The 72089-nt window shown below is 46.8% G+C and overlaps 1 protein-coding gene across 6 annotated transcripts; it reads right to left on the reverse strand.

The window, feature by feature from the left end:
- Positions 1 to 15153: 15153 nt before the first annotated feature.
- On the reverse strand, positions 15154 to 44644 carry OGDHL (oxoglutarate dehydrogenase L). Of its 6 annotated transcripts, none has more exons than XM_019806996.2 (24): positions 44507 to 44644; positions 42069 to 42139; positions 40352 to 40556; positions 38081 to 38239; positions 34375 to 34477; positions 33839 to 33954; positions 33551 to 33705; positions 32622 to 32768; positions 30739 to 30829; positions 28188 to 28367; positions 27438 to 27566; positions 26201 to 26380; positions 25749 to 25901; positions 25108 to 25210; positions 24417 to 24545; positions 23236 to 23386; positions 22616 to 22743; positions 21832 to 22010; positions 20205 to 20276; positions 19992 to 20117; positions 19818 to 19890; positions 18334 to 18497; positions 17988 to 18142; positions 15154 to 17550 (listed from the first exon to the last, which is right to left on the reverse strand). In XM_019806996.2, exons 3-24 carry the CDS (start codon positions 40553 to 40555, stop codon positions 17427 to 17429), a joined length of 3021 nt encoding a protein of 1006 aa, XP_019662555.1. In that variant the 5' UTR covers position 40556; positions 42069 to 42139; positions 44507 to 44644; the 3' UTR covers positions 15154 to 17426. The 6 variants fall into 6 exon arrangements, 5 of the variants coding, with proteins under 5 accessions (XP_019662555.1, XP_019662554.1, XP_019662556.1 ...); XM_019806995.2 differs by having other exon boundaries at positions 44417 to 44517; XM_019806997.2 differs by lacking the exon at positions 44507 to 44644 and adding an exon at positions 44390 to 44407.
- Positions 44645 to 72089: the final 27445 nt, after the last annotated feature.

Genomic DNA, 72089 nt, shown 5'->3' on the forward strand with positions numbered 1-72089 from the left:
ATAAAGTGCTTCTTTCTCCATTAACTTTCATTTTAAACCTGAAAGTATATTTCTTTTTTTTTTAATTTTATTTATTTATTTGAGAGAGAGAGCACAAGCCAGGGGAGGGGCAAGAGGGAGAGGGAGGGAGAATCTCTCAACTCCGCACTGAGCACAGAGCCCCACATGGGGCTCGATCCCAGGACCCTGGGATCATGACCCGAGCTGAAGTCAGACGCTTAACCGACTGAGCCACCAAGGCCCCCCTAAAAGTGCATTTCTCAACTACAATCATTATTGTATTCCAAGTTGCACCCCGAATTCATTATGGTTTCTCACACCTTGTAAGTCCTACCTCGGACCTAGACCTTGGCCGATACACACCCAATCTGGTTTCCCCACATTTCTCACAGTTCCTGAACATACACCATGCCTTTCTTGTTCCTGCCTTTCTCGTGCTTCTGTCTCCTCCCGAAAGCCCAGGCTGTGTTCTCTGGCTGAGAAAATGTTGCCTAAACTTCAGGTCCCGCTTACCCTTCCAGCCCTGCTCGAAGCCTTCCCTGCCCCTCTCCTCTCCGGCCTGTAGCACCAGGTACAACCTCGCGGGCGCTTCCTACCGCGTGTCGCTCTATGCGGAGGCCGCTTGCTGGTCTCCCCACGCCTCTGCGGGAGGAGCTCCCCAGCCAAGACGCTCTCTTCTCTTGCCCGTGTGCTCTGCATGTGTGGAATCAAGTTCAGCAGCACATCGAAGAAAAACCCAAAGTAAAAGTGGTTGAAACCAGTTAGAAGCGGGAAGAAGTTGTGGTGGTTAATTTTATGAGTCAACTTGGCTGGGATGCAGGGTGCCCAGATATTTGCTTAAATGTTATTTTGGGTGTGTCTGTGAGGCTGTTTCTCGTTGAGATCAACATTTGAATCTGTTGACTGAGTAAACCACGCTGCGCCCCCCAATGTGGGTGGGCCTCGACCAATCCCTTGAAGGGCTGACTAGAACACGAGGCAGGGTAAAGGAGAACTCCCCCTCTCTGCCTGACTCCTTGACCTGGGACATCCGTCTTCTGCTGCAATTCAGTTACAAGGCACACCACCGCTTCTCCTGGGTCTCAGGGCTGCACACGAGAACCGAAAGCACCCCGCTGGCTCTCCCTGGTCTCCAGCTTGCGGATGGCAGACTGTGGGACCTCTCAGCCTCCATAATCCTTATAATACATTTTTCTCCCTCTGTCTCTCTCTCTAATATATATATAGATAGATAGATAGATAATGTGCATACATATATTACATATATAGACACATATCCCTATACACAAATATTATAAATATATAATATATGTATATATAAATATACAGATGCATATATATCTCCTCTTGGTCCTGTGTGTCTGGAGAAGCCTAACTAATAACAGTAGTCCAGAGACCCTGGCTCCGTCAACCTCACTCCAACGTCTTAGCATCAAGCCTCCTGGTCCATGACAGCTGCTGAATTTGCGGTCACCAGGTTTGGGATGCGGGCAGGCAGAAAGACAAAGGGGCGAGAGGAAGGGCTTTCCCTTTCCTGAGCATGAGCACAAGCAGGGGAGAGGGGCAGAGGGAGAGGGAGAAGCAGACTCCCCGCTGAGCAGGGAACCCAACCACACGGGGCTCATTCCCAGGGTCGTGACCTGAACTGAAGGCAGACTAGCTTAACCAACTGACTTATACTCCCAGCTGCCCCTCCCCTTTCTTCTAAGAAGAATTCTCAGAAGCCCCACACGATCCTCCATTCACATGGCCAGACCTTGCTGCAAAAGGAACAGGAGACAGAGATGTTCAGCCAAGCAGTAGCGCGCACTAAAACATCTTATTATGAAGAAGACAGGAAGAACAGCTAACGTGAGGCCTAAGCCACATGTGGGCACAAAACCACGTGCTCCCACGATGTCTGCTATATGCATTAAAGGGGGCTCAGTCATCACGGGAGGCTTATCATGCCTAGACTTGTGACAAGCTGAGTGTTGTAGGTCTGGGAAAATTTCTAGGCAGTTCAAAAGCCCCCTCTCCTCGAACCTCCTACTCCTCCTAGACACCATCGGCAAGCTCATCATAAAACATCAACTCTCCCCAAATTAATCTGTAAATGTCACGTTAAATTAAATCAAAATGCCAACAGTCCTTTTTAGAAACAAGAAAAACCAATTATAAAGTTTATATTGAAATATTTAAAAAGCAGTAGTGAAAAATGGAATAGAAATCTGAAATTGACGAACAGAGCAATGTAGCATATGAGAAAGGGCTTTTCCAATCAGTGGAGAAGAGTGTTTCTTCTAGAATTGTTGTAGACAACAGGGTGGCCATCTGAATAAAAGCTGGATTCCTATTCGGCTTTATCTAGAGTAAGTTCCAGATGGATCAATTATTTAAATGCAGTAAATAAAATCACAAACTTGAAATATTTTTTAAACTTGGAATCAAGAAGGCCTTTCTTAAGTGTGACTCAAAACCCAAAGACAGAGAAGCACACATAAGATAAATTCAACTCCATAAGAATAAAAACAATTGTGTGGTTTTTAAAAAATACAAATAACATTGAAGTTAAAATACAGGTAGTGAAAAGCATTTTCAACTTGTATCTTCAATCTAAACACAGCTCCCACAAATCAATGAGAAAAAGACCAGAAACCCAACAGAGAAAAGGCAAAGGACATGAAGAGACAATTCACAGAAAACGAAATACGAAGAGTCCTTAAACATAGGAAAAGATGCCTAACCTCGCTTAAAAGATTCTTCAGATCCTAAAGATACACATTGACACGTATGAGTTTCTACATGTGCAAAAATTCTTTACAGGATGACTTATAATAACAAGCTGCCCCATGTCCACTCATAAGGGACTGATTCAATAAACCACAGTTCATTCATACAATGGGGTCCTGCACATCCTGGGAAAAGACAGATCTTTGGAATACTGTTAGGGAAGGATCTCCAACATATATTGTTCAAGTCAAAAAATCATGAAAAGCATGACTCAGAGAAGTATGTATACTATGCATGAAAAAAAGAGAAAGAACATACATATAAACATATATATGCATATGTATGTAAATATATGCATAAAACACCAAGAAGCAGGAAGTCGCTGTCTCTAGATTGGGAGACCTGGGGTAGCAGAGGGACAGCAGTGAAAGGGAGACTTTTTCACCATGCAGCCTTTTCATCTATTAAATTTGTATTTAAATTTAAATTTGTATGTATTACATTACTAACTCAAAGATAGCATTTTTTTCAAAAATTACATTTTAAAAAATAAAGCACTTAGGTTTAGATCAACAGAGAAACCAGACCCTAGCATAGCTGAGGGTCATGGGAGACATGAAAAATGAGAATTAAACTGGAAGGAAAAAAATCAACTGAAAGACTGCACCAAAGAGAGAAGTCAGTATACGGAGAAAGACCCAAAAGTTCGTTCCCTTAAGAAATGGTGCTGGGACAACTGGATAGCCACATGCAAAAGAATGAGATCTAATCCTAACCTCATACTATATACAAAAATTACCTCAAAAATGGTTGAAAGACCTGTATGTTAGAGCCAAAACTATAAAACTCCTAGAAGAAAACATAGGGGTGAATCTTCATGACCCTGGATATGGCAACAAATTAGACGTCATCAAAATTAAAAACTTTTATCTTTCGAAGGATACCATCAAGAAAGTGAAAAGACAACCTATAGAATGGAAGAACTTTTTTAAATCATAAATCTGTTCAACGATTTGTATCTAAAATACATAAAGAATTCTTACAACTTAACCATTAAAAGACAATCCAATTTTTAAATGGGCAGAGAATCGAGTAGACAGTTCTTCAAAGAAGATATACAAATGGCTGACAGCATGTGAAAAGATGCTCATCGTTAGTAATCAAGGAAATGCACATCCAAACCGCAGTGAGATATCATTCACACCCATTAGGACAGCTATTCTCAAAAAGTCAAGAGGTGCCTGGTTGGCTCAGTCGGTGAAGCGTATGCCTTGGGCTCGGGTCCTGGGATGGAGAAATGCAAACATGTTGACACAGAAAGTTGTACATGAATGTTCATATTTATGCATAATAGCAAAAAAATCAGAAATAACCTGAATGTCCATCAACTGATAAATGGATGAACAAAATGTGGTGTATCCATGCGATGGAGTATTGTTCAGCCATAAAAAGGAAGGAGGTGCTGATACATGCTAAACATGGATAAGAGCCATCTTCTATGATTCCATTCCTGTGAAATGTCCAAGTGGGTAAATAGAGAAATAGAAAGCAGATTAGTAGCTGCATCGGGCTGCAGGATAGAGGATTAAGGGTGTGCTAGAGTATGGAGTTTCTTTGACATAATGAAAATATTCTGTAATTGATTGTGGTAATGGCTACACAAGTCAGTGAATATACTGAAAACCATTGAATTGTACACCTTAAATGGGTGAATTGTGTGACAAGTGAATTATACATCTATAAAACTCTTACCAAAAAAAAAAGTCAATTGCCTCTTTCCTCCAAATTATCTGAACAATTTTAAAAAAGAACAAGATACTGTGTGTTTCTACCTATAGTGGCTGGTTTTGCAAAGATGCACATATTGTACAGACTCATGTGAACTCATGTGAACAATTGTGCCATCTATGTATAGTGTGTGTATACACACACTTGCACAAGTAAACATACATCAGGACCCTTTACCAGGTTTACCTGAGGGGGTAAACAGGTAGGAGGGAAGTTTCCTTTTTACTTTATACACCTCTGTGTTGTTTGGATGTTTACAGTGAGCACTTGCTATTTTGTTAGTAAACAATAAAAATAAGAAAAGGCAAAAAAGTGAGCTCCTTTATGGCCATACACAGTAAGTATTCTCTCTCACTGGGCGGGAAGACTGAGTCCCAGCAGAGGTGAGGGACACCGCCAGGCTCTCTGACACAGCGAGAGGTGGCCGTGCCTGGGAGCAGAGAGCTCACCCATAGGGCCCCGAGCCTAAGCATTCCACCTCCACCCCCTCTTTGTTGGAACGGAACTCAGGCTATTTTGGTAATTTTCCTGAAACGGACCTCCTGGGAGTCTACGTCAACAACAGGGGATGACAACAATAAGCCAGTTCAAGTGCACACATGAAACTAACCAGGTTTGTGCAACACATTTCCAAGTTCACCAAAATTAAGTAAGAGCCTACGGAACACCAAAGGAGGCTCAGAGCAGCTGGTGATCAGGCTCCAAGGCTTGACAGATTCTTGTCTTTAAAATGTTCCAGTCATTTAAATATTCATTAGGAATTCAGCATCACTGGGGAAATGTGTTAAATGAGTTAAAAGAGCTAAATACCACAATTCACAGTGGAAAAATATCCAAACTACTTGTTGATTGCTACACTTTCTGAAGCAACCAGTGGAGTGGCACTAAAGCCAGGCAGCCCCCTGGCAGTTAAGTAGTGTGTGCCTTCCTGGAAAGTGTCCTTGGAGAGACCTCTGTTTTCCCTTGGGCTGAAAAATGTTTCCAAGGCTTCTAGTAGTTTCGCAGTGGTTTTCCGTAGAAATTTAAAAAACAAACAAACAAAACACTTGCCTTGGCGAGAAGTGCTTTAGTATGAATGGTTGCTGACAATTTCTTAGCATCTCCCTTTGGGGATCAGTTGACCTGCTGGAGAAAACTGTCTCCCTAGGTTCTTGGTACCTGGAAAATCTCTGAAACTGTGGGGCAGAGGAGACTTGGCCTCTCCTTTGTGGTGAACAGTGGCTTTTCACTTCCACTGCCTCACCGCCACCTTCCTCCAGTTAATAACCCCGTGGTTTGAGGAAAGCACCTCCCCCCTACTCTTAGTCTATGGGGTCCAACTGGGATGCCACTCTTTGCCTTGTGGCAGCTGGAACTCATGGCCAGCTAATCAGAACACAACACCCCCCAGGCCAGAGTGATTGGCTTTTCCTAGGTCAGTGTGAGTTTGGTTTCCTATCACTCGGAAGCAAAATGGTTTTGACTGGATCAGCCCCCAAACACAACAGTGGGTGCTCAGAAAAACAGCCACTGCTACCGCAGCTAAGAACAGCTGGGGGGCCTGGGTCCTCTCTCACACAGGAACTGGGCCAGCTCCCGGCACACCCCACTACAGTGTGGGACCTGAGCTTCCCCACCTCTGCAACAGTTGACTTGTCACTCACTTTATCTTCCTCTTAGGGCACCCCCAAATAAACCCACTCACCCAGAGGTGACCATGCACAAAATAGAATTTGTAGGAAGGTTCCCTAGGAGAGAGGGGAGGGCTTCTATCACGTACCCCACAGCAACGCCTTTAGAAGTCTTCATCACGTGTCCGTACTCCCCAAGGCTCTTCTCTGTCCCCCTCTGGCCTGGCACATTCTCCTTCCCCTCCCCACCTTCCCCCAGGGGCTCTGCAATCTCCCCCCTACAGAAGCAAACACTTTCTTATTCTCTCAGGCAGCAAACTCCTCCCTTGTTACAATTCCAGGCAGATGTGGACCCCAGGCCGTGAGGCTTCGCTGCGGTACCTGTTTTAAGTGAGGAAACCATACCATGCTCATCATGTATGTTAATGAGCTTGCAGCAACCTGGGAGCTAATGAGACTTGCTATCCAGATTTTTTAAAACAGTGTTTCACAGAGTGAAGCAACTTGCTCCTGGCCACAAGGCTGGCAGGGGGCAGAGTCAGGACTCAAACCTACTCTGCCTTGGCAATCCAGATGAAACCAAGCAACTGGTGTGGACAAGCCACGCGCTGATGGATAAGCGAGAGAGGCAGTGGAGGGGGCCGAGAACACTCGGATCCGCTTCATTAGATGTGAAGGTGTCCAAACATGTTAGGGCTTTGGGCAAAGGTGCGGAGATATATGTGGTGGAGTTTTTCCTGAGAAAAATGATTGTAACATTGATATGTTCGGGAAAATTGTACATTTCCCAATTTGTTCTTCAGTTTGTCACAGTGATTGTTGCTGTTTTCCAGACAACTTGACCTGCTCATAACATGAGTTATGCCCGCCCTGGCATGCAGACTCACAGCACGGATGGCCCCTTTGTTGTTTAAAGCACACATTTCAATAGACTCTGAGATCCCAGCAAAAATTGCCCCCCAACCCCCACGTAGGCAACCCTCTCCAGACCATGGACTTCCTCCACTGCAGGGACAGCCTTGTTTCCAAATCTCCTTTCGACTGGAGCATCTTCTACCTGACCCAGGGAGCCCCATCTATGTGTCTGTGAGGACTGGCCTTCAAGGGAAGGGGTGCGGGTGCCCCCTGGTTCTCGATCCCTGCACTGTCCCTGCCCTGCCTGGGCCCCAAGTGGCTGCTATGTCAATTAAATCTCCCCCTGCAACAACAACAGCAAAAAGTGCACCCCAGTCCCTTTCCTGAACAAGACAAGCTCGGGCGCACATGCTTGAGAAAATGCTTTGAACGCTGGTCATAGCAGATGCATATCATTTTACGGACTTGGGGCCCAGAGAAAAGAAAAGATGGCTGTTTTCTTCGTCAGCAACACCATAGGCACAGTTTGGAGTGGAGATTCAGAGCCTGGGTGCGAACGCTAGCCCCCTCTTAGGATCTGTACGGATGAAAAATTACTCATCCTCACAATCCTTGGTTTTTTCATTGATAAAATGGGAGAGGTAATAACACCTTTCTGATCAGACTATTATGAGGATAAAAATGAAAGACTGTAAGGAGCAGAGCTAGGATCCTGGCACACTGTTAGGCCACTGATAAATGTTAGGGCTTATTATCCTTTATTATTATCCTGAGTGTCCATTTTTGTTCAAAGGACATAGATGCTTTTCCCATCGGGAAAAAGATGAAGTTTGGTTTTTAAGATCCTCTGTAACAAAGCAGCAGCTTCTGTTTTCTTTGGCCTTTCTTTCGGGCCCAGTGATTCTGCGAAGGCAGTGACTGCGGGGTATTTTCATTTTGCACTTCAGCTGGAAATAAAGGCGACAAACAGCATGGAAGGTAGACAATTTGTAACACAGTTCAGCTCTGGCCTCCAATGTTTGAGAATTCCCTCCTGACAAAATGTTCCTGGGGTATTCAAAATAAAAATAGCTCACATTACCCCCTCTCACTCCCCACATATGGAGGAAACCTAATGAGCCCCATTGGCCCCACATTGACCAACCTGGTCAGGCCCTGAACAAGCAGCATGGACTGAGCACTGGTAGATGCTCTCCCTGCACTGTCTTAATGTTCAGTCAAGTGCATGAAGATGCACTTGAGTCCAGAGGCAGCATGACTCAGTGGCTCGGTGGCTCAGGAGGAGAACACTAGACCCCAACCAACTGGATGTGAATCCCAGCTATGTGACCTTGGGAAAGTTACTCAACCTCTCTGAGCCTCAACACCTTCATCAGTAGCATGAAAATAGCACATGTCTCATGGGGTGTAGTGAGGATTTAGAGGCGCTATTAGATGGAAAAGACCAACAATGACAGGCACATAGTGAATACTTGAAAGTACGTGATAAATATTAGCCGTTATTTTTCTCACCCTACTTAGTGACAGAGTAAGTAGAATGGGCATTTATAGTTTGTTCTATCCAACATGTATATTCCTGTCTTCTGGAAACCACACCCCAATTTTATTTTGAGTTTCCTCCTCCACTCATTGCACATAGTCTTGGATAGGCTGTCAATTAAATGACTCCAAGAAAGATATGGATGGCCCAAGAAATGCCAGTCAGATATTCTTTCCCGGAACTTGACTCAAGGACAGTGACCAAATGACTGAACATGATTAGAGATCTAGAAATTCGTCTTAGGAACAACATGGACCAGGGTCGTCATTAGTTTCTACTGCCCAAATCTGCATATCTATTCTGGTCATGTCCCTCTACCCCATGACCTACCTCTCAGGCTTCCTACGTGCATAACAATGACAGATAAAACTTGAAAAGAGAAACACTCTAGGATAAATGTTTGGGGCCAGCAATAAGACAGGAATGCGACATTGTAGATGATACAGAAGGTACAGCCCGTTGACCACTGGAGCCCAAAGCAGGCAAGGTACCTGGAGCTTGGTGGTTTTTCACAGGTAAGGGGACTAAAAATATTTCATGTGAGTTGGAGAACTGGCTCCAATCCCTCTGCTTAAAGTCAGGTGTTGGGATGTGGATCCCCTGGTGGGGAAATAAGGATGAAATAAACTCCGACCTACTCCCTGGAGCATTGATTTATTTGAGGTTCTGGATCTCAAGAGAAGGCTGGACAGAGAACATAGAATTAATCAAGACTGCTGCTGGCTTTTGTCTGGGCGCAGGATTTCTCTAGCATTACCAAAGAATAGAATCTTTAGAAAATAGATACTATTCAAACACAAAGAAAAGTAGAGTATTTATATTTATATTACACAAGGTAGAATTCAGAAAAAGGAATATTAGCAAGAATAAAGGAAGATATGATGATAAAGGAATCAATTCATTAAAAAAGAAATCCAGGGGCACCTGAGTGGCTCAGTTAAGCATCTGACTCTTGATCTCGGCTCAGGTCTTGATCTCACGGTCATGAATTCAACCCCCATGTTGGACTCCACTCTGGGCATGGGGCCTACTTAAAAAAAAGAAAGGAAAAAGAAATAAGAAATCCAAATATGTATGCATCTAATAACAGGCTCTAAAACATGGAAGAAAAACCTGATAGAGGTAAAAGGAAAAATAGACTAAACCACAATTGTATTTGGACATTTTGATACCCATTCATTAACTGATAGACCAAAAAAAAAAAATCAGTAAGGATATAAAACTCAACACTATCAACCAACCTGTCCTGATTGGTATTTCTAAAAAAGTCTACCCAACAACAGAATAAACATTCTTTTTGAGTTTATATGGAACATCACCAAAATATACTGTATTCTGGTCATAAAATAAGTCTCAATAAATCTGAAAAGGATTGAAATAATACAGATATGTTCTCTGACCAAAACAGAACTAATCTAGAAATCAAGAACAGAAAATTATGAAAACAAAATCCAAATATTTGGAAATTAAACCATACACTCCTAATTTACCAATGGGTCAAATAAAAAATCACAAGGGAATTAGAAAATATTTTGCACTGAATCAAAATGAAAATACAATATTTATAATTTTTGGGATGCAACTAAAGCATTGCTTAGAGAGAAATGTATACCATTAGCTATTTATATTAAGGAACAATAAGGGTCTAAAATCAGTGATCTAAACATATATCTAAAGGAACTAAAAAGAGGAGCAAATCAATCTTAATAACAAAACAAAAATGAAAGCAGAAACATCAATGACACAGAAAATGGAAAAAGATAAAATCGATAGGAGCACCTGGCTGGCTCAGTCAGTCTAGTGACTAACTCTTGGTTCTGGCCCAGGTTATGATCCCTGGGTCATGGGATTGAGCCCTGTGTCAGGCTCTGTGTTTGGCAGGGATTCTGCTTGGGATTTTCTCTCTTCCTCTCCCTCTGCCCCTCCCCCCCTCATGTGCCCTCTCTCTAATAAATAAATAAATAAATCTTTTAAAAAATAAAATCAGGGGCACTTGGGTGGTTCAGTTGGTTAAGTGTCTGTCTTTGGTTCAGGTCATGATCCCAGGGTCCTGGGATCAAGCCCTGCATCAGGCTCCTTGCTCAGCGGAAAGCCTGCTTCTCCCTCTCCCTCTCCCTCTGCTGCTCCCCTGCTTATGTGCTCTCTCTGTCAAATAAATACATAAAATCTTTTTAAAAATAAATAAAGCCAATAAAACCCAAAGTAAATTCTTTGAAAAGTGTTTTTTTAATTGAACAACTCCAGACAGACTTGCCAGAAAAAAGAAAAAAGACACAAATTGCCAAAATCAGGAAAGAGACATCACCACAAAGCCTACAGACAAAGAAAGAATATTAAAAGAACACTGTGAAGAATTTCTCCCAACTTTTTAAATTGTGGTAAAATATGTAAAATTTACTATCTTAATCATTTGTAAGTCTACAGTTCAGTCATATTGGAATACATTTATAATATTGTACAACCATCACCACCATCCATCTACAGAACTCTTTTCATCTTTTTAAGATTTCTTTAAAATTTTAAAATAATCTCTACACCCAACATGGGGCTGGAACTCACAACCCCAAGATCAAGAGTCACACTCTCCAAATGAGTCAGCCAGGTGCCCTTCTTTTCATCTCATAAAACTGAAAATCTATATGCATTAAATAGCTCCCCGTTTCCCATCCAACCAGCCTCTAGCAAACACCATTTTACTTCCGTCTCTGATTTTGGCCACTCTAAGTACCTCATAAGTAAAATCAAACAGCATTTGCTTTTTGTGATTTGCTTATTTCATTTAGCATAATGTCCTCAAGGTTCACCATGTTGTTGTATATGTCAGAATTTCATTCCTTTTTAAGGCTGAATATTCCATTTACATATATACCACATTTTTTTAAGTTTCTTTTTTTAATTCCAGTTAGTTAACATATACGGTTATATTAGTTTCAGGTGTACAACATAGTGATTCAGCAATTCCATATATCACCTAGTGCTCATCACAAGGGCACTCCTTAATCCCCAACACCTATTTAATCCATCCCCCCAATATACCACATTTTTCTTATTCATCCATCCACCAATGGACATCAGGGGTCCTGTCACATTTTCAGATACTGTGAACAATGTTCCTATGAACATAGATGTATAAATATCTCTTTGAGGCTTTGATTTCATTCATTTGAGTATATACCCAGAAATGGAATTACTGGATCATATGGCAATTCTATTTTAAATTTTTTGAGGAACTGCCATACTCTTTTCACAATGTGCATAAGTGTTTTAATTTCCCCACATCCTTGCCAGCACTTGTTATTTTTTTTTCTTTTAAAGATGTATTTATTTACTGGGGGGGGGGGCAAAGGGAGAGGGAGAGAGAATCTTAAGCAGACTCTGCGCTGAGCACAGAGCCCAACATGCGGCTTGACCTCATGACCCTGAGATCACAACCTGAGCTGAAACCAAGTGTCAGACACTTAACCGGCTACACCACCCAGGCACCCCTTTCTTTTCTTAATAATAGTCATTCTAATGAGTGTGAGGTGGTATCTGTTATAGTTTTGCTCTGCATTTTGATCAACAATTTTATGCTAATAAATTCAACGACTTGGTGAAATGGACAAATTCCTTGAAAGACCTTGTATTACTTTGCTAGAACTGCCATATCAAAGTACCAAGACTGGATGTCTTAAACAATATAAGCTTATTTCTTCATAATTCAGGCTAGAAGTCTAAGATCAAGGTGTCAACAGGGTTGGTTTCTTCTGAGGCCTCTCTCCTTGGCCTGTAGATGACCACCTTCTCCCTGTGTCTTCACGTAGTCTTCCTTTATACCTGTGTCCTAATCTTTCTTTTTTTTTTTTCCCAAGAGTTATTTATTTATTTATCTATTTATTTAGAGAGTACACACAAGCAGCAGGGACAGAGGGAGAGGGAGACAGAATCTCAAGCAGACTCTGCACTGAGCTTGAGCCCGATGCAGGGCTTGATCCCAGGACCCCGAGATCACGACCTGAGCCAAAACCAAGAGAGGGTCTTTCAACTGACTGCACCATCCAGGCACCCCCTAATCTCTTCTTATAAGGACACCAGCTTTGTTTGATTATGGCCCACCCTAAGGTCTTAACTTAATTACCTCATCAAAGGCCTGATCTCTAATATGGTCACATTCTGAAGTACTGAGGGTTAGGACTTCAACATTTTAATTTGGAGGGAAACACAATTCAGCCCATAACAAACTACCAAAACTCACTCAAGAGAAAATAGATAATGTGAGTTGCTCTAAATTTATTAAAGAAATTGAATTCAGGGGGCTCCTGGGTGGCTCAGTCGGTTAAGCGCCCAACTCTTAGGTTCTGCTCTGGTCATGACCTCAGAGTCGTGAGATGGAGCCCCGCATCAGTGCTCAGTGCAGTGTCTGCTTGGCATTCTTTCTCTCCCTCTCCCTCTGCCCCTATCCTCTCTCTCTCAAATAAATGAAATCTTTAAAAAAAAAAAATGAATTCATTGCTTAAAACCTTTCCACAAAAACAAAAACAAAAAAACTTCAAGCCCAAGTGACTTCACTGGTTAATTCTACCAAATATTTAAAACAGAATTAATGCCATACCTACACAATCTCTTCCAGGAAACAGGAAATGATGGAACAGATATCAAAACCTGACAAAGACACTACAAGAAAGCAAGCTGCGGAACTATATCCCTCAAAACCACAGATGCAAAAATCCTAAACCAAAATTTTAGCAAATCAAGTCCATCAATATGTAAATGGGTAACACATCATGAGCAAATGGGTTGAATCCAGGAATACAAAGTTGACTTAATATTCAAAAGTCAATCTAACAGACTAAGAAAAAAAAATGGAAGAATTGCTAAAATCCTACATCCATCCCTTATAAAAACTCTCAGCAAATCAGAATAGAAGAAATTTTGCTCACCTGATAAAAAGCATCCAAGAAAATACTTTGGTTAACATCATGCTTAATGACGAAAGACTAAATGTTTTCTTTCTAAGAACAGGAATAAGGCAACTTCTTACAACTTCTATTCAACATACTACAGGAGGCCCTAGCCAGTGCAATAAGGCAAGAAAAATAAATAAAATGTGTAAAGGTTGCAAAGGAAGATATAAGACTCTATTTGCAGATGATATGATGGCCTTTGTAGAAATCCAAGATCTATTTTTAAAAAGCCATTAGAACAAATAAGCATGATCACATCATATAAAAATAAATTCTATTCCAATATAAACAATGAAAAAGTATAAATTTAAAAATTTTAATATCATATATGATGGCTAAAAAATTTCATAGATAAATTTAATTATGTATGTAATGTAACTATACACTGAAAAACTACAAAATATTGCTGAGTAAAATCTAAAGATATAAATAAATGGAACATATAGAACATATTCACAAATATAGAACATATTCATGGATTGGAAGGTTTTTTCCTGAAATTGATATGTACATTCAACATAATCCCATTCAAAATCCTAGCAGACTTCTAGTATACTTTATAACAAGTCTTGAAATTAGGTAGTGTTCTTCAGTATTCTTCCTGTTCAACGTTCTTGGACTAAGAATTTACATATTATTTTATTTTATTTTATTTTTTTAAAGATTTTATTTATTTATTTGACAGAGATAGAGACAGCCAGCAAGAGAGGGAACACAAGCAGGGGGAGTGGGAGAGGAAGAAGCAGGCTCATAGCAGAGGAGCCTGATGTGGGGCTCGATCCCATAACGCTGGGATCACGCCCTGAGGTGAAGGCAGACACTTAACCGCTGTGCCACCCAGGCGCCCCTACATATAATTTTAGAATTAACTTGTCAATTTCTACAAAACAGTTTAATATAATTTGGATGGGGATTGTACAGAATATAGATCAATTTGGGAAAAGCTGATTCTTAACAATATTAAAATTTCTAATCTATGAACATGGTGTAACTCTCAATTTATTAGATCTTCTTTAATTATCAGTAATATTTTATACATTCAGTAAGTCTTACTCATCTTTTCATACTCTTGATGCTATGTAATTGACTATACATAGACAAAGGTGCAAAGTTAACGAATAAACGAAAGTTTTTTTAACAGATGATACAGGATCATTTGGGTATCATACAGAAAATACTAAAGCTTGACCCTTATCTCATACCACCTGCAAAGTAATTCAAAATGTATGTTTATAGACTTAAATGTAAAACCATGAACTGTCTAGGAGAAAATCTTTGTGCCATTAGGTTAAGGAACAATTTTTTACTTAGAATATAAAAAATGCAAACCATTAAAAATGATAAATTGGACTCCGTGAAAATAAAAATCTTTCACCATTAGAAAAAATTAAAATACCAGGCATAGCTGATGATATTTGTAAAACATATATCTGATAAAGGACTTAGATCCAAATGATATAAGGAGTTTTCATAACTTGATAACCAGGAGCAAATAATTCGTTTTTTTAAAAAGATTTTATTTATTTATGTGACAGAGACACAGCCAGCGAGAGAGGGAACACAGCAGGGGAGCGGGAGAGGAAGAAGCAGGCTCCCAGCAAAGGAGCCCGATGTGGGACTCAGTCCAGGAATGCCGGGATCACGCCCTGAGCCGAAGGCAGACGCCCAACAACTGCGCCACCCAGGTGCCCCAAATAATTCATTTTTTAATGAAAATTTTTTATAATTATACAATTGCATACAGTTGTAAGAAATATATCCCATGTAGCCTTTATCCAGTTTCCGCAATGATAACATCTTGCAAAACTATAGTATAATGTCACAACCACAACTCCGACATTGTACTGTCCAAGAACATTTCCATCACAAGACTCCCCCATGCTTTCTCTTTCTGGGACATGCACATCAGAACTGTGGGATCTATACGTATTCCATGTCTCTTTAAAGCATTCTTTTAAATACATCTTTGTTCATTGTTCTACATGTTTTGGAGAATTGCTTCACCTTATCTCCACATGTACAATTTCGCATTTCAGCTGTGCCCATTCCGCTGTTCAGAACATCCAGTGACATTATTTTGGCAATATTTGGTATTTTCTAAATATCTGAATAGTTATTTTTTTTAATTGTCTGTCATTGTTTCATAGTAGCAATATCCTCCTGGCCCTCTAAAGTTACTACGGTTCATGTAAAGCTTTTGTTTGGGCCATGAGCTCCATTTTACTTCCCAGCATTAGTTCTTATGTTTATAGAGTTTGGACCCCTCGTTTCATGAGGCTGGTTTTCCTTAGTTCAGTGATCCCAGCGGTTGGCTTTCATCAGCCTGTGCATAGCCTTTCTACACTGAGAGTGAGGGACAACGCGTGTTACAGGCAGGACACCCCAACCATCCACCTCCGGAGCATGAAGGCTCCCTGCTCAGCCCAACTGCGCTGGCCACAGCCCAACTTCAGGGAGAGAGCCCAGGCCACGGGATCTCTGTGGAGATCATCTACCACATGATATGGGAAGAGCTTATTTCCCAAGGGAAGCAGTGTGGTCATGGACAGAAGTCAAGTCCACTTGCTAAGTGACTCTGGGCAAATAACTTCATGTGAACCTCAATTTTTTCATCTATAAGAGAGGATATCCCCAGTATGCAAAGTCAAGGTGAAGGTTAAACAGTATTTAGTAACATATGCAAAATGCCCGGCAGAGGGCCCAGGACACAACGGACACACAATAAAGACAGCTGTAATTATTTATACTTATGTCACTTAGACAGCTGCTGTGGTGTGTGATTCAAAGCATACCCCAATGAGCTGTTTTTGAGGCTGACGGAACACACTGTTCTCCAACTTTAGGCTGATGGTTCCTTTAGGTTGCCCCACCCCAACCCTGTGGTCTGTATTTCTAGGTCTGCTCCATGGGCGATTCACCTCTCCCAGTTCTCCTGTAGGACTCTTCTTCCTTGAAATACCACCTCCTCCAGGAAGCCTTCCTTGACTCCCACAACCCTCTGCACTTACCTCCAACATAACTCTTTACCCAGGCCCCAGTGTCTAGCACAGAGAAAGTACTCTAAGAAGCGATAAATGAATAAATGCTTTGCAGAAAGCAAAACATCCTTCCTCCGCTGCAGCTTCCCCAGCATCTCTGTGGGGAAGCAAAACCAACGAAACACTAAGAGTGGACATGCCAACAGATTTTGCAACCATTGCAAACAAAAGAAAATCTGTTTGATGGAGGCAGATATTTTACCCTCTACAAGTTTAGTTTTTATCTTCCTCCCCATTTCCCACCCTCTCTCAACCATATGCCTCCTCCCCAATTCTACAACATGAAATGAAAACGGAAAACCTCTCTTAAGCATTTTTTTATTTCTCTTGTTATTTGGTTTTCTACTTTGGTACACATGAGCTGCGGCTATATTTCACACAGAAGCTGACATATCTCATTATGACATGCCCCATAAAACAGAGCACATATAACTCACCTGGCATGGTTTTGCTTCACCTGGTTGTTATTGCTGAAATCTTTATTTCTAAGAGCACAAAAGGGAATATTCCTTGAATCTACAGATGAACAAGGACAGGGTAAGCAGCAGCCAGATCTGCCAGGATGGAGAGAGGGACTAAAGACTTGGGTTCCCGCGTGGCTGTCCGCAGAGACATGAACAGCGCAGATGGAGAAGCCAAACAAAAATTTCAGAAAGACCAGGGCCAGTGGGGAAACACTCCCGAACGACAGCCCATCTATCAGGCCCCTCTGGCTTGCTCGATCCTAATAGATTCTGACATAAACACAATGGCCCAAGGTGGCCTAAGACCGCAGCCAGCAGTGCCTACTCTTTGGCCTTAATCACTTAGGAGAGTATTGTTTTCTCCCAGAGCTCTAGACAACCCCTCTCCCGGGCAGGAGCACCATCCATCCCTCCCCTTTCCAGCCCCCATGCCCCCAGCCAGTCCCATACCAAGGCCCAGTTGGGCCTTGCCAGCTCTAAAATGTCTTGCCCTCAAAGGCCTGGAGATTAAAGGCAGTATCCAGAAACTTCTTCAGAGAAACCAAGTGAGTGTTCCTGTTTCCTGTGGCTGGTGCAGCTGCTGGGTCACGGCCAACGTACCTGGGGGAGAAGAGACAAGTCAAGGGGAGGTCTGGGCCTGGCCTAGCCACTGCCGAGGACTGCATCCGGTCTAATCCTGACCAGCATCCTGCTGTAGAGACAAAGAGCCTAACGCTCCCAGAGGCTAAGTGACTAGCCTAAGATCAAACGAGGTTCTCTCGTTCAGTTCTGGCTGGAGAACAAAAACAAAGGCTTACTCTCCACAAGGCGGAACTGCCAGGGTCTCTGATCTGTCATCAACGGTCACAAAGCCCGCAAGGACTATGGGGCCCATCCCCTCAATTTCCAATATGGTCCAGAGAAGGGCAGTGGCCAGTTCTGGCTCACACAGCCAATGGGGCAGGCAGAGCCAGGATGGGGCCTCAGGCCCCCAGAGTCCCTTGGGCCCAGAGGAGGTAAGGGGTAGGTGGCAGGCATCCCCACACCCAGCCTCGTACCATATGGGCCGTGCCCGGCTCAGGATGGTCATGAAGCGCGGGCTGATGTAGTCATAGTAGCCCATGTTCTTGTGCTCTTCCTGGCACCACACCAGCTCTGCGCCTGGGTACTTCTCTGCCTCTCGCTTGATCAAGTCGAAGGGGAATGGAGAGATCTGGGGAAGGCAGGGAGAAAGCAGAGTAGAGCCAGGGGAAGGGGAGTGTGCCCACGGCCAGCACCTTAGAAGAGTGGCCTCAGCATCCCTTGTGCGGCCCAGGCCTGGCCTTGCCAGCTATGCTGCCCACAGCCAGGGGGCTGGCCATCTGCCCCGGTGCATTACCCAACTGGGCAAGGGGCTAGGTGCACCTGTTCCAGCCGCGTGATGGCCACTTGCTCCTCCAGGCCCTGGCTGCTCCGCTCCTTCACCAGGTCATAGTACACCTTTCCGGTGCAGAAGATGAGCCGCCGGACCTGCTCAGAAGCCTGTGCCGCAGCCCCATCCTCAGGAATCACCCGCTGGAAGCTCGTCCCTTAAGATCCGACAGGACACGGCAGGCGCATTAGCTCCCAGAAGCACAACAACTCGGCCAGAACAGCTTGAGAACCAGGCCTGCCTCCCTGGCACCCCCAGGCTCTTCCTGGCCACTGAGACTAACCCAGGTTTGGAGCTGTGGCTGCATGGGGCACCTCCTGAGCCAAACCATGGAGCAGGGGACCAATGACACCCTGAGACATCACAGGGAGAAGGGTATAGAAGGGCTGGAGCCAAGGGCACGGCCCTGGGAACATGAATATTTAAAGTGACAGGCTGTGGCGGGGGGGCACATATGATGGGGAGAGCCCCTGGAGGGGACAGAGAAGGTGGCATCAAGTCTCCATCTGATGGCATCAATGTCTGTCCCAAACCTGCTTCCCATCCAGTCACGCTCACCTCCTGCCTGCACTTCAGCCACCGAATCACCAAGCCAGAAGGTGAGCAGTTGTCTGGGAGGCGGCTGCACATTCGTCCCTCCCTCCCTCAGCCCTGCAGCCAAGGCCCCATCTCCCTGCACATCCTTCCTTCCTGGGCACACACCACGTGCCAGGCACCAAGCCAAGCATGCAGCAGCGAAACTCTGAGGAAGCCACACTAGTGTCCCCAAACCGCAGGTGAGGTAACTGGCTACCAGTGCCCAGCAGAGAAAAACTAGCGCCGGGTGCTCAGGCCAGGAGGTCCACAAGGCCAAGGCCGGAGCTCTGAACCGCCGGCTCAGTCACCTGCCAACACTCGAGGGGATGCCCAAACACATACGGGTGAAAAACACCTGTCCACACTGCCGACTCCCTTCCTGGCCAGCACCTGCCACTCCCCCTACTACCCGGGACTGTTTTCCCACATGGCTCTGCTCTGCCGAGCCTCAGGGCCCCACCTCGGCCCCTCCCTGACCCTCCCCTGGATCACATCTCAATTCTAACACCTGGTCCTTCAGATGCTTTATCCGACCCTCAACTCCTAGGTAAAGGAGTCCGAAAGCTCCTGGAGCGGCACCGGGTCCCCAGGGCCAGCAATGTCTGTTTGTTCAAAAAAAGCTGAATACATGCACGACACTCAGTGCCCTGCCATGCTAGGCAGACCTGCACCAGGCCTCCCACCTCTCAGCTCCCCCAGCACAGCCAGGTGGGCCCTGCTCTTGGCCCAAGTGAGCCAAGCCGGACCGTGTCAGCTGGCTACCATGCTAACCTCCCAGCCCGGCCACTGGCGGGGACAGAGCCAGGAGGTGCTACAGAGACACGGACGGAGGCGAGGACAAGAGTCCTAGGAGCCACCAGGCCCCCCATTGGCCACCTCCCCGGCACACTTGGGCACTTACCAGATACCATCTGGTCGAAGCTGCACTTGGCCTCTGGGTGTCTCAGCAGAGATTTGGGTGTGAAGATGATCAGCTGGAAGGGAAACATGTGCCCAGCTGCCGGCGGCCCCAGCAGCCAGAGCTCCCGCCCCTGGCCCCGCACTGCCGTGGCACTGAGCAGGGCGGGCAGCTCACCGGCTTACGGAAGGGCAGCAGGACCTGGCGGCGCAGCACATGGAAATAGTTGGCTGGTGTGGAGCAGTTGACGACGATCCAGTTGCAGTCATAGAGCTGGCTCACTTCGAAGTCCTCCGTGAACACCTGGGGGGCCAGGGTACGGCTGGGAGGTGGCCCACCTGTGGCACCCATGCCCTGGCCTGGCCCCAGGGGAGGGAGCGCAGCACTTACGGGGTAGGCATCGGAGTCGTCATTGCTCATCTGCAGGAACCTCTCGGGCCTTGCTGAGGAGTGCTCTGGGCCCTGAAAGCAAGTGCCACATGGCACAGACTGGCACCCTGCTCCTTGCTGCCCCTGCCGCCGGCACAGCCTAAGTGTCACACAGGACAGACACCTGCTCTGCCAGGACCCAGGGCACAGGGGAAAGTCTGGGTGGCTTCTTAGAGGAGGTGCCCTCTCTCTCTGGAGCCCAAACCACAGTAAAGAACCAGGAATGTAGGAGAAGAGTGGAGAGGATGTCTTCAGAGGAGGGTCTGGTCAGAGCCAGCACATGTGAACAAGTGGGCCAGGAAGAACAGGTAAAAAGGCCAAGGTGAGATGCTTTTTCCAGAATGTTCTGGAATTGGCAGTTGCCATTTACTGAGTACCTACTGTGTGTCAGGCACAGTTCTATGGACCCCAGACACATTATTCACAAATCTTGAAAGCAGCCCCGTGGTGTAGATATGTTTCCTCACTTTACAGATGAAGGTGAGTGGCAAAGAGATTAAGAAACAACCCCATGGTCACTCAGCCACAAGGGGCAGATTCGAAGCCATGACCGACTCCTACTCCTGCCCTCGCCCACGTGGGCTGCTCTGCTCCATGACAGCAGCAAGACAACACCACACGGACCTCCAAGGTGGCTTCCCATGGGATGAGGGTGACCTGTCCCACAACCCCAAGGACCCAGCGCCACAGGCACCCATCAGGCCACCCCACCCTCCCCACCCAGCCTGGCTCAAGCTCCACCCTGTGCCTTTCCAGCTACATGCCCTTGGGCAGGTCCCTCCACTTCTTTCCTCAAGCGTGACATGGGAAACAGGACTGACCGCCCCGTCCAGCTGTAAGAACTCCACAGGACGACACAGGGCATGGAAGACGCTCAGAACCGCGAATCCTGGCTCTGACACGAGTGATCAGTCCCTGACTAGGTGACCAGTCCAAGAGGGACAGGCCCTCAGGGACGTGCACAGCAGCCCAACCATCCAGGGTGGGGAAGGCCTTGCCCCAGGTCACAGATCCAGGATAGAGGCCACGCACCCTGCTCCTTGCTGCCCCTGCAGCCGGCACGGCCCCACTCATCCCCTACCTGGTCGGGCTGCACACCCACCAAGGTGTCTCGAGGGCTCTGCTCCCCCCTCACCCTCCCCAGTGGCCTGCACACCCCCCGTCTTCCCTCTGTGCCACCGCTCGGGAGAAGACCAGAGGACAGGCAGTACTACCCAGCATTACGTTCGGGTCCCAGCTTCTAGCTAGGTGACTTCTGGCAAGCCACTCTACTTCTCTGCCTCAGTTTCCATCATCTGGAAAGTGGGAACAAGAGCTACTTCATTAATACGTTGTCAGGACTGGGAGAGTCCGCAGAGAGGGTGTGAAACAGCACCTGGCCCAGAGCAAACCCTCCGCCGTGCTGGCTACTTCTATCGCTAGTGACAGCAGCAGCACAGATGTACGCGGGCCCCACCCAGAGCAGACCCATGTGTTCCCAGGGCCTGGAGGGAAACCACCCCCAACCCTGCAAGCAGCCAAGGGTCCACCCACCCTCTCCCAGGTGCCCCAGAGCCTTTCGGGCCCCCCGCCACCACGTGGCCCTCACCATGCCCTCCATGCCGTGGGGCAGGAGCAATACGATGCCGTTGTGCCGCACCCACTTGGCCTGGCCAGTGCTGATGAACTGGTCGATGATGCACTGGGCTGTGTTGTGGAAGTCACCAAACTGAGCCTCCCAGAGGACCAGGGCATTGGGGCTGGCCATGGCATAGCCCAACTCAAAGCCTAAACAGAAGACACAGAGAGGCCACCGCACACTGTCACCAAGTGGCAGTGGCTCCGGTCAAGCCCAGCCCTTGTTCATACACTCTCCCTGCCTCCACCCATCCTTCCCAGCAGGCCAGTAAAAGCCAGCAGACTCCTTGGGGCTCAAAGGCCAGAATCTTCCTTCCTGGCAGCTGACAATATGCCCAGAGATGCCACCCTCAGCCCCAACCTCACGTATGGCCAGCTTTAGTCTTATCTAGACCTGAAGCCAAGTCCAAAGATACCCTGGGGAGGCAGCAGGAGGATTCCAAGAGGAATCCCCCAAAATATGTACAGTGCCGCAGAGGGGAAGGGATGGGGTGGGGGGCTGCTCTCTGCAGGGTTCCTGCTTCTGGAAGGAGTCAGTAAGGGAGGAAGCAGGCCAGCTAAAGGTCAAGCCAAGGAAGAAAGAGTACAGGGGACACAGTCCTGGGAGCCCAGAGCCTAGGGAGGGGCTCTTGAGACAGAGCTGCTGGGTGGTCATGGTCAAAACAATAAACACAGGACAGCATGGGGTGCAAGACCCTCTCTGTTCCCCAGGCATCGCAGGGCCTGCCTGACCTGCAGGCAGAGTTCTGACCCACCCAGGACTCCATACTCTGAGAGGGAGCTGTTGCACACAGTGTAGGGGGCCTGGTCAGGCCAAAGGTGGTTCATGGGGACACACGTCCTCCGGTCAACTTCCTGGTCATGGAGAACGTGGTGCCGGTGACTGGAAAGAGACAGATGGGGAAGGGATGGAGGGCAGGTGGATTACCACCTGTTCACCCAGAGCGGGTGGACCAGGCAGCAGGAGGCAGGCAAGCCTCTGTCACTGTGCCAGGAAACCTGACAGAATTCCAGAGGACAGTGACACCAAGAAGTCCCTGGGAAGCCAGAGCAATCTGGTCTCTCCTCCAGGTAGCCTCCCTTCCCAGTGGTAATCCCACGGGGTCAGAGAGGTGGCCAAGCAGCCCTCTGATGACTTGACCCAAGAGCAAGGGCTGGAGAGGCTCATGGGGCTACCTGTGATTACCCCAGCCGCATAAGGCCTCCCCAGACATGGTCCAGAAAAAGGAGGAAGAGCCAGCTCCACTCCAGAGCTCTTGGGCTGATTCTGGGAGACCCCAGTCACAGATAAGCTCTCAGCAATCCTGTGGGGTCAACGAAGACAAGGCTAATGCCCAGGGGCCCCAGCGCCCAGAAACCACTCTCCCACCCTCACCTGAACGTGCCCCTCTCCACATCCTGCCCGCTAAGCCGCACATGGATGCCCTCCTTGAGCAAGGAGCCGAAGGCCATGTACTCTGCCAGTGCCCAGTCCACCGTCCGTGTCTTGGTCATGTCCGCACGGCCCCGCAGGATTCGAGAGAGGCCTGCAGGAATGAACAGCCAGCCTGAGAGATGCAGGGGCTTGGCCACCCCAGCCGGGGGGTGTATATGTACTCAGTGTACACCCTCCCACAGAGCGGGGCCTTGGCAGGTCACAGGGAACCCAATGCCGGGCAGCCCTCCTCCAGCACCCCCACTCCATGAGCAGGCCTGCCCCCACCATCCCCCCACCACCAACGTCCCTCCCTTCGGAAAGAAGGAACAAGCATCACTAAGTGAGCATCAGCCACATGCAGACACTGTGTGCACTGAGTCAGGAACATTCCTCACAGGTCACCTGCCACAGAATGGTGCTGACTGTGCCCACTCCCCAGATGAGGAGACTGAGGTTCAGAAGAGGAAATTAATTCACGCATGACCACACCACTATAGAGATGTTTGGATTTGAGCCCAGGCACCCAGCCCAAGCGGGGCTCCTGTTGGCCCTACACCTGTACAGGCCCCATATGACGTGCACACCGAGCAGGCACCCCAAGACACGCGGGCCACCGTGCACATGGTGGAGGAATCCCACAGGCCTGGCAGAGGGTATGCAGGCATCCCACGCTACCCCGGGGGCCCTCCAGGCTGCCCAGCCAAGACGTACAGCCAGCACCCACCTACTAGCCTAGGTTCACCAAGAGCGGCAGGCTTACCCGCTCTCATCCATCCAGACCACCAGTAGCCCCAGCACTCCTGCCCATCCCCACATTCCAGACCCAAGCAGTCCCTCCACGGAAGCCCCTGCTTCTCTGCTCTCCTTCTGTTCGACCCACAGACAACCCCAGCAAAGGCACTGCGAAAATCCAAGGTGCCCAATGTAAGCCTCGGTCACTGGCACCCAGCAGGGAGCATGGCTTCCCCATCTGCCCGCCCTGAGAGGAACTACTATCGTGGGCACCTCACAAGAGTGCCAAAGAGGCTCCAAGAGCTCAGCTGACCTGCCAACCACCAAGCGGGGACACAAACCAGGCCCCCCGACCCTGAGCGCCATCTCCCATGGGACACGCGCTGGAGCCTGCCCAGCAACCTCACCGGTGTGGATCTTGAAGTCCTCCACAGGCACGGAGCTGGCCACTTCTCCAATGTGGGTCAGGACGTCCTCGGGAATGCCTGTGGCTGTGCACGTCATGCTCTTGGGCTCCCCGTCCACATTGAAGAAGCCTGAGAGGGCAGAGATTCTGTGTGCTTTCGGGTGGTGGTCAGGCCTCAGATCCCCTGGTCAGCCTGCCTTCCCAGGACTCAGGGACCCACCTCTTCCTTAATCCCACCTGCACTCAAACCCTGACCCACCCTCAGGACCTGTGAGGGCTGACAGCCACAGCTCCAGCTCCTACACCAACCCATCATCTTCCCCGGGGCCCCTGTGGGGCTGCTCCCTGGGCCCAGAATCACAGCCATCTAGCTGCACCCCACGGAGGCTCTCTGAGCACCCTCCCCCAGGCTCTCTCCACTTTGGCATGCACCTGCTTTGGCTTAGCCCTCCCTTCCCAGCAAACAGCTGGTTGCATATGCTCCCAGGGCAATGCCATCTCTCCTGTATCCCGACCTATCCCCACCTGCAGGAATCAGCCCCTCCAGCTTCAGGAGTCTCAGGGATGGAGCCCACAGCCTGTGGGTTGGGCCATGACCGCCCTCACCCAGGACCACCGCAGTCCGGGTCTCAGGCCCTGGTGAATCACTCTCAGCCACACACCACTCACTCACAAGGCCAGGGGGAGCTCACCAGGCCAGGGGGAGTCCAGCCAGTGCTTTATGTGCAGGATCTTTTTATCCTTGGACCTGCCATATGCCTCCTCACAGATCCGGTCGTATTTGGCGATTTCTTCCTGAAATCAGGGTGAATGCAAGGATTAAGGCTGTGATGGGATGGATAGCCAGAGGCTGGATCAACCTGGACTCTAAGCCCTGGTTCCCTTCACCACATTCTAGAACGATCTGTCTGCTGGCCTTCAGGGACCCTGTGGCCAGGGGCTAAAGTCTCAGAGTTCAGGGGGATCCCTCCTGCTCAGCAAGGGACTTGGAGAGGCTCAGAAAAGACTCACAGTGCTTGCTCTCAGAGCTTTCTCAAAGCAGGAGGACCAATGGATCCATAGATAACTGTGGGGAAAAACCCAGCTCAGGGCTGCCTCCTGCAGGAAGCCTTCCTGGACTCCTGCCTGAGGCTGAGCTTCCCCACATGGCAACATTCACTGTCCCACCAGGCTGTAAATGTCTTTGGTTCTCTGTCTCCCTTGACAACTAGGGGCTGTTGGGGACAAAGACCATATTGGCTACTTCTTGAAATCATTGCCAACACCAGCAACTACTCCAGGATCCCAGCTCTGCCGGAGGCTTATCTCAGGCGTCCATCAGCCTGCTGCCCACCTCGAACTCTTGCAGGGTGACTGTGCCCTCAGCAATGAGCTTGTCTGCGTACTTCTTCAGCACAGGCACCTGTCTGTGGATCTGCTTGTACATGAGCGGCTGTGTGAACATGGGCTCGTCCATCTCATTGTGGCCACGCCGGCGGTAACAGACCTGCAAGGACAGCGCGCAGAGGGGCTCAGTCCCCGCCCCCGGGCCGTGCAGACCTAGTCACTGCACAACGGGGGGTGGGGCAGCTGGCAGGACACACCCTTCCAGGTCCCCTGAAAGCCCTCCACTACCAAGTATCACAGAAAGCCCCACCTCCAAGCCTTTGCACAGACACTCTCGGTGGCACTAAACCTTCCAGCTGGGAAGCACTCCCCGCCCTCACCGCCGGAGACACTGCAGACCTGGCCCGCTTGGTCACACACACCGCCTCCCCCCAACCCTGGTCTCAGCGTCAAACCCACCAAGTCCACCACAACATCTTTATTGAACGTGTTCCTCCACTCGGCTGCCACACTGCACACGTATATCACGGCCTCTGGGTCATCTGCATTCACGTGGAAGATAGGCGCGTTGACCACACGGGCCACATCGGTAGGGTATGGCGAGGAGCGGGCCATGCGGGGGTCTGTGGTGAAGCCAATCTGCAGAAGCAGGAGGAATGGACAGCACCTCTGGAGAGCGAGAAAGGCACTGCCTGCCTGGGAGACCGGCGGGTCCAGAAAATGGGGGGGGGGATCTTTGCCTTGAGGTTCGTTAGCTGCGATCAGGAGGTACATGGCACAGGAGGGGGTGAGAATAAATGGCCCCTCGATCAGGCGCAGCAGCAGGTCCTACAGCGATGGCAGCAGCACCAAGGAAATCATGCCTGCTCTTTTTTCCTACATTTCCTACAGTGGAAGTAAGAGCGCAGGCCTGGCTAACTGCCAGTCCCATCAGCTTCTATGCGTGCAATGCTAAGCCAGGTACCCAAATCCCCAAAGCCTCAGTTTCCTCGTCTGTTAAAAGGGCTCATTAAATACTACCTCACAGGGTTATCCTGTGAAAATTAAATGACTTAATGCAAATAAAGCAATTATCCCAGGGCTTTATAGGCTCAGAAGAGCTATTAGTAAGCATAGCCGCCTGACGAGCAAAGGCCTGTGACAGTTGTGTTCTAAGACTGACTGGTTCCTAGAGAGCAAACAGTAGCATCTAGTTTCACGTCCAGCGTCTGTGCTAGTTACACCTGTATGCCTTTGTCCTTACAACGCTCTCCACGGTGTGTATGTATATTTACATGTACACGTATAGATAAAGACACACACCAATTTCATAGACCAGGCTGGGGAGAGCAGGGATCCTGCCTGAAGTCACACACCGGGAACGGGCCGAGCTTTGGGATTAAAACCAGGATCATCTCAGGGCACCTGGGTGGCTCAGTCGGTTAAGTGTCAGACTCTTCGTCTCAGCTCAGGTCAAGATCTCAGGTGAGATCGAGCCCTGCATAGGGCTCTGTGATCAGCACAGAGTCTGCTTGTCCCCCTCCCTCTGCTCCTCCTCCCACTCGCTCTCGTATGCATGCTCTCTCTCTCGAATAAATAAAATCTTAAACAAACAAACAAAACCACCAGGATCATCTCACACTTCCCCTGGAAGTGCTACCTGGAATTCAGGAATGGGGGATACTGACAAGGCCCGCCAGGCAGCCCAGGTCCTCACCTGGTTGTTGACAACCACATGCACAGTACCATTGGTGGTGTAAGAGGGCAGGTCACTCAGGTGGAAGGTCTCATACACCACACCTTGGCCAGCGAAGGCAGCATCCCCATGAACCAGGATGGACATGACCTACAGGGCAGGATGTGAGCCAGGAGGAGCCTGAGCCTGCGCAGCCCAGCTCTGCGCCCTACAGTGCAAAGATCCAAGCCCTATTCCTCACAGCCCAGTCCTCCTAGCCCACCCCTCACAGCCCAGTCCTCACAGCCCACCTGTCACAGCCCACCCTCAGAACCCACCCCTCACAGCCCAGTCCTCACAGCCCAGTCCTCACAGCCCAGTCCTCACAGCCCACCCCTCACAGCCCAGTCCTCACAGCCCTCCCGCCAAACCCACTCCTCACAGCCCAGTCCTCAGAGCCCACCCTCAGAACCCACCCCTCACAGCCCACCGTCAGAATCCACCCCTCACAGCCCAGTCCTCACAGCCCAGTCCTCACAGCCCACCCCTCATAGCCCACCTCACAGCCCAGTCCTCAGAACCCACCCCTCAAAGCCCACCCCCATAGCCCAACCTCACAGCCCACCCTCACAGCCCAGTCCTCACAGCCCACCCCTCACAGCCCAGACCTCACAGCCCACCCCTCAGAAACTATTACTCTATCAGAGTTCAGCCCTCAAAGCCCACTCCTCAGAGCCCCGCGCTCAGATGCAGCCCCTCAGGGCGCACCCCTTAGGAACCAGGTGAATTCACCTTCTTGCCCTGGGCATCCCCTCGGTAGAACTGTTCTGCCTTCGTCTTTCCCTGCACCACAGGGTCCACGGCTTCCAGGTGGGAAGGGTTGGCCACGAGGGACAAAGTGATATTTCTGTGGGTGACCCGGTTGATCCTCTCATGGTACATGCCGAGGTGATATTTGACGTCTCCAGAGCCCTGAAGGTTGAGGTGGGCGATGATGAACCCAGCCCTCACATCGCAGACAGGCAGACAAGTAGACATGCAAGCCCACAGTGGGGCTGGAACATCCCTGGGATCCTGCTCCCCAGGAAGGCTGTGCTATTCCTGACCCACACCCTCTTCTTGCCCTCCGACCCCTACACACCACCCCTCCTTGAGAAAGGCAGGCAAGAATCCAGACAAGCTCCCTCTTCAGAGTCCCTCGACATTATCAACTACCGTCCTCAGCATTAATGACAGTGCAAGCAGAGAAACGAAGGTGCGGTTAAGAACAGTGGCGTGGCCTCTGGGCAAATACTGGAGCTGAACCCGTACCTAACCCCTTACACCAAAGAAACCAATAATGTATACAAGACAGGTGAAGCCATAGTATAGCAGAGAAAAACATCATATATTTTATGATCTTGGAGTAGGGAAGGCCCTTCCAAACAATGTACAAACCTCAGAAGCCATAAAAGATAAGGCAGCTAAAATTTAATAAATCTGCTGGGATGGGGGGAAGCAAATCCACACACAGTGTTGGGGGGAAAAATCAAGCTGAGAAAAACATAAGACAACTGCAGGCAAAGGGCTAACACGCTCACTATATGACATTTTCACAAATCAGTAAGTCAAAGCCCCAAATCCCATAGAAAAATGAGCAAAAGCCATGAAGAGGGATTTATACAGAAAAGGAAATATACATGGCTTAAAAATATTCAAAAAGATACTCAAATAACTTCATAACAAAGAAATATGTTAAAATGCAATCATTTTTGCATCTGTCATATTGACAAAGACAGAAAGATTTGACAGGCAAGGGAGGACAAGGACCTGGGACCCTCACACGTGCTGGGGGTGGGCTCACTGGTATCCTCAAGCTCTCTGGGGGGAAGTTAGTCTGGCCACTGCATCTCTCAGACCCCATATAACAAGGTACTCACACATGCGTGCAAGGAAACTCATTCAGCAGCTTAATGCCCATCGACTGGGGGGTGTAACCCAGCAGCACGCTCAAAGCTCAGGGAGCGCCCGTGTGCCTCATGAAGCAGCGACAGCTTGTTCAGTGAAAACAGCGAGGTGCCGAGCGCTGTCACAAGCTGCTCCCTTGGCCTTTTACAAACAGGACTGTACTGGACAGATCTGTGTGTTTGGACCTGTGTGGGACACTTCTGGAAGTCCACACCTGAACACAAACAAAAACTGGGCACAGAGGAGCCTCTGAAGAGCAGGCAAGGGGTCTCACGAGGGAAACTTATTCTCATTGCGTACACTTTTTTTTTTAACAATGCTCATATTTCTTTTTTAATTAAAAAAATAGTTAATACTTTTTTTATGACCAGGCTTTACACAGTTTACACACATCGTCTCTTTGATTCCTCACAATGATCCTGGGGGCAGGGGTTTTCATCCCCATTTTACAGAAGAACAAACAGGCCAGGAGAGATGAAAGGGCCTTTAGAGCGAGTGCTCTGATCTCTGATAAGCAAAATGAACAGCTTGCTGGGGAGATTCTGGGCCGGAAGCCAGCAGATGTGGATTCTAGTCCTGCTCTGCCTAATGCACTAGACGACCTTGGAGCAGCCATTTACTGTGGTTCAGTTTACCAAACCAAGCACCTGTGCTGGGTGCTGGAGCTTCGAGGATGAGGTCCCTGCCCTCATCCTGCTACCAGCTTACAGAGGAAAACAGACACACACGTGCGCACAGGCTGGAGAAGGCCAGAAGACAGATGGTACTGAGCGGAAAAAGGGTACAGAGGAGGGAGTTATGGGCTTGCTGCCTCGAGGACCAGGAGAGCCACCCAAAGGGAAGCCAGGCAGGGTTGTGAAAGAGGCAGAGAGCAGAGAAGACAGGAAGCCATCTGTGCTCAGGCCCAGCGTGAATGAAGGCATCAGGGTGTGAGACGTGCTTAACATATGTGCAGACCAGGAACAGGGGTGTGAGCAGAGAAGTGTTTCCTCTGCTCCGCAATGGGCACAGGAAGCTGTTCCGGTCTCCCAAGGCTGTCCTGAGCAAACCAATGAGAGAAGAGACCCTTCTGGGCTGGTAGACAGGACCTTGTGTACAGAGTCAGGTCACGCAGCTAAAGTAAATGCCTTTAGGCCCTTCCCTGCACTTCTCCAGGCCTCAGTTTCCCCAGCTGAAAATAAGGAGGTTGGTCCAGATTACCTGAGGGCTTTCCCAGCTGCCAAAGATCATAGCACTCAGTCTAAAACACCTTTGCGACCTCACACAAACATACCCATTTTTCTCCCACTTTTCTGCATATCCATCCATCTCCAGGTCTGCTTGAGCCTAGATGCTTCTGGTCCAGCCCCTTCCTAGTCCACCTCCCAAATATCTGGGACCACGGCTTGGCACCTACCTCGTCTGCCGCCTCCAGCTTGGGGTCAAACTGGCAGAAGATCTGCTCCAGGTCCTTGCGGATCACGTTGGCCAGCACATTCAGCCTGCCCCTGGAGCCACAGGTGGTCAGACTCAGGCCACCTCCCCCAACAGGCCCCAGCGTCCCCACACTCCTGCCCTCCGGGGCCTATCAGAATTACCATGGGGGTCAGGGGAACCCTCCCCATACAGTCCAAGGGAGGCCAACCCTTACATCCTGTCTCAATCTACAAGGCAGGGGAGTGGTTCTAGCTGGCCAGCTCCCCCAGAAGCCCCTGTACATCTCACTCAGACTCTGGAGGCCCTCATAAGCAGAAGCCACCCAGCCTCATGGAAGGATGCACACGCCCCCACTCCCCCACACACCCCTACCTCCCTAGCCCCCATCTCCCCACCACCACCGCCCCAGAAGCTGAGCCTAACCCAGTACCTCAACCCCAATCTGCTAATTCATCACAGCTGCTCATACATGACTCCCGGCTCACCAGCAGTGTCTTGCAGCAGGACAGGGAAGAGGGGATTGGACTGATCCTAAGGTCAGGAGTTACCAGGGGACCTGTCCAGGGGAGCTGAGGTCTAAGGGCAGGGGTAGGAAAGCAGCCAGAGACCAGGGACTCTCTAGTCCAGCCTGGACTTCCCATCAGGATGCAGTTTATTCAGCGGTGGGCGCCAGGCTGATCAGGGCACAGGGGAAGACTCAGAACTCACCCCCCATAGCCCAGGCCTGCACACACCCTGGCCCAACATCCAGCTTCACACGGCCCTGTGACAGAAGGGCAGCCCTCTTCCAGGTGAGCCTCACCTATGTTCTGTGGGGGTAGAGCTATAAGGCCAAAGGAGCTAAATGAACAACCCTCAGCTCCTCTGGGCAAAGCCCTCCAGCCTTAAACCCTCCTCCCACCCCCAACTATGGAGGCCTGGCCTGGAACAGCCCTTTGGCTCCCAGAGCCCTCCTCGGGCTGGGAGCCTGCCCAGCACCACCATACAGTCCCAGAGCTGCCCCTGACTGCCCAGAGCCATCCTCCCCGAGATCCACTGAAGCCACGTGTGTGGGATCTCACAGCACTGGGCCAGCTCTGCCTGACCCTCTGACAAGACACTGGGCATTTCTGGGCCCCTCAGAGCAAGGAGCTGTGACAGACAAACCCAGGCTCCAGGCAGGCCAGCCCACAGGATGGGGACCCTCTCACACTGCATCTGGACACAGTCCGGGACTGGCCCACCCGTGAGCAGATGGAAACGGTCACAAGAAATGCTGGGGCTCTGCCTCCGAGACTGCTCAGCATGTCCTCTTACACCCCGTTCCACAGGAGCCCTGGCCACCCTGACTCTGTCCCCAGGCTGTATTCTTCACTAGACCACAGACTCCAGCTCAGAGGCTAGCACCCGGCTGCCAGGCCAGCCTTTCAAGTCCATCAAGGTCTCAGGGAAACTGCGGTCAGCTTGTAGCCAGGGGAAAAAACACTCAGCTCACCCCCAGAGATCCCCCCTCCAGGGGACGCCAATGAAGGCCACCTGCCCAGGCCCTGCCCTCACTTCCCTGGGACACGCCCCTCCACAGGAACCTCAAGAAGCAAGATACACCCCTTTTCTGAAATTTTGGGATGGTGGCAACGTGGGGAGAGAGAAAGTAAGTCTGAGCAAACATGGTTAGCCCCCGCCTCCATGTGCCTTTGGCCAAGTGCCTAACTCTTCGTGATGAGCAGACCCTAGGGCTGGGGGACTGAGAACTTTTTAGGCCATCCTACCTCTACCCCCAGGTTCCACCCAAACCCCTGCTCTGATTTTCATCCCCTCCCTTCCACCTCATTCTGCTGGGCCCGGAGAATAGACAGGTTGTGGAGAAGCAGAAAGGGGGCCCACCTGTGTGGCATCCCGAGGATGACATTCTCGATCCCCATCTCACTGGACTTGTCGATGATGGTCTTGAGGGCGGGAATCATGACCTCACAGCCCTCCAGGCCAAATCGCTTCTCGGAGGACCACTTCCGGGCCAGGAAGTCTTCAAATCTGCATGGGGAGAGGAGAAGGGAGAGGATGGAGGGGCTGGGGCTCACAGGGGCTATTCATGAGGGCCAGAGCTAGATGCCCGGGACAGAGGAAGCTGCGAAGTCACCTCCCAGTGCATAATCAGGACCTGCCACCAACATCCATCAACAACGAGCGTAGGTCAGAGGGCCCAGCCTAACCAAAGACCTCTGCCTCACCCAAACCCAGCTACCACCCTCTCCCCCCCTCCCCCTGCTCCCAGCCCAGCATCCTGCACACACACACACACACACACACACACACACACACACACACACACAAACACAGGGCTGCCTCTCCACACCCCAAAGACCCCTTCACCACTCAACTCATATTCCAGCCTGCACCTCACCACCAGGGATCCATTCCGCACCCAGCAGCTGAGCCCCGTGCTCCTCTCGGCCCCTGCAGCCCTGGTCTACCCAGCTTCAGATGGCCGGCAGGCAGAGCCAGGGGGCACCCCACCTGCAGGGAGGCGCTGCTACACTCACTCCAAGCGGGGACAGCTTTCTGTCCAAACATTCCCACGGCCACTTTCTGCCACTTCTGCCCCGGCCGTTGTGTTCCCCTGGAGCCCGGCCCAGCCCACCGGCCCCCATGCTGCTCCTACAGGTTTCCCCAAGGCCAGGGGATGAGGCCCATCCCATCCTGACTCCCCCTGCCAGTGATCCTAGTTTCTTGGCCAGGGCCTGGGACATCTCGTACAGCTCTGGAGCAGCCCCTCCAACCACTGCAGCCATCCAGGGTGGTGCTGAGGGCCTGACCTCATGGAGCGCACCAGCCGGGCCAGGAGGGTCCGCTTCTCCTCACTGGAGAACTGCATCACGCCGGGCGTCTCGAACTTCTGCCGGATCCACTGGCACTGCTCCACATCATTGATGAACATGAACTCCAGGCCGATGTGCTGGCAGTAGGTGCTCTGAGGGAACAGTAAGGACCGCGCAAGGAGCCAGGAAGAGGGACAACTGTCCTGAAAAGGCAGCACCCTCCTTCCCTCTCGCACACTGCAGAGAGTGCCAGCAGGGGTGCCTGACACACCTGCCCGTGCTCACCTCCAGGCGCCGAATGATCTCCCGCAGAGACAGGGTATGTTCAGGCCCCCCGATGAAGGTGGTCGTGGGCAGCTGGAATTCCTTATCTAGGTCAGCCTCCCGCAGGTCATAGAAGGCTGAGGAGGCGCACACAGCCCAGGTAGCAGAGGGGAGGCGGGAGGGGTCAGGCCCAGGTGGGGCCCGGCAGTATCCCCAGACCTTCCAACAGTGTCCCCGGCACCCTCCCACCAGCTCTAGCCTAAAGCTCAAGGACTCTGTCTGCAGGGTCCAGGGAGGGTGAAAGTCAGAGCCCAGCCTGTAGCGCAGGTGGGAGGGAAGGGGGGGCCTTGGACAAGTCTCTCGAGCTTGCTGAGCACGGTGCGCCAGCTAGGGAAGAAGGGGAGACAGCACAGTGAGGCAGATGGGCAAAGCTGAGAAGAAAGCCACTAGGGCTGATGGCTGGTCCCCAGGCCTAGAGGCAAGTCAGCTCCAGAGCCCCTCACTGGGCCACAGGCACCAGCTGGCTCGGGTGCTGGCGGAGCAGCAGGAACGCTCACCCAATTTATCGATGGTTGTGATTAAGTCTGAGGGCACAAAGGAGTCCAGGTCTGCATCCAGAATGCCCAGGGGGTCCAGTTGGGCCACATGGTGGCCCCGGATCTGGGAGAAAGGGAAAAATGTTGGGGCCAGGCTGGGACACAGATGGACAGACCCTCACCCAAAGCCACGTTCTGGGCACTGGCCCCTGACTTCCCACTTCCGAATCTCAACTTTCTACATAGGTCCAGCACCTAGCCAGCGCACAGTGCCGATGCCACGAGCACGAAGGTGGCAGGAGCTCAAATCCGTTTAGAAGCACAACATACAGCTTACAAAAATAAGGATGCACACGTAAAAGGATTAGCTATAGTTGTATTGGCAGTCACAAAATTCTAGAAACTTCCCAAATGTCCATCAAGAGCAGGCTTGCATATGAATATGGGAAATCCACACAGGGGAGTACTATAGAGCTGTTAAGAGTAATTTAAAAAATTCCTATCTGCTGCAATGAGGTAATCTCCACAAAATACTGTTCAGTGAAAAAGCAAACTGTAGAAAAGCCTGTGTGGCAAACTCTCCATTATCTAAGAGGAGATTCAAGTAAATATAAATGCACGTGTTTGTATGTATACAAATAAATACATACATTAGAAGAATACATCATAAAATAAGAAAAACTATTATCTGTGGAAAAAGGACAAAATAGGGTAGGATGCCAGAGCTAGAAGCTAGACTTTTAAGAATACATTTTGCTTTGAAGATTTGATTTTGGAATCTTGCAAATATTTTATAACACTATAAAACAAAATTAATTTTTAAAAATTAATATAGAACAAAACAAATGAATTCATGCATCCATTTGGTCATATAACTATGCAATTGACTAAAAGAATAGCCCCAGAAGGCAAACAGAAAGAAAAAAAAATATTATAAATTCATTTCTATTACCAATCAGTAGTGGTAGTATTAGAGTTATATTGTAAAACTGCAGTGTGTACACTGTGGGAAAATCAACTAAGTCATTGTACTGATGTCTGTGGGAACCTCTACTTTGGGCATCTTTAAAAGAAGACAGTGACATAAGATTAATGAGGACAAGAACAAACCCTACATCCTGTGTCTGAAGTATGTGGAAGGATCAACGTAAACCCATAAAGGTGTTATCTTTAAAAAACAGCATATTATTTCCTGGCTCTAAATACAGAAAGGTCCCAGAAGTCCCAACCAGACCATAGCAGGGACACTCCCGGCACTCCCTGAAGACCTGGCTGGTCCAGGGCTGGCCAGAAATGCACAAGACGAGTTCGGAGCCTCCTGTCATACCAGAGAGCAAAGGGGTGCTCGAACACTGCTGGGGCAGGGAACAAGGACACATTCGGACAATGGGAAGGATGGGATCTACAACAGATTAAAACTCATCAAATAGGTTTAAATTCATACATTTATATCATACTAAAAGAAGAAAAACCTTCACGGACCATCTTTGGAGGATACCTCACACTTTTGAAAATCAGCCAATAAAAAGAAAAATCAAGCACTGATCCTGCCTTTCCCATACAATTTGTACCTCAGGATAAAAGGGGTTAACAAAGTAAGTTTTTCCTGATGGAAGCATTTCACGTAATAAACAAAGGAAGGTAGAAATAGATTATCACCCTTTTTACCACTCCTAATGAATTAATGTGTCCAGGAAATAATCATCCAAGCTGCTAACTGATGAAGTACCCATCACCACCAGGAAGCTGATTTTGAAACAAAAAAAATCAAATCTATATTGGATAAAGCTTCTAGATGTAATTACCAATTTACAGAAATTACACGGGACAAAGGGACAGATGAAGTGACACCATGGGGATGCAATCAGCAAAATCCAGACTCAGGAAAACTCTACAGCACAAACAACCCGGTTTCTTACACACAGACACACACACACACAAATGAAGGAAGGAAAGAAGGAAGGAAGGAAGGAAGGAAGGAAGGAAGGAAGGAAGAAGAACACATACACAAAACCACAGAGGAAGCTGTAGGGCACAATAGACTTAAGAACCATATCAGCTTAGCACAACCTATGGCTTTGTTTGGATCCTGATTCATTCAAGCAGTAAAATCATAAGACAAACAGGCAAAAGTGAATACCACCTGGATATCTGATGACCTTAAGGATTATTGTTAACATTTTTAGGTGCTACGGTGCTATCACGGCACATTTTTAAAGAGCCTTTGTCTACAGAAATACATGCTGAAATGTTCAACCCATGAAATGCTATGTCCAGAATTTGGTGCAAAATAATCGGCGGCCAGCAGGGGAGGGCCCGAGGTGGTAACAGATGAATCAAGACTGGTCCTCGACTAAACGGGGGGAATCTGCTACACAAGTCTTTCAGCTCTTCTCTGTTTGAACATGTCCACAATAGTAAGGGTGTGGGGCTTTTCCACCACTGTGTGTAGAGGAGTCAAACAAGAGCGCTCGCTCCTCCAGGGCTGCAAGGAGCTGCAGCCCCCCTGGTAGGAACTCACCCACATCAGGCACGGCCTTTGGCAGATTTTTACCCTACGAAACACAGTCACATGGCTGAACTCAGACACTACCCCTCTGGAAGGACTCTCCAGTGCTTCGTCTTGGCTAAAGAACAAAGAGCAGCTGAAGAGCTGGGAACTGAGCAGAGAGGCCAAGGCCCTGAGGCAGCAGCATGAATGTTACCTTGTATTTAATGTGGAGTTTTATGTTCTTTGTTCTTGGTTTTCAGAGTAAATGGTTAGATCATTTTCTGAGTCTTTCAGCCAGCCAAGAAGAACAATTACTACTTTTTTTGTTTGCAGGTGGCCCACAGTCCGTAGGTCCTCAGGCCAGCAGGGAAGGCCAGTCCTGCCCACTGGTGCACAGGAAGGGCAGCTGCCACCCCAAAGAGTGCCTCCTTCAGAGACAAGGCACCATTTCCATTTGCTAAGGCCTCCCCCTCCCCTGGCTCCTGCCGTGGCTTGCTGCTCCTTCCCATGGAATCTGCCAAGGGCCCTGGAATGCCCTAGCCCTTCCTTCTGCATGTCTGCCTGACAAGTTGCTCTGATGAAATCCTTTCTGCCACTGATTCCCAGAGAGATCCCAAATGATTATACTTGTTATGGAGGGAACACCCAGAGCAGCCCTCCAATTAGTCCTGTTCAGTCAAGACCAAGAATATGGAACCTCATCAAGAGGCTTTGTCAGAGCAGGGGCCCAGCCTGGGGCCCCAGCCTGGGGACCCAGCAGGGGAGAGCCGAAGTCTCCAGAACAGAGCAGCTGGTAGAGAACGAGCTCTTTACTGAACTATCCGTTCATTCATTCCGTAAGCCCTAATTAAGCACCTGCTGTCTATCAGCCCCAGTCCTCTTGGAATGCTCAGTCAAGGAGAGAAAACAGGCATTAACAAGGGTCAATCGACTCAATTTTCATTCGATCTTTACCGAAATTGATTACTAAGTACTCTTCTAGGTGCTTGGGGCATAGTGGTGTGTGAGACAGATAGCACTCCATGAGAAAGACCACGAACAAAATACCAGGGTTTGGAGAGCAATGTGAACAGTTACATGACGAGTAATGGGAAGAGAGAGAGCCACCCACCAGAGGACTCAGGGAAGGGCTCTCTGGAGATGACGCTGGAATTGAGCCAGTCCCCTTCCAACAGCACGTGGCCACACGCTAGAAGCCAGTCCCGCCTCCAAGCCTGGGCCCTCCCAGCCACTCACCTGGTAGGCCCGGATCAGGGACTGCACAGCCAGGTGGTCCTCTACAAGCTTGCTGGTCTCGGTCCGACTCGAGACTGCTGGCCTGCTCTCAGGGAACCGTGGCTGAGTCGGGTCACAGGCGCCTTCCTCACTGGCTTTTCGGAAGAAGCTATCCCAGTACTGGGCAGAGGCAGAAGCAAGAAAACAGTCAAGTCAGGGCCTGGAAGGAGAGGGGGTGGCCCTGCCTGGGGGCCCCAGTGCATGTTGGGTGTTCTTTCACCACTATAGCTCTTAGCACCTTCCCAGGACTCTGCTGAGACCTCTTACAACCAGCCCAGGGTCCCCCAACCCAAAGCCCAGATCTCTTCAGTTCCCAGCTTGGAAGGGTTTTGGGGGAAGACTCTAACTTGTGACCCAGAGGCCTCAGATGTGAAAGGGGCTTCTACCCTGGGGAAACATCCCCTCACACACTGTGGGTCGGCAAGAGGGCAATTTGGCAAGCATGCCCTCAACATCTTCAATGAATGTAACTTTTGAACCAGCAATTACATTTTAGTAATTCACTCTACAGATGTACTTATGTACGTGTGCCTGGATATACATACAAAGATGTTCCCTACAGGACTGTTTATAAAAGTGACAACGAAAAAAATATCTAGTGGCACCTGCCTGGCTCAGTTGGTAGAGCATGGGACTCTTGATCTTGGGGTTGTAGGTTTGAGCCCCACGTTGGGTATAGAGATTACTTAAAAATAAAAATAAATTAAAAAATAAAATCTTTTGGGGTGCCTGGGTGGCTCAGTCGTTAAGCGTCTGCCTTCAGCTCAGGGCGTGATCCCGGGGTCCTGGGATCGAGCCCCGCATCGGGCTCCCTGTTGGGAGCCTGCTTCTTCCTCTCCCACTCCCCCTGCCTGTGTTCCCTCTCTCACTCGCTGTCTCTCTCTCTCTGTCAAATAAATAAAATCTTTTTTTTTTAAATGAAGTATTTAAAAAAATAATTAAAAAAAGAAAAAAAAAAAGAAAATCTTTTTTTAAAAACCTAAGCGGTGACTAATAGGAAACAGGTTAAACAAATGATGGTACATTTAGAGTCTAGAAGATTATACAGTCTTAAAAAAAAGAAGGGGCATTTATTACTATGGACCTAGAATATCCCCAAGATACGTGACTGCAAAGTGAACCACGCAGAAGAGGACGTCACTGCTACCGTCCTGTAGAAGCCAAAAGCAGACGTGCATATGCACAAGCACCCCATGTTCCAGCAGAACACAAGTGTTTTCTTCTCCACACCCCCATTCGAGAGAACCAGGCAGCACAAGCCCTCTGGAAAGCAATTTGGCAATGTCCATCAAAATAATATACACAGAGCCTCTGTGACAACAATTCTACTTTGGGAATTGGGTCTGCAGATAGCGTCACGGACAAGATGACAAATGGACTAAGTGATGCCCTGTGGCACTGGTCGTGACAGCCAGGGACCAGAAATGGGCAAGAGGTCTGTCAGTGGGGACAAGTGTGGATGGAACACTACGCAGCTGGAAAAAGGAACAATGAGGCTCTTAATGCGTGGACACGGAAAATCCTAGAGATGTTTGCTAATATGCTAAGGAAGAAAGCCTGGAGACGCTGTTTTTGTGTAAAGGGGGGAACTGACCTATGTTTGCAATAAATTTACCTAAAGAAACTCTCTGAAAAGATACAGAACAAGCTATGAACGAACTGAGGGACAGACAGGTGGGAGCTGAGCAGACGGGATCAACTGGGAGGGAGACTTTTTACTATGTAACCACACACTTTTTGAGTCATGTTATCACTTTCCTCCAAGGGCGAGTGAAGAGGGGGGAAAGCAGCTACACGTCTCACTCCTTGGCCTGTCATCTGATTTTTTTTTTTTTTTTTTTTTTTTTNATCAGCAGGTATTTATTTTATCAGCTCAGTACCTATATAAACACTTCTGGCCCCAACTACACAACAAAGAGCCCACTGGCAACAGCGCAGCATGACGAAGGGGGCAGCGGCAGGTCTCAGACCATGCGTGGCTGAGCAGGACAGGACCGTGGCTTCTCAGGCCAGACCACCACCTACTGGCTGGTTCAGCAACAGGAAAGCAGCGGACTCTCCTCACCCAACACCAGGACAAGGCTTTTATAAACAGGGACGCTGGAGGAGCTGAGAGGCAAAGAAATGTGCCCAAGAGCACACAGCAGGCAAGCCGCTTCACCCCATGACGCCCTCCACAGCCCGCCTCCAGGAGCTTCCCCCCTGCATAGCAGGCAGGGAGGGGGTGCCCACCTTGTGCACGCTCTGGGGGTTTTCCAACCAGGCGAAGTACATCTCCTCCATGTAACTGGAGCTGCCTCCACGTTTGCCGCTTGGGAAGGTGGCCGGTGGCCCAGATGACCTGCTGCGCCAGTTGAACATCTGGATGTCATGTGGGGCCAGGAACCTTGAGGCCTGCACCCCAAGCCGGGAGGGCAACAGTCTCAGCTGACTCATTCTGGACACAAACAATGAGGGAGAGGCATAAAACCACAGGGCCAGAACAAAGGCTCTGGCAGCCACAATTCACTCATGTGGCATTTGTTGGTTCTGCTGGGCAGGCAGCCCCGGACTTGGCACCGATGGGACAGAGGACAATGGGACAGTCTGCCAGCCCTCCCAGGGTCACTGCCTAGTGGGAGGTCCCAGCTCAGTCAACTTCACCGACAGCTCTTCAGCATCCCTGAGCCCCGATCCTGCCATGCCCCGTGCACCCCAGCCCACACTCCCTCTCTGCTGTCCCCCTAACCCTGATAGAGAGACGGGTACCACCCAGGCCCTCCCTCAGGGAGCATTCGGCCTAGGTCCTGGAGCCCACTCAGAGGGTCCCAGGGCACGCGCAGGCAGTACACCCAAGAAAGAGTGCGCCACGTAGCTGGCCACCCTGGAACTCGAGCAAGGGAGTCCTTCAGGGGCTGGCGTGTGCCATGCGTGGCCAGGAAAAAGCCTGAAGATGAGTCTGGCGGAGCTGCGCTATCTCAGGTGGCCTATGGCACTGCTGGGTCTCTGGCCACTGTGACCAGAAATGACCAGTGTCTTCCTCTGACTGCAAAACCAGCCCCGAGCACTCTCCCAGGCCAGAAAGCCAATGACACAGGCCTCAATGAGCCCACTTCAGAGTGGGGAAAACAGAGGCTCAGAGAAGGGAAGGGTACTGGGGAACAATGAAAGGCAGATCAGAAGCCTGGCCCCACGCCCAGCCCACCTCAGCTCTCAGCAGCAGCCTCCTCTCCGGCTCTACTATCCCGCCTAGAGTTTACATTCGGAACCAACAGCTCGGAGGTACACACAGGCTGGAAGCCTCCCCAGGCTGGAGAGGAACAGAACCTGCAGCTCATCTCATCCCCATTATGTCACCTGCCCTTTGCCAGGGAAAATTCCTGAATAACCAGTTTTAAATACTGCTTCTTCCACCACCACCACTCCCCCCCCCGGCCCCCACCCAACCAGAGGACAGTTCTGAGAGCCTGAGAGCCTCCCCCAATTCTGGCAAGCCCTGGGGTTCCCTATCCATGCCAGGTGTGGGCTGAGAGGGCCCACTAAGGCCACCTCCTCCTATGCAGGATTTGTAAAGTAGGACCTCTATTTCCCTACTTCCACCCCCCCAACAGCGAGCAGAGGCCCCTCCTCTGCTCTAGCCCAGGACTGCCTGGACACAGAACAGCATCCCCTGAATCCTCATTAACACCCTTCTGCCTAGAGAATCCCAGCCTGTAAGGAGGACGCAGCACCAGAGCCACCCCATCACAGGCCACGTACACAGGAGGAGCCTGCTTCCCCCTACACAACTCATCCCAGAAAACATGCCTTCCAGGGCACAACCAGCTCCCAGGTCCTACCTAGTCCTGAGCCAATACCCCCAGACAGGGCTCTGCAACCCTACCCCTGCCCTTAGCTTAACCAGAAGTATCTGGCTGGCCTTCTACAAGCCCTTCCAGCCTGCTTCCTCCCCCTCTCCCTCCAAACTCACATGAGGCAGAGAGAGGGGGCGGTCTTCTCAAGGGAGGGAAAGTAGGCTTCTCCGGGAAACCAGCAGGAAATCTAAACAGAGTAAAATAAAAAGCAAAAATATAGTCCAGTGAAGGGAGGAAGAGGATGGGATGAGATGGAACTTAAGCCCACAGTGCCCCAAGCTTCCCACATGCTCAACCCCTCAAGCTTCGGGCTGCTAGCCCAGGCCCACCAGCCGATGATTCCAGGCTCCACAGCAAGGGCCGCTAGGGACTGGGTCTCCCTGGAAGAAAGCCTGGGCTCTGGGATCAGAGTGCCCGGGTCCCAATCCCTGCTCTACCTCTGACTGTCCCTGGGCAAATGTAAGTATAGGGCTGACCTGGCCCATATGGCCAGAGGCAATGAGGGAGAGCCATAGGACATACTGGCCTAGAACGTCAGCAGGATCCAAACAAGCCAGGAAGCTCCATCATCCCCATTCTAAAGAAAAGGAAACCGGACACCAAGACCATCCACTGCGAGGATAAAAGTTAAGAGCACACCATCTGTGAACACTGATTCTGTGTTCACTTAACCCTCTCAACAATCCCAAGTGGTGGGCATTTAGAGTAGCCCCACATTATAAAAGGGACACTGAGGCACAGAAAGACTAAGCTGGCAAGTGATGGGGCTCTGTGTGGCTCCAGAACCTGTGCCCTCCTCACTGCAGAGTCAAGATGTAAACCCAGATTTCCCTTAACATGTGCTTACCCATAGCCGCAGCCAGACGTGCACTCCCTGCCAGCACCCACCCCCACGCCCACCCCCACAGGGGAATGGGATGGCTCGGGGTGGCAGGGACAAAGTCTGGCTGTGTCCAGAGCACTGTTTTTTACAAACACTGAATGGTCTGGAGCGGCTGCTGCACACTGCTATGGCCTTCACCCAGCCTGGTAGGAGGGCAGCCAGGTGGACATCCCTGCCCCCATTCTAGTAGGGCTTGAGGACCCAGAAGCCCCAGAGGGGTGGAAACAGAACCAACTTCAGTCAGAACCCCAGCCAGCCCTGCCAGGTCCTGTCTACACAGGCAAAGGCAGCAGCAAAGAGTCAGAGTCAGGCACCCTGTGAACCACCTGCCTAGACCAGTCCCCAGTTGCTCTGGGCAGCTCTTGGGGGTGTCTCTCTAGGGACAAGATCAGTAACATCCCCACCACCATTCCCACAACTGTAACAACTGCAGACATGCTGTCCAGGAATTCTCCCACACACAAGGCCCTGTCTGGGCTGCCCTGGTGAGGACTACTCTGCAGTATGTCCATTGCAGAGATCAGTTAACAGAGATCCAAAGAGGGGAAGGGACCTCCGCAAGACCTTGAAGCCAGGCAGCAATGCAGGATGGACACACACTGCCGCAGGCCTACTCTGGCCCCCAACTCTGAGAACTGGGTGGGCTTTTCTCAGGAATAAACCCAACTCTAGTTTGCTGAACCCAAGAAAAGGCAGACACCAAGGTAAGAAGAAGGGCAGAGAGGGGTGTGCTTATTTCACTGTCAGAGACAAAGGGCCTGAGCTAAAGCCCAGAGGTTGTAAAAGTACAAAGGTAGTCGGGACCTGTTCCAAGAGCCTAGGGCACGTGTGGTGAGGAGTTGCAGGGGAAGGGCTGCAAGGGCGGGCTTGGACTCCTGGGGGGGGGGATGCAGAGTGGGACCCTTAGGGTCCAGTTTATAAAGCCCGCTGCACCCCGCTGCACCTTCCCCTCTCCCCCAACATCTCCTTGGGGATGACAGAAGCACTTTCCAGGCTGGCTGCAACCTAAGGCCCATCCTGCCTCTCTCCTGGCCTCAGCTTCCTCATCTGTAAGCAGAGACATTGGTTAAAGCTGTCTATAAGGACCCTACCCCCAGAGGTCCTGAGACTTGGAAAACTGCCTGTGTATCCCGCCAGGTACATAAGGCGGGACCCTCCCCATCCCCAGCTCCCCAGCTCTGGCAGGCTGGCCCCTTGAGAAGGTGAGGAGAAAGCCAACAGCCCCCCCTCCCCCAAGGCCACAAAAGGCAGCCTGGTCAGTCTGTAGTCTTCGGGCTGGAGGACCCACGCTGAAGCCTGAAACCCCACCGTTCACAGGGCGCTCCTTCACGCAAAACACTGCATTCACAGGGTCGAACATACGCGAAGGGCTGGGGGAGGGGGATGTTCTTGGAGAGGCCGCGGCCAAACAAGGGCGGGGCCAAGGTCACGCTCACTCCCCCATCCCCGCCTCCCCCGACGGGGCCCAGCTCAGGATCCCGGGTAGCGGCTCCCCAGGACCCGAGAGTAGAGGGGCCGCCCCCGAGAAGGCAGGAGAAGAGGAAGTGCATGGACCCAGAGTTGCGGGGCCGCCGCGCTCACCGGGCCGGCGGGTCCGCGCAGCAGCGCAGTCCTGGAAGCCGCAAGTCAGGGGCTGCGCGGAGGGGGTGCGCGCCTTGCCCAGCCAATTACCTGAGTCCCGTGACGCGGCAGCGCCGGCCGCTCGAGAGCGCGCGCCCGAGAGACTCCGCGCGTCGTGACGTCTCTGTGTACGCCCCGCCCCTTCACCCACTGGCGCTGTCCGCGGTGCTGACGGCCCACGCCCTCCCGAAGTCTCCCGACCCGGGAAGAGTGAAGATCCCAAAGACCGCGGGGCGGGACAACTCGGTAAGGCTGGGACACCTGCTATGCTGCTGAGTTCCTGAATCCCAAGGTCCTCAAACGAACGCTAAGGAAAATGCACCAGAAAATAATCAGCCATTTGTGTGCATAGGAAGATAGTTTCTTTTTTATTTCCTGTAAAACTGCTATTTAAAGTATCATTGTCTTAGGATTGTTTTGAAGAAAAGACAAGATAAAGTGCTTATCACAAAGCCTGATACACTTTTTACCCTTCCATTGTCCCAGTGATAGAGACCTACATTGGCTTCACCCTCCTGTTTGTCACAAAAAATGCTGCAATGAACATCTTCCTACGTATTCTCTACAAACCTGTGTGAAAATTTCTCTATAATCTATGACCAGAAGTTGAATTGCTCGGTCATGGGTATGTGTATACTTAACAACTCAGCAGTGTCACATTGTTGTTCCATTCTAGATTCTCATTAACAGTGCAAGAGGACTTTTAAGTCCTTATCTCCCAGCCAACACTTGGCAGCACCCAGCTTTACAACTTTTCCCAAAATTACAGATGCAACGTCATATAGTTGTTTTCATCTGCACTTCCCTGAATATCAATGATTTGCATCTCATGTTTTCTGTTAGTTTTGAGGGTTTCCTGTTGTATTTCTTTTGGGTTTTGTTCTTGTTTATACACAGGAGTTTGTTGTGTAGGTGGTTCAACCACCATCAACTCTCCCATGGATTATTGCCAAAGCCCCCTAAATGCCTCCTTGCTTCCACACTTGCACCCCTGAATTTTAGTTTCAACACAGCAGAGCTTTCCTTGTAAAACAATTCAAATCATGTTGCCCTCTGCTCAAAATCCTCAAATAACCTCCCGTTTTACTAGAAGTAAAAGTCAAAATTCTTAGATTTGCTTGTAAGGGCCAATATGTCATCTCAATTATTATAGGCATGCTACCATGCTTAATGAAGAAAATTGGAAAACTACAAAAACATATGATACAATATTCTTTGTGTTAATTAAAAGCACATGCTCATGAAACTACACTATACTTTTCACAAGAACACATTTAAATATATATCAAACACATGAATATGTTTGCCTATTGTGAGATATAGATAGGAGGTGATTAATTGATTGCCCGTACCAATGCTGATAAGATACCATGAATGGAGGAATATGATTAACTCTCCCCTCTATATCTGTAGTCCCACAAAAGTTGTTTATTTGGAGATATTTTAAGGTCCATACAGCCAAAGACCATATGTGTTCAATTTACTATTATATCCCCAGCACTTAGCACAGTGCCCAACTCACAGTATGTTTTCAGTAAATATTTGTTGGGTGAATCTATGAATGAGTAAATGGACACTTAATTTGGATCCTGAAGGATAAGGAAGAGTTTGTCTGCTGCAGAAGGTCAGGGTTCATTGAGATTTCTCTAATTAAAAGCATTAGAAAATTACCTCGCTGGCTTATGCCGAAAAGGAGTTGATAGGAAATTGTCAAGTCATAGATTCAAAGGAAAACTGAAGAATTAGTCTCAGGAAGCAGAGCTGAGCCAGAAACAGACTGTTTCTCCAAGGCTATTATGATGTTCGAAACTCAAATTCCAGGAAAAGAGAAGCCAAAAGATCTGGTTTGGCCTGAAGTGGGGGATCGAGGCCTGAAATCACTCATCTGAAACACATGTGGGTTAAGAAACAAAGCAGAGGGGCACCTGGATGGCTCAGTCCTTAAGCGTCTGCCTTCGGCTCAGGGCATGATCCCAGAGTCCTGGGATCAAGCCCCGCATCGGGCTCCCTGCTCTGCTGGGAGCCTGCTTCTTCCTCTCCCCACTCCCCCTGCTTGTGTTCCCTCTCTCGCTGGCTGTCTCTCTCTCTGTCAAATAAATAAATAAAATCTAAAAAAACCCACAAAACAAAACAAAGCACATAGTTATTGTGATGCTGGTACTACAAGAAAAAGGAGTGGGTGCTGGGGAGGAAAAATCAACACATGTGCACTGATGACCTTTAGCAGGAAAGCACCTATGCAAAGGCAGTTGTATGAAGGGCTAGGGGAATGGGAACTGCCTACATATATGCAAGGACTGGTGGCCTAGGCCAGTGGGACTGTCTTCATATACCCTGATGAGGGAACAGAAGGCAAGGTGAGGACAAAGCAGAAACTGACACCCCGCAACCCCCCCCCACCATGGGATATACATGACATTCCTCAGGCATCCCTGGCTGCCCAAAAGCAAAGGAAAAGAAAAACAAATGATTAACTGATAGAGATCACAATCCCGAGGCCTGAGTCTCCCTCAGTTTACACATGTCCTAGTGATTTACAAGGAAGGTTTCTTATCAATAGCCTAACTTGCAGAGACCCATAATTCAGTTTCCTGAAGCCCTAACATTACCATCCCCTCCATAAAACTGAGGGAAGCTAAGGCAGAAGGAAATGTAAATAAAATGGAATTTCTTTCCGGACCTGCAGCCCATTGATAAGGACACATGATAGGAGGAAAGTAACTTTCTCGGGAATCTCCCAACTATCTCACTATTAACACCTTCTAGAGGGGTAACAACCTTAACCTGACAATGGCAAGGCCTCCAGTGCCCTGTGAGTCTTCTTTGACATTTGAAAGTGCTTTCTCAGCCTCCCTTTTTCCTCACCTTCCCCAACCCCGTGGTATATAATCAACCACCTCTCACAACCCGGGGCAGCAGCTCTTTCTGCCCACAGGTCCTGTCCCCATGCTTTAATAAACCACCAATTTTGCACCAAAGACGTCTCTAGAATTCTTTCTTGGTCATCGGCTCCGGACTCCACCCCACTGAACCTCACATATATTCTACGACCTCATCATACCCTATGTCAAGGGTTTGGACTCTTCAGTAGGCCATGGGACACCAGCAACACTTTAAGCCATGAAGGACATGGTCAGATTTTATTTTTACAAAGCTTTCTCTGGCAACTGGAGGGAGGATGGAGTGGTAAAAGGTGGGTGTGTAAATATATCCAGGTGAGAGACAATAATGCACTGGCAGTAGAGATAGAGAAAAGGATACAGATGTGAGAAACATTTAGGAATCAGCTCTGCAGGGCTTAGTAGTTAATGAAGCATGAGTGGTGGGGGCAATGATAACTCACAGATTTCTGGTTTTGGTGAGGTGTTGAGGGGGAGGAATGGAAACTCAGTAAACTGGGAAACAGAAGGAGATGCAGGTTGGGGAGAAAAACAGAAAAGGTTACAAGTTGGATCCACCAGTGAGCCACTTGAGAAAGATCAAGTGTGATGTGAAGCCACAGGCAGGAACAAAGCTCTAGCAAATTAAAGGTCTCCAGAGTCTCCCATTTGCCCACAGTGGTCTTTAGAGTTCATGAGGGGAAAACAGAAAGTCACGGAGGGAGAGAGAAACACGCTATGGAGGGAAGCTGAGTCACCAAAGGGGCTGGGCGGGGCAGCCAAGAGCAGAAGGCACTGCTGTGGCAGACTGCAGGGCTGCCAGGTCTTCCAGCCTAATTGATGTTCTGCTAATTACATTGATTAAAGCAAACATTTGGGGCAATCAAGGCTCCCACGAGGATAGCTGCCGTTCTCAGAAGACTGAGAAGCTTTGAGGCATGGCCACAGTTTGGTAAACATTTTTACAAAATTGTCTGTGTACTACGACTACCATACAAATACACATTTACAAAAACATTAAATGGATCCATGAGAATATATTCGGCAATTTACTTCCTTTTTTCCTTTGCCTTAAAGATCTTTGTTTTAATCTCAGTATGTGTAGGACCACCTCATTCATTTTAATGGGTATATTGTATTCATCGTAGGTGTATAATGATTGTATTTAACTTCTCTCCCATTGAATGAACATTTACATTTTTTTTTAAGATTTATTCATTCATTTTAGAGAGAGGGAGAGAGAGCATGCGTGGGGGGGAGGGCCAGAGGGAGAGGGAGGAGAGATTCGACTCCCCGCTAAGCCAGGAGCCCCACGTGGGGCTCCATCTTAGGAACCGGAGATCATGACCCTGAGATCCTGACCTGAGCTGAAATCAAGAGTCAGATGCTTAACCGACTGAGTCACCCAGGCACCCCAACATTTACATTGTTTTTGACATTTACAGAAATAAAAGTCCTCCTACATATATCCTTCAGCATATGTGCAACTTTTGGAAACACTGATTCCTAGAAGTTTAACATTGGGCTAAAAGATATGCATGTTTTACATTTTAATAGGTACTGTCTTCAGTAACACCATGCCTATTTATGTTTCCCATTAGCATTTGAGTTCCTACTTCCTTACATCCTTGCCAAGACCTGTTATTATCAATTTTTTAATTTGTGCCAATCTGATGGATGAAAAAATGTCACTTTGTTTAGTTTGCATAAAACTGATAAGTGAAGTTGAAAATGTTCTTATATGTTGATAATTTTGTATTCCTTTCCTATGAATTTCCTATTCATGTTCTTTGTCTATTTTTCTATTGGCTTGTTTACATTTTTATTGATTCACATAAGCTCTGTATATATATCCTAAATAAGAATTCTTTGTAGGTTTTAAATGTTGCAAATATTTATTTCTCTTCCTCTGTCACTTGTCTTTTCACTTTGTTTACAGATGCTTTAGTCATATGGTAATTTATGCTTGTCATCCCTTGAATTGTGTCCCTCCCTCCCCCAAAATTCATACTTTGGTGTCCTAACCCCCAGTACCACATAATGTAATCTGATTTGGAGATAAGGTCACTAAGGAGGTAATAAAGTTAAAACGAAGTCTTTAGGGTGGGCTCTAATCCAATATAACTGGTGTCTGTGTAAGAAAAGAAAATGTGGACACAGACATCTGCACACACACAGGGAACATCATATGGGAACAGAGGGAGAAGGCAGCCATCTGCAAGCCAAGGAAAGAAGCCTCAGAAGAAATCAACCTCGATGACAACTTGATCTTGGATTTCTGGCCTCAAGAACTGTGAGAACATAAATAAATTTCTGTTGTTTAAGCCCTCCATTCTGTGGCACTTTGTTATGGTGGCCTGAGAAAATGAATACAGTGCTGTGGTTGGTGGTCCCATTCCTGGATTTGAGAACCACTCGGAACTCCAGGGTTTTCCCTCAATTCCATCTTCTCCTTGGGCAGGGCTCCTTCTATCCTCAGGCAGGGTGGAGATGGCCGCATTTACCCTCTCTGTTAATGCCCCACTGAAGTCTGCTTACAGTTTGAGTACATTACTTTTGTTCTTTTCCTCTCCCATCTCATTATATTATTATTTTGAAGAGACCTGTCAAAGGGGACAGGTCATCAGCAAGAGCTTAGCTTCTGGGCAGATTTTATCCTCACTGTTTTAAATGTATCTTTTCACATACAGTTGAGATCATACTTCACTTACTTAGGATAACTTAAGCATTTCCCATGTGATTTAATATTTATAAACCTGACTTTAATGACTGCAAGTATATAACATAATTTTTTTGGTGCTTCCTACAGTACAATTTTTTTTTTTTTAATTTCAACATGAGCCATTCTCTGTGGCCTCTGGCCAGACCTCATACCGTTTGCTTTGTTACCACTGTGATTACTGTTCCCACCAGAGAGCTGGGTTAGATGTCATCTCAATTAAGCTTTACATTTAAGAGACGAAGAAATAGCCATTTGCAGAGGTCGCTTATAAACAACCACATAGGTGGAGGCAGAGCGATGCTCTGTGTATCAGTGAAGAAATATCCGAGTAGAACTCTGAGACTCGCAGTTCTACTCTCAATACCCATTTAATAGAGCTGGCAGCTGAGAACCCACTGAGGTTCTGATATTTGCCCAGAACATGGCCAGGGGCAGAGGCCTGGCCTCCTGCCTCTTCATCCTGGTTCTTTCCATGAGCCAGTCTATCTTTCACATGCTTCACACCCTCCCCTAGAGAGGGCACAACCCAGGAGGCACCAAGCTATTGAGGACTTCTCTGGACAAGCCTCCAGGAGAAGACCAACCTCCCACTTCTCCAAACTCTCTCCTTTTAGTGCTTGGTGGGTGGTGACTTATGCATGGAAGAAAGCTTCATTAATTCAAGTCCCAATAGCNGAAATAAGTCAAGCAGAGAAAGACAATTATCATATGATTTCTCTCATCTATGGAACATAAGAACTAGGAGGATCGGTAGGGGAAGAAAGGGATAAAGAAAAGGGGGGTAATCAGAAGGGGGAATGAAACATGAGAGACTATGGACTATGAGAAACAAACTGAAGACTTCAGAGGGGAGGGGGTGGGGGAATGGGATAGACTGGTGATGGGTAGTAAGGAGGGCACGTATTGCATGGTGCACTGGGTGTTATACGCAACTAATGAAGCATCGAACTTTACATCGGAATCCGGGGATGTACTGTATGGTGACTAACATAATATAATAAAAAATCATTTAAAAAATTTCAAGATATGTTCAAATTAAGCTTAATCTATGCACATGGTTGTCTTGAAGCAAATTTATTAAATTCAGAGGTATGGATAAGGGACATTTTTAAACTTAAACTCTTATTTTGAAATACTAGAAGATTCACATGTAGTTGTAAGAAATAATACAGAGAGATTTTGTGTACCCTTTACCCAGTTTCCCCCAGTGATAACATCTTGCAAACCTATATAGTACAGTATCACAAGGATACTGACAATGATACAGTCAAGATACAATACGTTTCCATAACAGGAGAATCCCTCATGTTGCCCATAACTATATTTGATGAGGTCACTATTTTTTTTTATTTCAGCCTTTCCAATGGCTATATAATGATATTATGGCTTTACTTTGCATTTCCCTGATGGCTAATGAACATCTTTTCAGTGCTTGTTTGCCACCTGTATATCTTTTCTGTGAATTGTGTCTTTTATTCCCTTTTCTAATTGGATGCTTTTTTTTTTAACTGTTGAGCTTTGAGAGTTCTTTATATAGTCTAGATACTAGTCATTGGTCCGCCCTGTGATTTGCAAATATTTCCCCCAGTCTACAGTTTGTCTTTTCATCCTCTTAACAGGGTCTTACACTGAACAAAAGTTTTCAATTCTGGTGGAGTCCAATTTTTTAATTTTTAATTTTATGGTTCATGTTTTTGCCTTCCAATCTAAGAATTTTTTTTACCTAGGCCTGGATCCTGAAGATTTTCTCTTTTTTTCTCAAAAAGTTTTCTATTTTTACATTTANTGAGGGCCTCAGAGGGGAGGGGGGTGGGGGATTGGGATAGACTAGTGATGGGTAGTAAGGAGGGCACGTATTGCATAGTGCACTGGGTGTTATACGCAACTAATGAATCATCGAACTTTACATCGGAATCTGGGGATGTACTGTATGGTGACTAACATAATATAATAAAAAATCATTTAAAAAAATTTCAAGATATGTTCAAATTAAGCTTAATCTATGCACATGGTTGTCTTGAAGCAAATTTCTTAAATTCAGAGGTATGGATAAGGGACATTTTTAAACTTAAACTCTTATTTTGAAATACTAGAAGATTCACATGTAGTTGTAAGAAATAATACAGAGAGATTTTGTGTACACTTTACCCAGTTTCCCCCAGTGATAACATCTTGCAAACCTATATAGTACAGTATCACAAGGATACTGACAATGATACAGTCAAGATACAATACGTTTCCATAACAGGAGAATCCCTCATGTTGCCCATAACTATATTTGATGAGGTCACTATTTTTTTTTATTTCAGCCTTTCCAATGGCTATATAATGATATTATGGCTTTACTTTGCATTTCCCTGATGGCTAATGAACATCTTTTCAGTGCTTGTTTGCCACCTGTATATCTTTTCTGTGAATTGTGTCTTTTATTCCCTTTTCTAATTGGATGCTTTTTTTTTTTAACTGTTGAGCTTTGAGAGTTCTTTATATAGTCTAGATACTAGTCATTGGTCCGCCCTGTGATTTGCAATTATTTCCCCCAGTCTACCGTTTGTCTTTTCATCCTCTTAACAGGGTCTTACACTGAACAAAAGTTTTCAATTCTGGTGGAGTCCAGTTTTTTAATTTTTAATTTTATGGTTCATGTTTTTGCCTTCCAATCTAAGAATTTTTTTTACCTAGCCCTGGATCCTGAAGATTTTCTCTTTTTTTCCTCAAAAAGTTTTCTATTTTTACNTGTGCCACCCAGGCGCCCCAATTTTTTTACATTTATATTTAATCTGAATTTAATCAAAATGTAATTTAGAGTCAATATTTGTATAAGGTATGAGACTTAGGTTGAGATTCTTGTTTGTTTTGCCCATGGAAAGGCAATTGCTCCAGCACAATTTGTTGAAAAGTCAATCCTTCTGACACAGGCTGACCAGGTCTGAGGACCCAGAGGGGTTCCCACAGGACCACTCAAGAGGTTCCTTGGCTTTGCATAGGGTAGAAATCAAACACAAGCTGAGAGAAAGTGAGAGCAGAGTTTACTGAATAGCATCAGTGATAGAGAATAACAGACCGAGTGTCTGGGAGACTCAGAAAGGGAAAGAGAGAGAGTTTCATCTTTGCTTGGGGTCTGGGGTTTTTATTGAGAATGGTGGTTTGGTATATGTGTCCTCTCAAGTATCCAGGAACTGGTCAAAACAAGGACAAGTGCTCAGGTTTCCTCCATAAGTCACTTATGCCTGGAGCAGGGGGTCTTGGCACCAAGGTGTCTGGAGTTGGTGGTCTAGACATGACAGCCTCACCAGTCCACTCCTTTGGTGTTATCTATTGTGATAGAGGACTCCAAAGAAATCATTAACTCCTTGACCTTGACAAGGAGGACATACACTATCTGTGTTATAAGACAGGCATAAGGCAAGGGTGCAGGTCCTAGCAAGAGGAGAGGTAGGAAAAGGAGCAAAAGTGGTCCTTCATGGGGTCCCTTCCGTTTCCCTAGCTCACTTCCTCCATTGAATTACTTTTACACCTTTGTCAAAACTCAGCTGGGCATATTTGTGTGGCTTTACTTCTGGGCTGAGCTTGATTGACATATAACCCATATATCACACAATTCACCTATTTAAAATGATTTTTAGTATATTCCAAGAGTTGAACAAAGCATCATCACAATCAATTTTAGAACATTTCATCACCCAAAAAAGAACTAGAAGGGGATCTTTTACCACCTAAAGAAAAACAAGTTGTTCCAAAACATAAAGCACATTAAAAATTATCTGCATGTGCCCCAAAGTGGAGAACAGGCCTTCTCTGATAAAGTTGTGATGTAACATGAGTCTAGGCCCGAGACTGGAGTGGTCAGCTCCACAGGAAGTCCCCAGAAGCACTTTGCCTAGTTCCCCACAGTCATAGCTGCCTCCCCCACGGGGCCTTGGCCCCCAACCTCCTGAGGACAGGTCAGAGGCTTCATCCCTGGAAGATGGAACCCCTGCTGCCAAGCCTCTGCATCAAGTCTCTGTCTCCAGCTGGTGCTTTACACTGTGCCAGGCCAGGGGGAGCAGACATGGAGACTGCAGTGCCTCTGGGCTCTCTCTGGAGCAGCAGGATACAGACGGGAGTGCAGCCTCCAACCACCTGCAGCAGCTGAGGCCTCCCACCTCCCAGAGCAAGACCCCGGGGGAGGTTACAGCCAGGCTGTGGAATGAAGGAAATAGCAATCCAGGCCTTGCTCTCCCTCCAAGCTCAGGCACCCGCCCCAGTGTCCTCACAGGCAGCTGTGTGGTCTTCAGCAAGTGACGCTTTCCTTTGAGAAGGCCTATGGCAGTCCCCTCCTTGGAAGTCCAGAGGCAGGTGGAGAACAGGTGGCAGGCACCTGGGCTCCCAAATAGCTCACCACCACCAGCAGCGTCCTTCTTTCTTGCCACTCCGGGTGTGGACTACGCGCGGCAAGCGTTCCCGCTGGTGAACCACTGTTGTCCCAGATGAGCTCTTGGACGCCACCCGCGTTCTGGCCTCTGGTGGGCTAGGCGGTATCAGTTGGTCGAACTGAGAGCTTGGGAAGCCCTCATAGGGTAGCGTGGGCGGGGGTGGGGAAGTAAGAGGGGCTTTGGGCTGGAGCCCTGAACCAGGAGTAAGACTTTTACAGTCTGGGTGAACACGGGCAGAAGCAACAAGAAGGAAAGCCCCAAGGACGCGACCTTGCCTGGCTGTTTAAGGGATGCAGGGTCCTTTCCTAGAGCGCCGGTTTGGGAAGAGGTAGCGAAAGGAGGGGAGGCTGCAAAGGGAGGTTGGGGCCAGACATCCTTCCCCCACATGTGAGTACAGGGACGCGATCCAGGGACACAGCACGCGAGCCGAGCCCCGGGAACCTGGCTGGGAACCCCGCAAGGCCGGGGTGGGGGGCGGGGGCGCTCTCTGGGGCCGGCCTCGGGCTCCCCCTGGTGGTGACGCCCCGCAGTGCGCTCGGGCCTCCGGAGTCTTGCACCCCCGCGTTGGCCCAACCTCTGGACTGAAAAGACCTTTCCCCTCTTCTGCGCGACCCGCTCTTCCGCTTTGGCGCTTCACCCCAGCCAAGAGTGGCAGGCGAGAACGCCCCTTCAGTAAGGTTCTGGGTCTGCGAACCTCAATTACTGCGGGCGCTCGGCTCTTCGGCCTCAGATCGTGGGTCTGCCTGAGCCCGGCCGCCCCCGCGAACCACGCCACCACGCCCCGCACTCGCCCTGAGCTGGCGCTGGCAGCGCTGTTTAGACGTGGGGGCACGAAGCCGCCGACCATTTGTTGAAATGGGCGCCCGGGGGACAGCCCCGCACCCACCTCTGATGGGCTTCCTCAGGGAGTATACTGGAAGACCCAATCGAGGCCCCTGATGTGGGAAGACGCTGCCTGCACTCTAAGAAAGCCACATCTCTCTTAAGAGGGGCCCGAGTTTCCTGTAAAATGGAGACAGGCAGCTTGAAATCACACACACCATCTGAGCCCTTGGGTCTGAGCACCCTCCCAGGCAGGGCCACACAGCCTGACCGAGAAGCTTGCCCCCCCTGGGGCCTGGGGAAGAGGACAGATGTATCAGAGAAGGTTTCCTGGACAGGAAGGAAAGAATGTTGGCGTGAAGAGGAAGGGGAGCGTTGTGGGCAAAGGCCTGGAGAGCAAGCAAGGGTCAGGCAAGTCTGGGGCGAGAAGAGAGAGCAGGGTGGCTCTCTGTGGCCCAGCATCTAGTGGAATGGAGACATCAACTAGGCCCAACGAAGGGCCTCAAATGTTCTACTTGACGTTCGAGTCAGAAGTGTAGCATAAAGGGACGCCTGGGTGCCTCAGTCGGTTAAGCGTCTGCCTTTGGCTCAGGTCATGATCTCAGGGTCCTGGGATAGAGTCCTGCATTGGGCCCCCTGCTCAGTGGGGAGCCTGCTTCTCCCTCTTCCTGCCACTCCCCTGCTTGTGTGCACTCTCTCTCTCTCTCAAATAAATAAATAAAATATATTTTTAAAGTGTAACATAAAGGATAGAGTCAATAATATTGTAATAACGTTGTTAGTGTCAGATGGTAACTATACTTACCATGGTAAGCATGGAGTAATGGATAGAACTGTCCATTCACTACATTGTACACCTGAAACTAATATAACATTGTATGTTAACCATACTTCAATAAAACGAAAACAAACACAAAGCTCTGTGGAGGGTCTTCAGGGTTTAAGTAGGGTACGTGGTTAGATTTTATTTTAGAATAATCAATCTGGGGGCACCTGGGTGGCTCAGTCAGTTGAGCGTCTGCCTTCTGCTGGGGTCAATATATCCGGGGTCTTGGGATGGAGTCCGGCATTTGGCTTCTCCCTCTGCCTCTGCCTGCCGCTCCCTGTGCCTTTATTCTCCCTCTGACAAATAAATAAAAAATCTTAAAAAAAAACCCAAACAATCATTCTGAGGGGTGGTGTACTGATAGGAAACAAGCCAGAGGCAAGGAGGGAGTCCCTCAGTGGAGGCCTGTATGAACTGCCAGTGTCCCAGCAGGGCCTGGGGAGGGGACCCTTAGCACAGTAACCCCTAGGTGGGACAGTTTGGCAGTAGGTCCTGAGGGATAAAGAGCCAAGGGTGCAGTCCAGGCCCTCAGGTGTGCCCAAGACCTTTCATGCCTCTCAGGAAGAGGATTACCATAGTTTAGGAAGCCCTGCTTCTTGCAGGGCTGGGCCTTGTTATTATTTGAGGCCAAGAGCATTTTGTTTCCTCACTACCCTTGGAGAACTACTGTGAGCTCAAGAGGAGAGACTCGAGCCATCCCTGCTTTCATGGTGGCTCCATGGTGGTTTCAGGATATAGGTCATTCTCAGCAGGTTCAGTAAGAGCCTGCAGCCCCGAATATTCAGAGAAGGCAGGACAGAGACTTAAAGGATAGAAGGAAAGGAAAAAAACACTGAAGTAATTAACAAAGCAGGGAGAAAGCAGACACTTTTAACTCAGTTGCTTTTTAGAGCCAAGATTTTTTTTTTTAGTTGCAATGCCAATACCTGCTCATTATAGAAACATTTAAAAGCACCAAAAAATGGTAGGAGGAAAAATATTCTTATCTTCCCACTCAAACTCTCCCACTCAGTTGAGTTTATCACCTAGTGTTTTCCTTCCTGTCTCTCTTCCTTAGTTTTCAAACTTTTAACACAGTTGTTACATTATCTTAACTTGCAGAGTCCCTTTTCACTTAAGAATATCAAAAGTACTTCTCATTATGTAACAAATTTTCCTGCGTCATCTTAAACATTGCAGCATTGAACAAATCACCCTAATCCTGGCATGCCAGATTCAACCTAATCCGAGTCCCAAATTCCAATAAATCTACAAATTATGAATGTGAGTGCCATTGGTTTACTTGCCTTTTGCATTATAAGAAAAGTTAAGATATTTAGTTTCCTAATTCGGTTTTTTTTAGATTTTTTTTAAAGATTTTATTTATTTATTTGACAGAGATAGAGACAGCCAGTGAGAGAGGGAACACAAGCAGGGGGAGTGGGAGAGGAAGAAGCAGGCTCATAGCGGAGGAGCCTGATGTGGGGCTCGATCCTGTAATGCCGGGATCACGCCCTGAGCCGAAGGCAGACGCTTAACCGCTGTGCCACCCAGGCGCCCCTTTTTTTAGATTTTTTTAAAAAATAATCTCTACACCCAACATGGGGCTCGAACCCACAACCCCGAGACCAAGAGTTGCATGCTTCACCAACTGTTCAAGCCAGCCCTCTTTTCCTGACTCTTATTAACCCCTTTTTTATTTTCCTGAAAAATATTTAGGCAACTCTAACCACAGTGACTTAGAAATTATAGCAGTATAGTTAACTTCCAGTGGAAGCAAGGAGGAAGTGTGGGCTGAGTTTAGTTAATAAGACTGGGATAGTCTGTATTATATGAAGCATGTGGCCTCGGAATAATCAATGCCATTTTTGGTTGGGGTCAGATTGATTTCATAAGGAAGAACTGAGCTATTGAAACACAGTCACATAGGAACATTGCCTCATTATTTAAACTCCACCGACCAAAAAAGAGTTTGCAACATATTCTCAGCGGTTGACCCCAGAGCGGGAAGGGGATATTTGTCATTCTTCACACTGTGAATTACAGCTAGAAAGAGGATCTCTGTTGGGGTGCCTGGGTGGCTCAGTCACTAAGCGTTTGCCTTCAGCTCAGGGCGTGATCCCGGCGTTCTGGGATCGAGCCCCACATCAGGCTCCTCCGCTGGGAGCCTGCTTCTTCCTCTCCCACTCCCCCTGCTTGTGTTCCCTCTCTCGCTGGCTGTCTCTCTCTCTGTCAAATAAACAAATAAAATCTTAAAAAAAAAAAAAGAAAAAGAAAGAGGGTCTCTGCTGACCTTAGAGGAAACCTTAGGGAACAGGTCTTATGTTTTGAGCTCAGAGACCAAGGAACATGAGTGCTCAATATCTTCTAGGAATTGGGCTCCATCATCGTCACGCCCTTGCTCTTCAGGTTGGGGTCTACAAACCAGAGGCATCAGCATCACCTGGGTGTTTGTTAGCAGGTCCTGCCCCAGACCTACTGAATCAGGATCTAGATTTAAATAGCATCCCTTAGGGGCACCTGGGTGGCTCATTCAGTTGAGAGTCCAACTCCTAATTCGCTCAGGTCATGATCTTAGGGTCATGAGATTGGGCCCCAAATTGGGGTCTACACTGGGTATGCAGCCTGCTTGGGATTCGGTCCCTCTCCCTCTGTTCCTCCCCCTGCTCACATGTGCACGCACAAGCTCTCTCTCCCTCAAAAATAAATAAACAAGCAAACAAATAAATGGCATCCCTGAAGTGCCTGGGTGGCTCAGTCAGTTAAGCATCTGACTCTTGATTTCGACTCAGGTCATGATCCCATCGTAGTGATATCGAGCCCCGGGGTGGGCTCCATGCTCAGTGCAGAGTCTGCCTGAGATTCTCTCTCTCTCACTCTCACTCTGCCCCTCCCCCCGCCACTGCGTGCATGTGTGTGCACGTGCGCTCTCTCTCTCTCTAAAATAATAAACAAATCTTTAAACAGCATCCCCAGGTCATATACACATTAAATTTGGGAAGCACTCCTCTCTGTAATATCAAGAATCCTTCAGCCCTTTTCTTTCAGAAAAGATACCTTTTCTCTTTCCTCTTTCCAGGAGGCAATTATTTTTCTCCCAAGTGCCACTGGGGAGTGTTTTCTACTCTGACATTTATGGAAGATCCTTCCGGAATATGAAATATAAGGCCCTTGCCTGTGCGTGATTACAGGCAGACCATGTCTTCTCAGGAAGGTTTGCATCGTAGTTTTAGTATACACATTTTTTAAGGATTTTATTTATTTATTTGAGAGAGAGAGAATCATGGGGGGGGCAGAGGGAGAAGCAGACACCCTGCTGAGCAGGGAGTCTGACACAGGCTCAATCCCCAGATCCCAAGATCACGACCTGAGCCGAAGGCAGACACTCAACTGACTGAGCCACCCAGGCATCCCTTTAGTATATACATTTTTAAAGTTTTTATTATTGTTAAGTAATTATGGCCAGCTCTATTTCTTTTTCTTTTTTTTAAAGATTTTATTTATTTATGTGACAGAGAGACAGCCAGCGAGAGAGGGAACACAGCAGGGGGAGTGGGAGAGGAAGAAGCAGGCTCTCAGCGAAGGAGCCGATGTGGGACTCGATCCCGGAACACCGGGATCACGCCCTGAGCCGAAGGCAGAAGCTTAACAACTGCGCTACCCAGGCGCCCCATGGCCAGCTCTATTTCTTATCTTTGGTTTATTATCTTTCCATGGTCATATCAAGGACCAAGCCACAAATCAGAAAAAGGGACCAGGCTGCTGCTAGAGGTGCACAATTCCCTTGTTGAGGGTGTAGCTGAAGATTTCTTCCTTGGTAGTTTAGGAGATGCTGAACTCATCACCTCCGAACTGTTAGAAGCCCACTCCTTTGCCACAATTAATCAGTGTGCTATTGCTTTATCATAGAGGAAAAACCATGATACAGGGGATGACTGAAGACTTAAATGTAAACTGCAGATCTGCCACCAAGTCATCTGGTCAAGTCACAATCTCCATTGTATAAATTGTGTGATGAAACAACCCAATGGGACAATATTTGGTGGGCCTAGGGAGTGGGATAAACAGTCTGCTAAGATACTACTTTTAGTCATTAAGATTGGAAAACTTCCGGAGGCACCCAGGTGTCACAGTTGGTCCAACTCCTGGTTTCTGCTCAGGTTGCAATCTTAGGGTCATGAGATGGAGTCCTGCTCCACGCTCAGCAAGCAGTCGGCTTGGGATTTTCTCTCTCTCCCCCTCTGCCCCTCCCCACCATGCTGGGGGCCACTGGCTTCCCTCCAGGAGAAGGGAGCTCTGGACCCTCAGGGCCCCTACAGAGGAAGGATCCAGCTCCTGTACATTTATTTTATTGCATGCACTGTGACCTTGGGGGGAGATCAGAAGGTGGACGACACCCCCCGCACCTCCCTGCGATCTGGCTGGCTTGGATCTCGTTTTTAACCCCTTCCTGCCCCTCCTGCCCTATAGATATGGCCGTGTGCTGCTCCCCAGGCCCCAGTGCACCGTCTGCCCTGTGAACTCCTCCCACCGGGCCCCTCTTACCCCATGCGTGTCTGCTCCCCTCGTTCTGTAGCGTTTGTACATAATAAAACAAAGGAGTGGAGATAGAAAAAAAAAAAAAAGGCACTCACACACAGGCTTTCTCTCTCTCTGATATAAATAAATAAATCTTTTTTTTAAAAAAAGATCTGAACACTTCTGTTGCAAATGGGTGGCAGACGTACAATGGATTTTGCTTTGATGAATTATAGTTTTCTTTGCTGTTTGAGAATATTGTAGCTTAGCTGCTTCTGAACACTAACACCAATTTATAAGATAATAGGAATCATGATGAAAGAGACCCGAAAAGGGAAAACAGGGTTTAATAAACTAGTCTCTGGGTCAGAGCATAATAACATCCTTCTCCGAAGAGCTGAGCTAAGCCTGCAGCCAGACATTAGTCAGTATCAAAGAAGTCTGCATGCAAAATGTGAGTGCCAACGGAATGCATTAAAGCTCTCCTTTTCCTGACAAGTAAATTCTCACTTTCCTGAGACTACACTGTGTGCCAGATACCATGCTGGGGACAGTGAGCATGATATGATCCCTGCCCTCAAGAGGCTTACGGTCTGTGCTGTAGAAACAGATAAGTAAACAGGAAATTGTGACCCAGCATAAGTCATGTCTGATGGCAAATGCAGGGCTGGGAGCCAGAGACGAGAAAAGTTAAAGCTGGGCTTAAAGCTGGCATAATATGAGTCAAGAGGAAGAACAACAGAAATCTTGAGTAAATAGTGATGCACCTGGAACCTAGGAAGGAAGGAAGGAAGGAAGGAAGGAAGGAAGGAAGAAAGAAAGAAAGAAAAAGAAAGAAAGAAAGAAAGAAAGAAAAAAAGAAAGAAAGAAGAAAGAAAGAAAAGTTAGCTTGCAGAGGCCAAAAGGGGCCTGAGTCCCCCAGACACAGGAAGTGTATTGCAGGGGGCTGGCCCTTCCTATCAGGTTCAGGGGTCCTCATTTCTGGTCCTGGCTTACATGCTCTCTCTGCCTGGTTTTTCTGGGCTCAATTTCCCTATCATCCCTAGGCCAGATGATCTCTGCAAGTTTCTTTCCAGGGGGGACATCCTATGGCTGATTAAGATTTTAAAGTTTTACAGAACTGTATCATTGCAAATGTTGACTGCAAGTCATCTCCATGTATACATTGTATCACTTTATCATATAATTTAGTTATGCTTGTTACAACCCATTGTACCTATCAGACTACAATAGTGTAAAAAAAAAAAAAAAGACAAGCCAGTAAGAAAAGGAAAAAGAGAATGGCTTAGGGAGGTGACCTCATTGAAAAATGAGACCCTTTTCACTCCTGAGTGCTCAGCCTGCAAAGGGAACTCCAGACTGTCCTCGGATGGGATGCATGAGGGCCACTCATCGTTCACAAACTTTATCCTTCTTCCACCAACCTCAGAGTACATCTAAAACTAGGGCACTCATTAGTTAACTGGAACCTAATGAGGATGAAAAACAAGCCCACCTTCATGGGATCTGCGTCACACTCACAAAAGACATGAAGCATACGGAGTGAGATTGAGCTCTGGAATCCTCAAGACACTCAGCAAGAGAAGCTGCAAGCTCCTTTATCTTAATAAAAGCTGCAGGACCATGTGGTTTGTATCTTTCCTTTAAGCATCTGTTTCCTGAATTAAAAAATAATCAATAGCCCATGTCTGCCTTAAAAATAAAAACACCAAAAATAAAATACCCGCAATAAAGAAGAAAAAAATACAACAGCATAAATGTCTATGTAATGGTTATAAAGGTGGAGGAACAGAAGCTGATGTTAGCAAGTGTGACAGAGGAGGAGTCATCATCATTCAACAAATACTCAGGGTTTTGCTGCTGGCTCTGCGTTCAGTCGGTGCTGGGCACTCAGAGATGAAGCAGCCAGTCACTGTCCTCCTAAAGCAGAAAGAGGAGACAGACAGATACACACAGATAAGAAAAAAACCCTGAGCTGAAAATTCTGTATTCTTACCACTCAAAGTGTTGCCATGAATCAGCAGCACCAGTGTCACCTGGAGATTGTTAGAAATGCACAGTCTTGGGCTCCAGAATCAGAATTTGCATGTTTTAAAAAAGATTTTATTTATTTATTTGAACAGAGAGAGAGACAGCCAGCGAGGGAGGGAACACAAGCAGGGGGAGTGGGAGAGGAAGAAGCAGGCACTTAACGGAGGAGCCTGATGTGGGGCTCAATCCCAGAACGCTGGGATCACGCCCTGAGCTGAAGGCAGATGCTTAATGACTGCGCCACCCAGGCACCCCAGAATTTGCATTTTAATAGGAACACCAAAGTTTTAGAAGCACTGCTCTGTATAGAGCAGTGGGAGGAGAAGGGCAGTTGGGAGGAGAAGGGCTGACTCTACCTGAGAGTTTAGAGAAGGCACCCCCAAGAAAGTCACTTTGGGGCTGGATCTGCAAAGATGAATAGGAACTTACTGGTTTGAAAAGAGAGGAAGGAAATACCAACAAAAAGAAGGGGTAGGATGAAAGGGTAGCCTAAGACAGATGAAGCCAAACTGGAAACATAGGCTGGAATTTGATTTTGAAGATACTTATCCATCATATGAAGGAATTTATGTGTTTTTGTTTCCTAAGGATGGAAATCACATAAGAAGGGAGAACAGTCTCCAGGCACCGTACTGATGTTTAATCAGTGGCAGAGTGTTCAATGCACGTTAGAGGTACCAATGACCTTGTTCACAGTGAGAATGTATTTTCAGGGGGAAAAAATCAAAACAGACTAGTGCCGTCTAGGTTTGCTCAGAGAGAATGAGTGTCCATGAATGTTAAGGGAAACAGAAAAAAAAAATTCCATCTAAGGACTTCTTTTCCTGAAGGTAATAAAGGCAAGGAAATTATCAATTCCTCTAAATGGTATTAAGCTGAAACATGGTGCCAAGGGACTGGAAATTAATTATTCTTAGAGGCAAAGTAGCAGCTGTTTAATCTTTTCAACAACCTCATGAAAAGCTGAATATAGAGAATACTTGCCTCACTTCAGCTGAAACTTAGTTCTCGCTCAGGACTCGAAGTCTAGTGTTCTGATAAGGATGGTCAGTCAATGAGCCAGATAGATCAATTGGATGTTGAATCGTTGCCCGGGATCCTGGCTCTGGATGTCATTACCATCCCTGTGCAGGCCCAGGCTTTTCTTCATCTTCCACCTGGCTGGATCCCCTCAATGATGAGCCAGAGAAAGCCATGGGGCTTTTAAAAGCGGTGGAAGACATTTGTCCTACTCTCTATTATAATGATTATTGATTTCTTAACTGTCCTCTATGTGTGGAATAAGATAGTGTGTCAAATCTAGTATGGATAATTCAGAGAGCTCCCACTTCTAGAGATAAATTTGTCCTGGCATCTGAAAGTGACTTACTGTAGCAAAAGTCCTTGGGCCATTGGGACTGTTAATTGGAGGGTAAAGTGTGTGAGAAGTAAAAAGCAGAGCATTAATAGGTAGAATTAAATCATGCCGCAATGTGTACAACTGGAAAAAAAAGGCGGGGGGGGGGCGCTTCTAGCACTAGCACGTAATAAATGCTGTCACTAAATGTTTCACAGTGTTCACCTTTAATTCATTCCAGAGCCCTACAGATAGCTGTCATTAGCCCCTATTTCAAATGAGGAACATGCATCTTAGTGAAGACCGTTTTAGGGCCCCACAGCCAGCGTATGCAGAGCTGGGGTTCAAATCTGGGTCAGACTTATTGCTGACTATAGCTCACTACCCGTCTTCCTGGAGCGCACTGCACGGTCACTCAGAATTCTGTCTCTGAGAGCCTGCAAGTTTGCTGCCAGTTTGTCTAGCCTTCAGAAAATTCACCACCATAGCAGAACAACAGACAAGAACCACATGGATCAAAGAAGTTATTGAACAGTGATGGTTAAATTAGATAAAATGTGTAAAGTATATAGAATCATATATAAAAATGATTGTTTTACTTTTAAAACTTCACTTTACAAAAGGCTTCAGCATAGATTTTATAGACCCAGCTTCTAAATACACTTAAGACAATCCGTTGACAGATACTGAGTTTGTAGTTTTTCCAGATTACAGTTTTCATGTACAGATAAATGAATATAAATGCAAATTTACCCTTCCATTTGGTTCCTTGAGATACTAGTAATAGCAAATTAATAAGCATTTACCTATCACTTATTCCCTGCTAAAAATGCTGTGCTAAATCCTCGAAGAGAAATGATCAGGGACACAATCTTGCTCTAAAGAGGTCTCTCCAGCAGGGGGGATGAATCAAACAAACGCAGAATAAAGCCTAAGAGGTATTTGTTTGTTTGTTTTTTAGTATTAGTGACAATAGGGGGAAAAATAGAAAGAGAGAAAGGTTTTATTGAACTGAAAAGTATTCAGATGATAGCCATTCTAGAGACTCAGAACGAAGTAATGGGATCGGGTTAAGGAGGGTTAGGGAAAGCTTTGCAGAGCCAATTCTTGTTCCTTGGTTTAAAAGGGAAATAAATATTGAAAGGAAAAAAGTGAATATACTCATCAGGCCCAAACAAAAGTATAGAGAAAGATGCTATTTATAGAAGAGTAAGTGGACTGATTTGAATTTGAAGAAACATATGCAAATGGACTAAGGACTGTTAAATCAGAAAAAGCAAGCAGGAGCCAAATTACGAAGAAAGCTTTGAAAGACCCATGCAGTCTTCTGGACAGCTCTTTTTCAGGTGTGGCAGCCAACAAAGATTTTCAATCCAATTAAAACTCTTTCTTCTTTTTCAGTAATTGGTGCTGGGACAACTGGATATCAACATGCAAAAAAATGAAGTTGACCCCCCTACTTTACACCTTACACAAATATTAACTCAAAATGGATCACAGACCTAAATGTAAATGATGAAACTCATAGAAGAATACATAGGAGTCAATCTTTGTGATCTTGTGTTAAGCAGTTATTTCTTAGGTACAACACCAAAAGTATAAATGATAAAAGAAAAAACTGATAAACTGAATTTAATAAAAACAATTTTAATTTTACACTTCAAAGAACACCATTAAGAAATGGAAAAGATGACCTACAGACTGGGAGAAAATATTTATATGTATATTATATATCCAATGACAGACTTACACCAGAGATATTAAAAAAAAAAACCAAACTCTTACAACTCAATAGAAAAAAACAAAATTTTTAAATGGGCAAAAGATTTGAATATCAAATATTTTTTCAAAGAAGATATATGAATGGACAGAAAGCACCTAAATAGATATTCAACATCACTGGTCATTAGAGAACTGCAAATCAAAAACACAGCGGGGCGCCTGGGTGGCACGGCGGTTAAGCGTCTGCCTTCGGCTCAGGGCGTGATCCCAGCGTTATGGGATCGAGCCCCATATCAGGCTCCTCCGCTATGAGCCTGCTTCTTCCTCTCCCACTCCCCCTGCTTGTGTTCCCTCTCTCACTGGCTGTCTCTATCTCTGTCGCATAAATAAATAAAATCTTAAAAAAAAAAAAAAAACACAGCGAGATACCACATCACACACACTAAGATGTCTATAATAAAAAGAAAATCGAGGTGCCTAGGTGGCTTGGTCGGTTAAGCATCAAACTCTTGATTTTGGCTCAGGTCATGATCTCACGATCGTGAGAGCGAGCCCCACATGGGGCTCTGCTCTCAATGCAGAGTCTACTTGAGATTCTCTATCCCTGTCTCTGCCCCTCCCCCCCACTCACATGCACTCTCTCTCTAAAATAGATAAATAAAATCTTAAAAAAAAAAAAGGAAAAAATTCTTTAAAAAGTCAATAACAAGTGTTGATGAGCATGTGGAAAAACTGGAATTTCCATACACTGATGATGGGAATGAAAAAGTGTAGCATTGATGGAAAACAGTTTGGCTGTTCCTCAAAGTGGTAACCATAGATTCACCATTGACTCTGAAATTCCTTTGTTAGAAAAATTTTCCAAAAGAAAAAAAATTGTTCCCACAAAGACTCGAATGTGAATGTTCATAGCAGCATTATTTACAATAGCCAAAATAGTGGAAACAGCCCAAATGCCCACCAAATGATGAAAAGATTAAAAAAATGTAGTATATACATAGAATGAAATACTATTCAACCATGAAAGGGCAATAAGTACTATGCATGCTACAGCATAAATGAACCTCAAAAATATAATACACAGTAAAAGAAGCCAGACATAAAAGACCATATATTATATGATTCCATTTATATAAAATGCACAGAAAAGTCACATATCTAGAGATAGAGGGCTAGAGGTGAGTGTGAGGATTCATGAAGTCATAAAATTTCTTTTGGGGTTATGAAAATATTCTAAAAATTAGAATGTGGTTATGGTGCACACCTCTGTAAATATACTAAAAATCATTGAAGTATACTCTTAAAACAAGTGAATTTTATGGTATGTAAATTACACCTCAAGTTATTTTATTAAAACAAACTACCCTTCATTCATTCTTTTCTCCCTTCCTTCCCCCATCCTGCCTTTCTTTTCTTCCCTTCCTCTCCTTTCTTTTTCTTTATTCCTTACTCTTTGGCCAGTCTTAAGCACAGGTAAGCATTTAAAACATAAATGTTCGGCAAGCATCCATGCTGCCACTATTCTGGTCAATAAACTAAATATTTGTGGCTCCCCTGAGGGCTCTCCTATATATACAGGACCTCTTCTCAATCACCACTCTCTCCTTCAACTCTAAATACCAGCTATCCTAGCTTTTATGATAACCACCTTCTCACTTTTCTTTATAGTTTTTAACAGTAAGTATGTACCCCTAAAATACATGATATTAGTTTTGCTTGTTTTTGAAATTGATATAGATATTCATAACTTATGTGTACTTTTGTGCCTGGTTTCTTTCATTAAACATAACGTTTGTGAGAATAGAATATAGGCACAGAGTTGTAAACCTTCACTAATTGTTGATGAAGTGGCCAAGGTAATTCAATGAGGAAAGAGAAGTCTTCAACAAGTGATTGAAAGAAATGAACATCTATATTCAAAAAAAGAAGAAGAAGCTTAATCCTTACTTCATTCACCCCATGTATAAAAATTAGTTTCAAATGCATTATAGACCTTTGTGTAAAACCTAAAATTCCAAACTGGAGAAAAATCTTTGTGAATGTTTGTCAGGCAAAATTTTCTTAGATAGGACACAAATAGCACAAACCATTAAAAATTTTTTTTGATCAACTGGATTCTGTTATACCTTAAAACTGCTCTTTAAAAGCACTACTAAGAAAATGAAAAAACAAGCCACAGACTGGAAGGAAATATTTTCAAAATACATATCTGATAAAAAAAAAAACCTTATGTCCAGAATACATAAAGAATTATCAAAATTCAGTAATAATACCAAGTAGTGTGGCTAAAATTAAGAATCCTGACAATACCAAGTGTTGGTGAGTATGCAGAGCAAATGCCACTCTCATAGACTGCTGGTAGGAGGACAAACCAGCACAGACACTTTGGAAAACAGTATGGCGGTTTTTTATAAAGTTGAACATACATTCACTCTAGAACCCAGTGATCACATTCCTAGGGATATGCCCAAGAGAAGTGAAAACACATATCCACACAAAATCCAAGTGTTTATAGGAACCTCATTTGTAATCACCAAAAACTGGAAACAACCCAGTGTTCATCAACTAGTGAATGAATACACAAATATGGTACCTTCATATAAGGGACTAGTACTCATCAACAATAAGGAATGAGCTATTGGTACGCATGCTACAACATGGATGAATCTCAAAACATACTAAGTGAAAGATGTCAGATTAAAAAGGCTATATATCAAAGGATTACATCTAATTCTGGAAAAAGTAAAACTATAGGAGCAGAAGTCAGATTAGGGTTTGCCAGGAGCTAGAGTGAAATTAGGGGGTTGACTTTAAGGGGCAAGGGAGAACTTTTGGGGTCACTAAAATATCCTATATATTCTAATATTCTCTTGATCATGGTGACAGTTACACAATTGTTTGTTTGTCAAAACATTCACCTACACACTTTTTTTTTTAAAGATTTTATTTATTTATTCGACAGAGATAGAGACAGCCAGCTAGAGAGGGAACACAAGCAGGGGGAGAGGGAGAGGAAGAAGCAGGCTCATAGCAGAGGAGCCTGACGTGGGGCTCGATCCCATAACGCCGGGATCACGCCCTGAGCCGAAGGCAGATGCTTAACCGCTGTGCCACCCAGGCGCCCCTCACCTACACACTTTTTAATGTGAATTTTATACCTCAAGAAACTGAACTTTAAAAAATATTCATCCATGTTGTTTTGTGTAGCTCTCATTCCTCAATTATTGTTCTGGATTATTATTATTATTACTATTGCCATTGTATGAATATACAATTTATTTTATTACTGATGGGCACTGAAGTATTTGTCATTGTGGGGCATTACAAATAATTGTGCTATGGACATTCCTTCAGATTTATCTATCTTCCAGGTGCATATGCATGCAATTCTGTTGAGTAAATACTTAGGAGTAGAATGCTGGATCATGAAATATGCTAGCTTCAACTTTACTAGAAAATGCCAAACTCACTTCATGAAGTGATTGTAACAATTTACACTCTCACCAGCAGTGGAGAGTATCTCTTGTTGTACATTCCTGCCAGCAGTTGGTATTGTTAGTGTTTTTCCTTCTGAATACCCAATGTAATGGATGTGTAATGATAGCTCATGGTGGTTTTATTTTGCATTTCCTGATAACTAATGGTATTTAGCACCTTTCCTTAAGTTTATTGGCCATTTCGATTTCCCCTTTTGTAGATTGCCTATAGGGAGTTTCTTGCTCATTTTTCTTCTGGACTTTGTCAGTCTTTCTTTTACTGATTTGTAGTAGTCCTTTATAGTCCATCTCTTTGTTGACTATATGTGCTGCAAAATCTCCTCAGGGGCTTGCTCTTTCACATATAATAGGTGTCTTTTGATAAATACAAGTCTATAATTTTAATGTAATTCAATTTATCATTCCCTTTCATTATGTGTGTTGCTTTTAAAAGAAGTTTTCTTCTAATCTGAGGTCAAAAAAGATACTGTCCTTTCCTGAATTCTAAAGGTTTCATAATTTTGACTTTAATATTTGTACTTAAAATCCACCTTAAATTGATTCTTTTCTGTATAATGTAAGGTAAGGGTTAAGATTAGTTTTTATCCATATATATATTCCAAGCACCACTTATTCAAAAAACAACTTTTTCCCCTCTGCTTATAAACCAAGTGCCAATGTGCATAGAAGCCTGAGTTGTTGCGTATTTAAAACTGTTTTTCTATAGCATTAATTCTTGAAAGACAGATTGGCTAGACATAAAGTTGCTTCTGTTTGTTTTTTTACATTTAGGGTGGTCTATCTTTTTGTGACTTAGGTGAAATCTGAGTTTATTTTTAAATACTGTTCCACTCATAACTTGCTTTGTATGTTTCTTTTGGGAAGTCAGATGTCAGTCTAATTCTCTTGCTCTCATAAGTTGTTTGTTCTTTCCAGACCTGGAGGCTCTAAAAACATCTCATTTTAAAGTCTAATACTTCTACTAAAATTTATCTTAGAGAAGATCATTGTAAGTCAATTTTACATGGTACCTGGTGGGCCTTTTCAATATGTTAATTCAAGCTTTAATTTATCTTTGGAAAGTTTTCTTGGATTATAGTTTCAAATATTAGTTCTGTTCCCCTTTTGTTGTTGTTGTTGTTGTTTTTCTCCTTCATGGATTCCTAATACGTGTATTTGGGCACTTTTGGCCTATCTTCTATTTAAACCATCTTCTCTTTGATCTATTTTTACTTTCTTAACTTCATTTTAGTTGTTCTTGGTTATAGTATATCACTATAGAAAGCCAGCAAACCATGGGAAAAGAGAGGAAGAGAAGAAAGGAACAGAACAGAACTATAAAAACAACCAAAAAACAAGTAAGAACATGGCAATAAGTATATATCTTTAATAATTACTTCCAATGTAAATGGACTAAATGCTCCAATCAAAAGACACAGGGTGATGGAATGAATTAAAAAGCAAGAACCATGTATATGCTGCCTACAAGAGACTCATTTCAGACCTAAAGACATGTAGATTGAAAGTGAAGGACAGAAAGGCAGTTAACATGTATACGGAAGTGAAAAGAAAGCCAGGGTAGCAATACTTATATTGAACAAAATAGACTTTAAAACAAAGACTGTAACAAGAGACAAAGAAGGATACTACATAATCATAAAGGTAACAATCCAACAAAAAGATATAACAATTGTAAATATTTATGTACCTAACATGGGAGCACCCAAATACATAAAGCAGCTAATAATAAACATGAATGAAGTAATTGCTAGTAATACAATAATAGTAGGGGATTTTATTACCCCACTTACTTCAATGACTAGATCATCCAAACAGAATCAGAAGGGAAACATGACTTTGAATGACACATTGGAGCAGATGGATCTATCAGATATATTCAGAACATTCCATCCTAAAGCAGCAGAATACACATTCTTTTCAGGTGTATATGGAACATTCATGGAACAGAATAGATCATATGTTAGGCCACAAAATAAATCTCAACAAATTCAAGAAGATTTAAGTCACATCATGGATCTTTTCCAACTACAACATTATGAAATCAACCACAAGTAAAAATCTGGAAAGAACACAAATACATGGAGGTTAAATAACATACCACTAAACAATGAGTGGGTAAACCAGAAATGAAATAGGAAATAAAAAAAAATACATGGAGACAAATGAAAATGAAAATCCAAATGAAAATGAAAATGAAAATCCGAAGTCTTTGTGGTTCAAAAAAAGCTGTTCTAAGAGGGATGTTTATAGTAATACAGGCCTACATCAAGAAGCAAGAAAAATCTCAAATAAACAACCCAACCTTATACCTAAAGGAGCCAGAAAAAGAACAAATAAAACCCAAAACCACTAGAAGGAAGGAAATAATAAAGATTAGAGCAGAGAGAAAATGAATAGAAACTAAAAAAACCAATAGAACAGATCCATGAAACCAGGAGCTGGTTCTTTGAAAAGATCAACAAAATTGAGAGCCAGACTCATAAAAGAACAGAGAGAGTCAGAGACAGAGACAGGACTCAAATAAACAAAATCGGAAATGAAAGAGGAAAAATAACAACTGACACCACAGAAATACAAAGGACTATAAGAGAATATTATGAAAAATCATAAGTCAACAAATTGGAAAACCTAGAAGAAATGGATAAATTCCTAGAAACATAAGACCTCCAAAACTGGAATCAGAAAGACACAGAAAATTTGAACAGACCAGTTACCAGCAAAGAAATTGATTCAGTAATCAAACACTCCCAACAAAGTCGAGGACCAGATGCATTTACCACAATCAAGTGGGATTTATTCCTGGATACAAGGGTGGTTCAGTATCCACAAATCAATCAATGTGATACATCATATCAATAAAAGAAAGGATAAAAACCATATGATCATC

Source organism: Ailuropoda melanoleuca, chromosome 6 (genome assembly GCF_002007445.2).
Source record: "Ailuropoda melanoleuca isolate Jingjing chromosome 6, ASM200744v2, whole genome shotgun sequence".
Classification (NCBI taxonomy): Eukaryota; Metazoa; Chordata; class Mammalia; order Carnivora; family Ursidae; genus Ailuropoda; species Ailuropoda melanoleuca.

Bases quoted from the DNA above. Each gene is read 5' to 3' on its own strand.
- OGDHL (XM_019806996.2), bottom strand. From the start codon at position 40,555: ATGAGTCAGCTGAGACTGTTGCCCTCCCGGCTTGGGGTGCAGGCCTCA. The intron at 20,118-20,204 runs GTAAGTGCTGCG...CTGGCCCCCCAG, and splicing joins ACGACTCCGATGCCTACCCC to GTGTTCACGGAGGACTTCGA. The intron at 19,891-19,991 runs GTGAGCTGCCCG...TTTCCCTTCCAG, and splicing joins TGCTGCCCTTCCGTAAGCCG to CTGATCATCTTCACACCCAA.